General features: G+C 41.9%; 6 protein-coding genes across 11 annotated transcripts in view; 3 read left to right on the top strand and 3 right to left on the bottom strand.

Moving 5' to 3' along the window:
• Window positions 1-1793: 1793 nt before the first annotated feature.
• Window positions 1794-14971, bottom strand: git2b (G protein-coupled receptor kinase interacting ArfGAP 2b). Of its 3 annotated transcripts, XM_030767208.1 has the most exons (20): window positions 14839-14971; window positions 13716-13849; window positions 12277-12389; window positions 11889-11994; window positions 11702-11788; window positions 11304-11434; window positions 11089-11183; window positions 10655-10700; window positions 10205-10256; window positions 9715-9787; window positions 9405-9502; window positions 9138-9249; window positions 8868-9010; window positions 8084-8236; window positions 7175-7387; window positions 6819-6908; window positions 6002-6084; window positions 5571-5762; window positions 2566-2629; window positions 1794-2019 (listed from the first exon to the last, which is right to left on the bottom strand). In XM_030767208.1, the coding sequence occupies exons 1-20, from the start codon at window positions 14888-14890 to the stop codon at window positions 1813-1815; spliced, it is 2244 nt and encodes a 747-aa protein (XP_030623068.1). In that variant the 5' UTR covers window positions 14891-14971; the 3' UTR covers window positions 1794-1812. The 3 variants fall into 3 exon arrangements, with proteins under 3 accessions (XP_030623068.1, XP_030623069.1, XP_030623070.1); XM_030767209.1 differs by lacking the exon at window positions 6819-6908; XM_030767210.1 differs by lacking the exons at window positions 6819-6908; window positions 7175-7387 and having other exon boundaries at window positions 8129-8236.
• A 3490-nt stretch (window positions 14972-18461) lies between these two features.
• Window positions 18462-36088, top strand: sgsm1b (small G protein signaling modulator 1b). Its single transcript, XM_030768066.1, has 24 exons — window positions 18462-18506; window positions 21609-21684; window positions 22539-22701; window positions 23052-23204; window positions 23329-23396; window positions 24546-24688; window positions 24937-25068; window positions 26133-26257; window positions 26419-26486; window positions 26659-26822; window positions 27336-27465; window positions 28070-28196; window positions 28344-28408; window positions 28567-28712; window positions 29155-29283; window positions 29732-29902; window positions 30500-30571; window positions 30824-33793; window positions 34041-34165; window positions 34527-34609; window positions 34770-34879; window positions 35246-35342; window positions 35682-35849; window positions 36000-36088. Exons 2-24 carry the CDS (start codon window positions 21621-21623, stop codon window positions 36086-36088), a joined length of 5562 nt encoding a protein of 1853 aa, XP_030623926.1. The 5' UTR covers window positions 18462-18506; window positions 21609-21620.
• Window positions 36089-38200: 2112 nt separating this feature from the next.
• Window positions 38201-39350, top strand: triap1 (TP53 regulated inhibitor of apoptosis 1). Its single transcript, XM_030769544.1, has 2 exons — window positions 38201-38443; window positions 38729-39350. The coding sequence occupies exons 1-2, from the start codon at window positions 38297-38299 to the stop codon at window positions 38804-38806; spliced, it is 225 nt and encodes a 74-aa protein (XP_030625404.1). The 5' UTR covers window positions 38201-38296; the 3' UTR covers window positions 38807-39350.
• Window positions 39351-40682: 1332 nt separating this feature from the next.
• On the bottom strand, window positions 40683-43977 carry srsf9 (serine and arginine rich splicing factor 9). 2 transcript variants are annotated; one of them, XM_030769146.1, is made up of 5 exons: window positions 43932-43977; window positions 42229-42437; window positions 41930-42102; window positions 41219-41391; window positions 40683-40932 (listed from the first exon to the last, which is right to left on the bottom strand). In XM_030769146.1, the coding sequence occupies exons 2-5, from the start codon at window positions 42384-42386 to the stop codon at window positions 40708-40710; spliced, it is 729 nt and encodes a 242-aa protein (XP_030625006.1). In that variant the 5' UTR covers window positions 42387-42437; window positions 43932-43977; the 3' UTR covers window positions 40683-40707. The 2 variants fall into 2 exon arrangements, with proteins under 2 accessions (XP_030625006.1, XP_030625005.1); XM_030769145.1 differs by having other exon boundaries at window positions 42229-42602.
• Window positions 43978-47645: 3668 nt separating this feature from the next.
• gal3st1b (galactose-3-O-sulfotransferase 1b) lies at window positions 47646-49081 on the top strand. Its single transcript, XM_030768067.1, has 2 exons — window positions 47646-47773; window positions 47929-49081. The coding sequence occupies exons 1-2, from the start codon at window positions 47646-47648 to the stop codon at window positions 49079-49081; spliced, it is 1281 nt and encodes a 426-aa protein (XP_030623927.1).
• A 12355-nt stretch (window positions 49082-61436) lies between these two features.
• Window positions 61437-62700, bottom strand: part of epb41l4a (erythrocyte membrane protein band 4.1 like 4A) — a 38689-nt gene continuing 37425 nt past the window's right edge. For all 3 annotated transcript variants that reach the window (XM_030767042.1, XM_030767043.1, XM_030767041.1), the window contains exons 22-23: window positions 62177-62255; window positions 61437-61884 (exon numbers count right to left, since the gene is read on the bottom strand). In XM_030767042.1, coding sequence (XP_030622902.1) covers window positions 61774-61884; window positions 62177-62255 — 190 coding nt within the window. In that variant the 3' untranslated portion in view covers window positions 61437-61773. The remainder of the gene's footprint in view (window positions 61885-62176; window positions 62256-62700) is intronic.

The following is a 62700-nucleotide window of genomic DNA, read 5'->3' on the forward strand; positions in this document are numbered from 1 at the left end:
GCAGACTACATGTTGTAATAGTAAACTTTACAAGAAAACATTACGCAAACATATCGACGAGACTTAGTCATAATTGGTCATTTCGATTAACCGGAGCTCTATAAATGTAAAGTATAAATGTAAATGCGTTAAGTATTTAGATTGTACATCGTGAGGAAATGTCAGTCAGTTACTTAAAGTGTTACACCATTCATTAAACTGTAAGATTCTTTCAGATTCTGCTTAAGCGTATAAGAAACAAACAAAGGCGTAAAGAACCCATGTTTGGAAGGGGCATCAAGGGCACCGCTTGAAATGTTGGGCTCACCAAACTTTAATAGTACTATTAACAGTGTTCTGTTAGCGCCCCCCCCCCCCTCCCTAAAATTACGGCGCCCCTGAGGAGCACACACTCAAAGAATGACCCTGCACAGGCAAGGGGAGACAGAGCATCATTTACACAGCCTTTCAGTCTAAATGCGTGTGACACTACTGGTAACATTAATAGTCAATTTACACACGTATGTCACTTTCAATCGCATTTTTTTTTCGATCTAACCACTTTTCTTTAAGAAAAAGAAAGGGTGAGACGACTTGTTAAAAATTCTGGTTTATTGAACTGAATGGCAAGCTCCCCACCACAGCCAAACCAACCACATTTCTTAGATACATACATGTATGTCCCTGCATGAGGTTCAGATAGCCTATCAGCATTCATCCGCTTTTCTAATCTCTGCACCTTGAACATAGAGTTTACTTATTCACTGTGTGAAACAGGTTTTACAAGGATAGTAGAAGTTTACCGACGCCACCGTTTTAGTTGCATATGTAGTTGACGGCTTAGCAGCATTTAAAATACAATGGGCTTTATAATACGAATAGTACACGGTAAATAGCACCACACACACACACAAACAAACAAACAAACCAAAAAAAAAACAACAAAAAACGGAACCACAAGCATCACTGCTGGTGAATATTGGTTGAGACACAATGTAATCGACACATCCTTTGGATGGATCTCCATTTACAATAGAAACAGAGCACATTTATGAAACAAATGTTACAGACCACAAACAGTAAATGAAACAGACTGTTAGCACTTTTACACTAAAATAAGAATAAGAATAATAATAATAGTAATAATAATAACAACAATAATAATAAAAAGAGCTTGATTATAAAAATATTGAAGCACACATATCATGTTTTGTTTTGTTTTGTTTTTTTGGTGACCCTTGTACATGTTTTTCACATCTAACCTGACATCCAAAGCCTTACTTTTGGAGTCTCTGTTAACTGAGGGCAGAAGGTTTTTCGGTGTCTATACCTATATATGTATGTATGTATGAGGTATAATGTTTTAGATACTAAAGCACATACAGAAAGGGGTTTTTTTTTGTTTGTTTTTTGATCTCTTAGTGCTGTACATGTCAAAGGAACAGGTTGAGGATTATATGGTGTTTCATGCAGAAAGCTTTCAGGACACTTATCACTGGGTATATGGCTGATTTCTGTACTCTACCACAGAGAAACGAGTAACACAGAAAACACACCCTCAACGGATGTTTTTTTATCACCGACCAAAACTTTGGCCTATACAGGAGATTCTACTCTAAATTTCTGTCAAACACACCAACCATAAACCAGTTCCTTTAAATAAAAAAAAAAAAGAAAAAAAGAAAATACATTAAGAAGACCTTTTTAATAATACTGATATCAAAAACAAAACAAAACAAAAACAAAACACGAACTGGCATTATACACACTGTTAACTTGTGAAAAGTAAAGAGGGGGGGGGGGGGGGGGGGGGCGCAGATCTCAGGGACAGAGTCAGTTGCTTTCTTTGGTTGTCACGGTAACCAGCTGCTTTGCAGCCTTGGCGATGTCATAGGCACACTGAATGACCTGCTGGGTCACCAGCTGTGTGTCAGCGGGGGAGGAGTCATGGGGCGTGGCCTTCTGGCACTCGCCCTGTAGGCGGCTGGCACTGGAGGTCAGCAGGCGAAGGGAGCCGCGCACCATCTCAGAACAGGGCCTCTTTTCAGGGTGAACAGAGAGAGAGAGAGAGAGAGAGAGAGGGAGAGAGAGAGAGAGGGAGAGAGACAGAGAGAGAGAGAGGGGGAGAGAATTAGTCAGGGCTGACTGTTACAATGCAGCAGCTGTGACAAAGAGAACTGAATTACTTTGAGTGAGTCTGAAAAACCAGTACATGAGGACAGAGCTGTGTGTTCATTCCACCACACACTGTGTGACGTCTCACAAGCTAAGACTTTAACAGACTTGGCTGTTCTCCTGCGATACTGTGAAATGAATTTATAAGAAGCACCCCCTGGTCATGATAAGCGGCTTAGAAAACTAATGACTGAATGAATGAATGACTTTTGCACTACTGAGTCAGAGCAAACAGTGCTTCATTAATCATGTATCTATTTTTTTTTTCTTTATCATGTTAAATTGAACTCTGTCTGAAGGAATTTTGCAGTAGTACATATATATTAAACACACACAGACTCTCGCACAAACACACACACACACACACACACACACACACACACACACACACACCACAACAGTTTTCTTTACCTTAGGGAATAGAGTGGCCATTTCAGTTACTGCCACATGAATTCTTTCTGAACATGGAACAAAGCTGGAGAAGACAAAGAGACATGTTTATGAGTACAGGAGCACACTGCATGAACACTACTGTCATGTTGCTGGCTTTCATACGAGAGACTGAGAGTGAGTGCACACATCAAAACCAGATGACACATGAGACGACAGAGCATGCATCATGACAGGTTCAAACTAAACCCAGGCCGCACGTTAGTGATGTCATCTGACCTTCAACAAGGTCAAGAGACGATTATCTGTATCATCTGTATTGAAATACAGGTTCCGTATTTTTTTCCCCCTGCATATGTGCTAAACGTCAAAATGAACTTTCTGAACTCAAAATATTGCTACTATCTATCCTGTGTACTCCAGAAAATCTAACCGTCTGTCTGTGGGAGTCTCATATTCCAAAGGAGTCAAAGGGAGTCAATGCTCCTTGAGGAAAAAAATGATTTATATACTGCTCTATGGATAATTTTGGCAACAGTATTGGGACCAGGACAGAAATGCCTTTAAACAGTCCGTTACAAAAATTATATGGGGGGAAAAAACATTATAGTTTAGAAATAAATATTCAAACGTGACGGTTGTAGAACTGAAGCTTAAAAGTCTTAAGGGTACTTTAAGCATGCAGAGGAAAAGTCTTACACTACTTTTCGTAAAACCCTACGTGCTCTTGGTAATTGAGAGAATTCTATGGCCAAGATTCAACCAAGCTTAAAAGGAAAACGAAGCAGAAGCGACAGCTCTTCGTGTCTTCGTAGCTAAAACGCAAACTCTAACCTCCATTAAGCTTTCTAAAGTCCTGTCGGATTTAATGGTGAACGCAAACCAAACCACTGGAGCCTGTTTGGATACATGGTGTGTTTGTGAATCGTGGGTAAAAAGCCAGCACTGACAACATGAGGGTTTGAAATGTTAGAGAGGTCAAGGGCCTTATGTGCAAGACAAAGTCAAGCTGATCTCTGTGCTCTCGTAGCACCGTCAAACAGGGAGAAGATGACGAAATGTTTGAAAACCAGAACAAAACAAAAAACACTGTATTTTCATGTCAATCAAATAATAAAATGATCAACCATTCCCTACATACAGCTCCCTTCTTAGGCACTGACAGATTTGATCTTTGTGTTTGTAACCTTGGTAACATCTCACTCTGCAATTGAACTTTGACCCGTTGACCTCAAAAGATATGTGAACAAGAATAAATAAACTGTCATTTCTGCACTATCACTTTGTCCCAGATTACCCCAGAGACATGATGGTAACTCTATCAGCAGTTCAGTTTGTATCTCGGTTTTTGGGTCACCATTCTGTTTGTATCACAGTTTGGCTTGAAGGAAAATTGGACCAGTTCAGAACTAAAGCTTGTCTTTCTTTTCAATTTAAACCTATAGAAATTTAACACAAAATTTAATACAAATAGCAACGAAGCTCTTCAAAAAAATGAGATTAAAAAAAAAACAAAAAAAAAACGTATCTTGCATACCTTTTATTTTAAGGTTCTTCTTTAAGAAACCGAGCGTCATAAAACTAAACCTAAGCAACAGTTATTTTGAGGCTCTTCTCCATGACAACGAATAACATAAATATAAAACACCAGTACAAGGTCCTTCTTCAAGTCTGCAAAACGATGACTAAGTGCTCTGACCTCTTTCAGATCAATATGCAGCTACTTCAATATGAGAAAAACACATTCCCAATTTTCAAAACAAGGGCCACGGTTGGTGGATTGGATTATCTTTTTATCAAAGCTCAGACAGAGAGCTGATTATTCTCATTAAGATTCGATTGAATCCTGGCCTAGAGGATGTTACAGTCTGCAAACATGTCTAACGTGACTAAAGCAGTCTGCTCTTAATACCTTGGTGTGTTACAACTCTTCAGCAGTGCTTTAAGTTCACGGGCAGAGTGTGAAAATGGCAAAATGCAAAAAGCAGAGAAAAAGAACACACACACGTACGCACACACGCACGCGCGCGCGCGCACACACACACAAACAAACAAACACATAAACACACATAAGTCAATGAAGTTAGAAAAAGCTGGAGTTAGTCAAAAAGCTTTTGAGTCAAAAGCAGTGACCACTTTGATAAAGACCTCATCGATAACTTAAAGAACGAATATATCATGATATGTGACAAGAGTAAACAATAAATGATGAAATTAATATTTACAGAAACATATACGAAAATGTACCCCTTAAATAAAAATTTATAGTGTTACATCAGAGGTCACATTAAAACCTCTGGAAAAAAACAGCATTTGGTCAAATCCACGATTCCAAAGTTTTTATACGGGTTTCAAAACATTAATAACGCCGTTAAAATGCGTTGGTTAAATCAGCATGTTCAGCGTGGTTTGCTGCATTTAATAGAAACGTTTGTGAGAAAAAAAAGGGTGTGTGTGTGTGTGTGGGGGGGGGGGGGATTTTTCACATTGTTGAGATGTAAATGTTCCGTGAAGTGGTGCTCGCCAGCTGCGTTTGACACAATCTCACATCCAGCCAGTACAGACAAAAGAGACACTGTGCCTGGAGGACACGGACAGAGGCCAGAGTACCAGGAGGCAGACTCAGCCTGCAGACACGAGGCCCTCTCCCCTTTCTCGGTGCAGGGCACCAGGGCACCAAAACAACCCAGGCTGTCCCTGAACCTGGAGCTGTCTCGCAGAGGAGGGGCAGGGAGTCCGCAGTCAACACAGAGACAGAAATCAGAACCCAAGAGAGAGAGGGACGAGGAGAGAGACCAAAAGTGACGACACAAGAGGTGTGAAATCGAAACGTCGGCACTCGAGAGGAAAACGAGAGAGAACAGAAAGGATGGAGCACATCAAGTCTTGCAAATAAAAGAGTCCTTTTTTTTTTTTTTTTTCTTTTTTAAATCTCTCAAAACTGCAAACACTACCGTTCTCATTCAGGGCTAAAGACGACTTTGGGTTGAGGGTGAGTGTGACGAGGGGGCGTGACGTGGACTGACCTCTCGTGTTTGTTCTCCTGGGCGGCACGCAGGAGCTCCTGAATGTTCTTGGTGATCTGTTCTGTCTTGCTGATGACGTCCTCGGTGCAGGGTAACGTGGGGTCAGCCTCACACTCCTCCACGTCTCCGGACTCTGGGATCGGCCCCTCCCCTGCCCACCCGCTGGTCCGGGCCACGCCCACCGAACCGGGGCTGTTAGAAAATCAAAGGCCCCGAGCGATAGGGTCATTATCACGCACACATCTCTCTCGCAGCTGCAACTACTGAACACGCAACTCTTCAAACGACAGTAAAGTCAGTAAACGACAGGGTATTCCGTCACACGTCTACAAAGACTATGGAAAAGAAAACATCACCGACTGGCACAGTACAAAGCCAGGGGTGGGGGGGGGGGGGGAATGTTCCGGAGTTTCACGCTAATGAAGCCTTACCCTGACTCCTCCAGCTCTGCATGGTTGGGCGTGTTGTCGTAATCGCTCTCCGTGACGGCGCTATGGGTCTCCAGGTTGGAGCCCTGAAATAAGAGACGGGCTCCGGTGAGTCCTACTGCTTTACACGGGCGTCGGGTCGACGCCAAGCCTAACGGATTCCAATTACAGTGAAATCTAACAGCACTTTCTCCACAAAGAGACAAGCCGTGTTACCACAGCCTTAGACAGAGCGAAACGGGCCAGCCTGGAGCAGAGAGGCGTTGTCATTATCATGCTCTACACACACAATTATATATATATATATACATGTATATACACACATACAGACACGTCAGTGTGAGACTTAGCCAGAGAAGAAGAAGAAGAAGAAAGGAAAAAAAATAACTAAAAAAAAAGAGTGGATGTCTTAAGTACAGAGGTCAAAAGGAATGCCATGTGGCGAGGACCTGCATTATGCATCAAGCACAAAGAGTCAATCCTGTTAAAAGGTCGTGAGTTGAGGGTTCCGCTGGACATTCTCTGCCAAGGTTAGTAGTACAGCAAAGGGATGTCAATCAATCAATCAATCAATCAATCAGTCAGTCAGGCATAATACCCTACAACCCCCCCCCCCCCCCCCCCCCCCCACCCACCCCATGAAGTCGATTTAAAACGAGCGAAGGAGGCTCATGCAGAGACCGACAGGGTCTAGCGGTGTGTTGGACAGGGAACGTGGAAGAGGGGGTGGCGTGGGGGCGGGGTTTAAGCCAGGCTTTTTTTTCTTTTCTTTTTTTTCAATCTTTTTTTTTTTTTTATTATCATTGAGCAAGTACTTCACCCTTTGGGATCTCTCGTCCCAGGACCAGGACAGGGAGGAGGGGAAGGTGGGGAGAGAAGAGGAGGCAGTCACGGAAGGACCCTTCCCAATCTAGAAAGGGTTCAGATCAAGGGTTTTTTTTTGTTTTGTTTTTTTCTCTTGCAGGGAGATTCAGTCTTTAATATGAATGCAACACAAAGAGATGGAGGTGGATCGAAAATAAATAAATGAATAAATGAATTTAAAAAATGAATGTTACGTGAACTGTACCTTGTGGGATGTCATGGGTCAAACATTCGACCTTAACGTCATGACGAACACAAAGAGGCTGGAAAAAAAAAAAAACGGGTCCCGCCGATGGCGGCGTGTGAACTTACGTTGTTTGGCAGAGACTGGAGAGCGAACGTTCCGGCGTCGGGGAGGGAGGGGTCTCCCCTGGGGTGGTACTGTTTCAGCCCCGAGCCCGTCTCGTACATGGACATGGCGCGCCCCCCCCGCGCCGCGGGCCGGCGCTGAAGGCCCTGCTGGTGCGTCAAGCCGGGGTGTCCCGGCCACCTCAGAGAGCTGTTTTCAGTCTGCAGGGAGTTCAGCTACAGGAGAGAACAAAAAATCATTCGATTCGTTCAAAAATTCAGTGCATCACACATTCATGTGATAAAACCCCCCTTTGTATATGTTACTCCTATTGTCCGCCTAATTCTCAACCTTACGTTGGGAAACCGTTTACCTCTCCACCGCACTCTGAGAGACTCTCATTGAGTCTGAACAGACACAAATTTCCCATGTCAACGCATGAGGGTGAACCAAAACAAACGTCTCTGTTTACCTCTCCCTCGCCTTGGAGAATACGTTGACAATCCAACTTTTCGCTGATGTGTTTAGAGCAGCAACACAAGTCTGTGGCCATACCAAACAGTCAGGGACAATGAGCCTGCTGTCAGAGTGGGCTGGAGATGACAATTACGTCTGTCAGCCTCTCCTCAGTGGACAGAGATCCACTGCCTCAGCACTAGCCTATCCATGTGAAGCCAAGCCTTTCAGCGTGGGAACTAAAACCTGCCCCCAGCGCCGTGCTGAACAACGCAGACGCTCAGGTTACCCGTGAGATCCGACGGTGGGAGAGAAAGGGATCAAGTATGTGTTAGGTCATGTGTGTGTGTGTGTGTGTGTGTGGGCACATATAAATGCCTGCAACGTCTCAGCGCTCGGCGGAGTGTGTGTCCGTCTGAGCGGCGGGGGCGTGTCCGTCAGACTGGCGGGGGCGTGTCCAGGTCGCTCACGCTCACCTTGCTCTGCATGAGCCGCAGCTCCTCGCTCAGGTGGCAGTTGACTTTGAGGAGCTGCTGGATCTTCGCCTCCGACGCGTTCAGAGCGTTCTTGACTTCCATAAACTCCTGCACCGTGATTGGCCCGTCGGACAAGTCCGACGACTCGGAGCTCTGAGGCGAGAGGGGGGGGGGTGGGTCAGAAAAACGTACGAAGGAGCGGAGAAAGCAAAAAGAGCAGAGAGCTACGTATGTGTGTTTCTGGCAAAACAGAGAAGAATCCCATCTTAGACGGAAAGGCCGCCCTAGCTGGCCCAAGTGCCCCTCTTGAACTTAAAATGTAAATCTGAGATGTTATTGTTGCAGAACAATATTTATCAGGAAAATTGCCTTTTTTTAAAAAAAACCTATTTGACCGTTAAAAAAAAATCATTTATTTAGAAACCATCAGCCAATTAACAACCATTAATGGCACTGTAAATCTATCAAAGTTTCAAGTGTGCTTTCGCTCTTTACAGAAAATGGGTGTATGATGAATAATGAAAAAAAAAAAAATCCAAGTGTTTGTTTAAAAATGTCCCGAGGTCGTGTCAAACGCTGAGATAAGACTTATAATAAGCCCATATGTCAAAAGGGTCGAACGTCCCCTTTAGGTCGTTGAGTGAATTTGCATGTAAATACTGTTGACAGTGACTGCAGATGGCTGATTGGAAAAACATCCACCGTTACACCCTGGGGGGGGGGGGGGGGGGGGGGGGAAGCATGAACTTGATGACTTCACACATGAACTGTCACACTCTCTCACCTTGGTTCTCTCCTCTTTCCCAGACAGCGGCTCTCGCTCCGTGTCCTCGTCCGACGCGACGCTGTCGTAATCCGGCTGGTCCGCGTCTTGGTTCTCGCCTTCGTGGCGACTGCCGATGTCCTTCAGAATCAGCTCCACGTTATCTTAAAGACAAAAAAAAAAAAACAAAAACAAAAAAAAAAACAGTCAAAACTAGCCTCATTTACACGCACTGACATTTTCTTCAACGTGTTTAATTTTAATTATTTATTTATTTTTTCATGATTGTACCTTTGACATTCTCGGTGCAGCTGCCCTGCTGGCGGCGCTTGGCATCAGTCAGAATGTCGATAACCAGTGTGGCAAACTCGTGTGCGTTGAACCTCGCCAGCTTCTGCCTGCCCTGTGTAAACAAACGACCCGAGAATGAAGGCATTACGCAGGAGAAACCGTGCTACGGAGGTCTAATTAAAACAAACAAAAACAACAACAACAAGAAGAACAACGTGCGGATTCATTTGAGCGGATGACAGAGCGAGAGAGCGGCGAGGGCCTTGCCTGATTTCTGGTGGAGGAATATTCCGGATTGACGGGGAGAAAAGGCACCACGGTGGTCTCTGTCACCAGGGTACTGTGATTCTGAGTCGCAAGCCACACTAAAAAAGCCAAAGGTTACATGTCATATCAGTGTATTATAGTAACACTTTAATATACTAAACAAAATGATGCAATACTCTACATAATGTCAGTACTTCCATCACTACTACTACTACTGTTATGAATATCATCACGTCACCGGACTGATCCTCAAACATGAGCTGTAATACAATGCGGTTACTTAGCTCTGTTGTAATCAGCATTCACAAACCTGCGTCAGTTTCTCTTCTGTCCACCTCGTCGTAAACATCCATGGCCAGTTCTTCAAACTGACGATTACTGAGCTGCAAAAAGTCAAATTAAAAGTCACAATCTAATCAACTCCGATAACTCGTGTGAGACTCTCTACATAACAAAAGTTTCTCGTTTAGTGACAAAACAGTTAAGGGACAAGACAACTTACTCTTATTACAGTCATCAGACTGTTCTCTCAGACATTCTTATTGGCCATTAATGGGACTGAGGATCTATGGCTTCAAAGCAGGGCGGTGTTGTAAGCATGGGCGTGATCTTCAGATCACTGTGATGTCATAATGTAATTCAATTCAAACTACAGATAGTGATAATTATACACAGGCCAGTGCTAAGCCCATTTCCCCAGAGTGATGGGAAAGTGTAGAGGCCTGGAAGAGCTGATCTGTGTCTCTTACAAGATAACAAGACCACAAAGATAACAAGACCACAAAGATCTGACAACTTACAGACTGTAGTTTCTTCTTCGCTGCTTTGGCCAGTTCAGACAAATCCTGGCTGCTATCAATGGAGGAGAGAGGGGAAACTGTGATAACTCCGCAATGACCTCAAGAATCTTGAGTACATTCAAAATATAATGTTCAGTTCATACTTACATATTTCTTTATCCATTAAAATGCAAGCAAGGACAAACAAGAGTTCGTTTCAGAAATCACATTACGTGTTTGTTACAAGCGATGTGTAACAACAACATAGTAAACTGTCTGAAGTCTTTGAATATCCTACTAAGGAAACTAATGTCTGTCAATACTTGACTGGTAAGAATACAATCTGAAATGAGGTTATGCAGGAAAGGACTATATCAACATGTACTTTTCAAGCCTTTTATATTCAAAAAAAACATTTCTCATCCAAGCCTAGCATCACGCGTCCCGTGTGTCATTAAACGTCAGTCTTACCTGTCAGCTATCTGAGGGATTATAAAGTGTTGTCCATTTTTGTGATCTGAAATAAAAAGAGATCATTTGGATTCATTTACCCAGCTTAAAGGACTTATGTTCTCGTGAAATGAAAGCATGACACCCCTTATTCCAAAAGTACATTTAATTCCAAAGTAAAAGAAAAAAAAAACACCATCTAAAGACTAATGAATACATAATGCAGGGGTACCCACTCCACGGCCCTGGGGGGCTGAGCACCGCGTGTTTTCCACCCTCCCTTAATCTAAGACTCGGCCGTAATGACGATGCAGCCGAACAGTGGCATTAACTGTTTAATTCATTCGGTTTTGAGGGCCAGAGTTGAGCGACCCTGACGGAGAGCATCAGAGGAGGTATTTGTGTATTGGGCGTGTGGCAGAGAACTCCAGTGTACAGTAGATGTCTTTGTTTACCTGGTCTTCTCCCACACAGGTAGAACGCTAATCTGTCAGTAAGCTCATACTGGATCTCCACCAGCCTGTCAGCAAGTTCCTGGTGACCTGCTTGCCTGCACGGAGGAAAAGGTGTGGACAAGCGCATTAATTCTCACCCCTGAACAAATCCGACGGTTTTTTTCACCCCCCCCAGGTATGCTTTAAAGCAGAGTGAGTGCGAGCGTGTGCCTTACTTGGCGTAATCGATGGGGGTCTTCCCACTGCTGTCCGGAGCCCCTGGGTCTGCCCCATACACGGTCAGCAGCTCTGCCTGCAACGCTTGGCCTGCTTTGGCCGCCACATGTAACGGAGTGTTCCCTTTCTCCTGCAGGACAGTAACCACGGAAACTGCGTCAGAACCGCCACACAAAGCCCAGCTCCAGTTTCAAAACGAGAATCCACAAAGAGCAAACACACAGATCTTCCGCTGGGCTGAATACTGCGTGTCAGCTCGTCAGATGGGTCGAAAATTCTCGTTAACGGCATTTTTACGGATAACGTACGTGGTCTAAAAATTCCATGACGTACGACATTTTCGGCGATAATCGTCTTGTCGTAAGATAAAAAAGACCTGCGCAGGTGTTGGACTTACTGGATGAAAAAAATTCGCTTGGGCCCCCAGAGACAGCAGCCTAAGGCACGTCTCCAAATTACCGGTTCGAACGCTTGAGTGAAGTTGCTGAAAAAAGGGAGGTTTTAAAAAGGTGGATTAGGCGGGGACTTCCATGAAATATGGCTGTTCTTTCACAGAATGGCTCTAAATTAGCACAGATTCAAACCTTGCTGAGGTCTTTAGCAGTGATGCTGTCGTCCTCTCGGCACGGCAACCGGTGCACAAACGCCAGCATTTGATATTTAGCCTTTACAAACTCCGTTTTGTTAGGACTGAGGACGAACGGGAGAGGAGTTAAAAGACCAGAACATTCTTCATGGATTACACAACTCATACCAAAGGAACCCCCCCCCCCCCCCCCCATCCCGAAAGAATATCGTTCATTTCATTATTAGACATCCTCCCTGAACCCAGAGGAAAAAATGCAACGTAAATGTATATGATTCTAGCATTTCGGTGGAAAGGTCTGGATATATTAGATTACACTGCTATTTCCACACAGTAATTGATTAGTTCTTAATCATATTTTCCCTAAATTAGAGTTTCATACGTACTGTACTCTGTCCTGAGGATTGGCCTTTCGTTTTCCACTCATAATTGAGGAAGGGTCAAGAAGGCTATGCTCCCAAATTGAATTGGCCCCATTGCTATACAGTGTCTGAACCATCTGCGGAAGAAATAATATGTGTATGTATGTGTATACACACACACACACACACACACACACACACACACACATATATATATATGAATTCACATAAAACATAATCAGAGAAAAATGTACCATTTCCTGGCTAGCCTGCATTAAAGAACTAAGCAGAGCAAGTTGTGACCTAAATCTGACCAAAAAAAAAAAAGCAACCTGAAACTGACAAGCAGGGATTCATCAGAATTTGACTGAGACTACAAAGGAAAACCACTGATGCGAAACTGGAGAGCTGGAAAGAAGCACCACATCTGTTTTCCAATATAATGTTTCTGTTTTCTGGACACACTGCAAGAGTAGCAACTGTTGTGAGAAAGCAGAACCGTGGAAGAGCCCGGAAACTAGAGAGACGACCAGCGACTTCTCAGCAACTTAAAAATGAAAGCACTTAAAATAGATTATGACGGCACTCTAAACTGATCAATCTGCTTCCTCAAGCTTTACTTCCCCAAGATCTAACAGGATGAATTGTTCTAGACACAGCAGACACTGATTTGAACTAAGAAGAGAGTCAGTGACAGAGGTGACAGATGGAAGTGAAATCAGGTTGCACATCTTCTCACACAAGCTCCTCATTAACATGCAGTGACATTCCAAACTTGGATTTATTCCTTCACTATACATACAGCCATTAAAAACACTATGCATATGCAGACAGCCAAACATGAGGAAAGACGCCACACAGACTAGACGCTCAAGACCTCCCCTGACTGCATGCTATATCATTCTACATAAAATATCATCATTATTAATACAATTCATAGGGGAAAAAGGCAGAAAACAAAGATGTATAAAATATATAAAGTAAGGTTGTCGTTGGGCATTTGACAGGTAAAGAGAGGGGGGTTGAGGAAATAAAACAGCACAGGAATATAGGTGTTAACGTAACGTGATTTTTAAAAAGATTTCATTTAGGTTAAACGCTGTTAGTGAGGTGGATAATTTTAATAGCAGAGTTCAGTCTCTCCTCAGCAAGGGGCCTGTGTAGGTGACATTACACTGTGTTGCTAGGTGGAATATGGAAATATTAGAGGTCACATGAATCAAATTATGAATTACCACTGACAGATTTTATTTATTTGTATTATATCTCCACTTTAAAATTAAAACAACTCTTCTATAGTAGTTCACATTCAAACAGATATAATACCTAATCACTGAATTGCAAAGCAGGTGATTCATAACAACCATTGAAGGATTGTTTTCTTTTGTTTGTTTGTTTTTTTTTAAATAAGGACATTACACATGTATTAGCCTGAGTAATATTCAAAAACTCTGAAGTCTCACCTGTAGCTGGGTTGGTGGCCATGGAGTGTGTGTGAGGTGTCGGACCTGGGAGCTGTGCCGGCCCAAGCCGCGATGGATGCTACAACACTCATCACAAATAAGGACTCCCCTATTGATAGAGGCCCAACGAGGCTCTGAAGAACACACACACACACACACACACACAGAGCTCTGCTAGTGAATATATATTATGTTACAGCCTTTAAATATGTTTGTTCTAAAAGGCCCTAGACGTTTAGTGCCCACACGCCTACAGTGTAGACCATTTCGCACGTTTGCCTCCGAGGTGCGAGACATAGACGCTAGACGCACTACGGTCCTCATAGTTTGTGAACTCTCAATATTTTAGAAATGAAAAGGAATATGTAACTCGCAAGCATTAGGATATTTAGCAGACACTACATGAGCTGGCACATTTGAAATGACGGATTTCAGACCGGTCTGACATCAGGATTAAAATGTATCATATATGTCTACAGATTTGACACTTCAGACACGGTCTTCCTAAGCACAATAGTTATTAGCTGGGGAATGAGACCTCTTTTTCCAGCATCTTGACCGGAAGTCAAAGGTTACACTGACAATTTCGCACTAACCAAGCCTTGTAGCTAGCTCGGTTTCATATGAAGACACTCTTCACAGCTCATAGGACAGATATTCCCTCAATTATTGCTAAAACAATTTACTCCGTTACCTTCACGACGTTTAAACCTGGTTCCCAGGGGCTAAAGGGGTGTAAGTTAACTGGTTATCACTCAAACTTGTTGAGGGTTACCAATCATTTAACTAGCTATTATTAACACTGTAGAGAACATTAATGCATACCTTACGTTAGCTAACTGACCAACTGTCACTCTAATATTACGATTAGATGCCAGCAAACACCGTCCGTTAGCTAGCATCCAGCGATGGGCTGGAGTTAGGAAGCGACTCACTGGATAGCATAAAAGGAATAAAAATCGGTTTCTATTTCCTTATTCTCGGAATATTTGCGTCGGGAAACTTCTCCAAACCTGATACAAATCAGGGCTAGCTTTCATTAAAAAAATTAAGGGGGTCAACTTGTAGGTGGCTAACGGACGCGATAGTATTGACTAGCCGATTGTTGAACAGTTGGGCTTACCCGGGGCGCTGCAATCAGCGCAAACCTCCCTATTCCGAGGCCTCATTGACATCCTTTTAAGTAAAAATCCTTGGAACTGCCCAGTTTTGGTTTGACGACCATTAGCTATAAGTAGTATTAAAAATTAAAACCATGTAGCGAAGATATGCGAAAAAACGGAATCAGTCTAGTAGTTATCCGGCCAGCTAACTGTGGCAAGAATGTATGTCCTTTTCCTCTAGCTACACTTTTTTTTTACAACTTCCTCAACGGGGTGGTAACCATCAAGTGGACAAGGGGATAAGTCCAATAAACAGGCGCTATCGTACAGAAAGCTTGAATAGAGCCAACTGTCCCCTACAAACGTTAAGTATATTTAAACGGACTTTTTAAATTAGACATCGGTTGGAATACGTCGAGAAATAAGGTACGATTTTCGCATCACCGATGTGATCAGGGAGCTGAACACCCCCGTGCGGCCTCGAGAATCCCAGTATGATTCACGAACATCCATATCTTCCTGAATTTGCGCATGTACAGGGATCCGAAGCAAACGACTCCCCCATCATGCCTAAATCAAAAGACCCATCTGCAGTTATAATTTGTGGAAGCAGCCGGTACAAACAACCGCAGCAATAAGAAAGGAAGAAAGAGATAAAGAAACAAACACACGTACTATCTCTAATAATAACGGTATTAATAAGTATAGTTGTATCACCACCCACATCGCATTTTCAAAATGTTAAAGAAAGGTTAAATAAAACATAGATGGAACGACATACGACTAATTCATAGCCTATTCTTTGGTTGAAATTATGTTCAACTTTTTACATGTGTGGTCCAGGACACCGTTGGACAAAAGGTCAGCTTGAGTGAAGTTGCTTCTAAAATATTTCATTTTGAGTTGCCAGATATGGTCAAATGCACTACTTTGCTATGTTCACCCCTAAGACGGCAAACGGCGGTTAATTTTTTCTTCTCGGTGCTTGGCGGAATTCACAGTGCTCTCTTTATACTGAGAGACATGTCGTGGTTTGATATGCATTTCTTTGTTAGTCACGTTCATATGTTAGTTTTACATTGTTCAGCTGGAATCATTTTTGGAGTTTTCAGTGTTCTCCAAAAACAATGCAGTACTTTTGAGCAAGCTTTAGATTACCTTTCAAGAAATAAAATGCATCACAAGGCTTCACTATTCCCAAACTGAGTAGAATCGTATATAGCTTTATACAGAGAAGCACATATATATATGTGTGTGTATGTGTGTGTGTGTGTTTTATATATATATAAAATCATTATCATCATTATCAGTGTTTTTCTTACAATCTAATTTGGCATCAGCAGTCATTGCTGGTAGTGCAATAGGTGATGTCCCAGTCTACTCAACATGAATGCCATTGGAGTGAGTGGCCCTGGATAACAGCATCTGCTTAACAGACAAAAATAGTAGTAGCGTTATCAGTACACCACCTTGTGGTTCGATAAAGGGTTTTTATGGACGCCTGACCAGCCGACGTGTGTAGAAACAAATTAGATGCTCCCGAAAGATAGAGAGTTTTTATTGTTACTTACATGAGACACTTGTTACCACAATATCCCAACATATTCGGACCTAAACTTACAAGGGGCTCGAGATACAATGCCTCACTTCAGGTAATTCTGATTCGGGGAGGGTCGCTTGGACCTTTTCGCTTTGCTGCAGTGCAAACATGAATCATGAGCTCGCCAAATCATTTAGTCCGTTAATTTAGTTTTCTGTACATAAAATTAAATAACATAAAATTCTCAAAGTCCTCTTACTTTATTTCTATTCTAAAACCTTTTAAAACAGCAATGTTAAGTTAAGTGCCGTTAAGTTAATTGCAATTAAAATGTCTAAAGCGTTTATTTTCCATTGTGTCAGGAAGTGAATGAACATGTATTCAGATAGTCAGCTATGGGTTAACATTATTTCTATGAATAGTACGTTTGAGCAGTACCTTAATCGTTGAACTTAGACCATATTTACTCCATAGCTGCTTTCTAACTACTGCTGATTCCCAGCACCAGTTGTAATCTAATGCTGATTCCCAGCAACCAGTAAAAGAATCTAAAGACGAATCCCAGCAACCAGTCTCTGCTGCCTGTCACCCTATAACCTTTACTATATTTTTGTTCTGATATGTCGTTTTATATATGCATTTACATAAGTTATGTCATGCTCCTATGTAGACTTACAATAGATATGACATCAGCACACTTTTGCATTCTAAGGTATGGTGTTTTCGGTATGATTGTTCTGATCTTCTTTCATTTATTTAATCTCAGCCGTCACTGTTAACTTAAAGCGTTTTTTTAACGACACTTTGGCTGCAGTTCTGCAGTAGGCCAAGGCGTCACTGTGACCTCACTTTTATAAACCGAAATACCGAAGCTGTCATTCCACAAATGTTTTGCTCAGCTACCTCGTGACACAACGTGATCAGGGTGTGAACCATGCCAAATACTAGAATGCCTCGGAAACTACTGAGTGCTTTCATTCTCAGGATAGATTGTCACCTACTGCTGGGCTACTCAAGACCAAACAGAGAACATTAGTTTGAATGTAATCAAATGACGATACAAACAGAATTTAATGGATTTTATTTGCGCTTTCTTTTAAAAATAGGTTTCGAGATTACTCATTATTCAACTTGATGAACCCGAGATATTGCCAAACAATATCCAGTCAAATATTCAGTCACAAACACAATGGAAAGGAGTTTTATAATTTCTTAAATGGCCATAGGCTTGGGACGATGGATTACTAACGGCTAACTAGAAACCAGGCATGTGTGTGTTATGAAGATTGAAGAGGAGTTAACTCGGATCCTCAGTTCTTGATCTCATTTGACCTTTTCATTTTAGGACACGGTGTTAAGCAAGGTGCAGTAGGCCATGGGTGGTAAAAAAAATACTTACCAGAAATATTTACTCTGAACAGTAAATAATCCATAATCGTCAGATACGTTTTCATAGATGTATAGAGTGTCTATATACATGATCGAAATGGCAACGTCATGGAACAGATGGTAATATGTACATCAAATGATAATGATGCGCTGTGCGTCGGAAAGGGGGCGTGGTGAAAACGTGCTCTCAAATCGCTCTTGCATTGGATTGGCTTTTATGTAAACCAATGACACATCTGTGTAGACTTGACTGCGTGTGGTACGCATACCCTTGGTAAACAATTACATATTAGGGACTGCTATGAAAGTCAGCGACTTCGCGTATTAGTGCACTTTTAATTAAAGGTAGTTTTGCGGTTCCTGATGTGGAATACGTGCGTGGTTAGTACCAGTTCGCCACACCCTTGCCAATGCGCAGCATTGACTCACAGTGATCAGTTCTGTACTTGCGATGAGTTTGCCGTGTGAGCCATCCGGGAGCCTGCGTATATTCATCTGCGTAAAATCATCATTGATCTGAGGTTGACAGGAACAGCACCGTTATCTTTGGAAAAAAAGAAAGAACAGTTTGCACGATCGATTCTGAGCCGTGACAATCAGCCATGGGAGGTAAGAAACAGCGGCACAAATCCCATCTCTTATTTGATTTTAAAGTGTAACCAATATTTGGAAACTGTGAATTTGTTGTTGATTTTGTCTGTTTATTTTATTACAGAGGCGGAGACGAGGCAGCGATTGCTGCGCAACGTGAAGAAAGAGGTAGGTGATTTGATGCCTGGACAGCAGAGGAGCATCATTAATAACAAGTAATGTGCAAAATTGCGGTATCATTTCCGAAGGTGTGTGATATCCAAACGCACAAACAATACATATCGCGCATGACAACGACATAGACTCGTAGGCCATTATTGCAAGAGTAATAATCGCTGCTGAAGAGGTCATTTATCGCATAATGTGTTATGCTGAGGACGAAGGCAATGACATGTCTCAGTACCGTAAGGAAACCACAATCACGTTTTTGGCTTAACATTAGCCTAAGCAAGGTGCTCGACTACGTTTGAGCAGTACCTTAATGGCTTAACTTAGACCATGCTTACGCCATAGCCTATTAAGTAACTGGTTTCTAACAAATGCTGAATCCCAGCATCCAGTGAAATAATGACTTAGTTACAACTATACAAGGTCGCTTTGGTTCGTCATCCACTGTCACAACGTCACCACGTATCAACCATTTTCCTTCCCAAAAGGCCAATTGACATGTTTTTTGTCCCACTCGTAATGTTGAGGCACTGATCACGTTTTCAAATAAAACAGCAAAAAGTCATGAAAGCCTAAACAAACGTCTCAAAAGAAATTTAGAATATTATTCGATACAACAATATCATGTGAAAGAAAGCCTAGCGTGAAAGAAATGTACCATTTTTTCTGCTGAAACAGATGCATGAATTAATGTATATGCACATAAAACACGGAGTCCGTACTGAAATGATGCGGTTAACTTGCAGTATACAATTCCAGCAGCTTGGCCGTTTGACTGATTATGTGCCGGATGTTGTCAATGTGTCTTAGCTTTTTCTTCACCGTTGATCTATCAGTTAAATTGATAACCGGGGCACATGTCATTGTTTGAATTGTTGACTGTAAGATTTTTTCTTGGATGATGCAGAGAGCATGTGGATATGACCACTTTAGGTTGTCAACAAATTAGATCATGTGTTTTATAAAAAATTATATAACTGATTTCAGCATTTATGCAATGCTTTATGCAATGCTTTGTGGTTACATCTTGTGTGAAAACTGAGAAAATGTTGAAGAGTCACCATTTCTCGGTCTGATGGGCTGCAGGTGCTAATTCTGATGCTTTTCCTGTCTTTCAAATATGGCATTTATTGAGCGTAAAGCCACGAGTTCATACGGGAGTGGGGGATTTGGGGAGCGGATGGCTATATCGTCGGCCATATGGTCTATCAATATGATATGATTTAACTTTAGCTTCAATACAAATATAAAGAGATCACCTTGGCAGTGTGAGGCATGAATCATTTCACAGTAGGCCCAGCGGAGTAAATAACAACTGATTGGTATCTCCGAATGAGTCATAGTTTCGTGTACAGTGTATAGAGAAATGTACGGTTACTACTGGATTTAGCGGTACAAATGAGGGTTGCGGAAAAAAAGAACGAAACCAGCTGAACGTTACAGACGAAACACACTTATTATGCTATGTCTTTTTTGCTCTCCTGCACGTTTGGAAAATACCATCTTCTGTGGTTGCTCTAGTAGTCATAGGAATGTCGTTTTCCTCACAGATGTGTGACTTTTTTTTTTTTTTTTTTAGAGCACATCATTATCATGTATATTCACACTTTCTGAGCGCTCACGGGAGGGGGTTTGAGGTTAGTCAAGCCCGGCGGGTGGTAGGTTTCCATTTTCTAATCACATCATCAAGAACGAAGTCTTGACATCCTCACACTTTAAACCAAACAGCATTAGATCTCTAAACATTTGTGACAGCAACATAATTATTATTTTCTAAAAAAAGCTGAATTAATCACAGCCCATAGGCCTGTGTCATTCCCTATCTCACAATACCAGTTAATAAAACACTGACCATCTGTGTGTATGGTATACCTAAATTTCATTGTAATTTACAGGTGGAATGTAAGTAGTAGTCAGTGATTTACAGTCATTTACATGATGTGTTCTGTTCTTAATCACTGTATATCTTCTGTACACATGATGAATATTAAGCATCATTATGAATACGAGGCATCTTTGCCTATTTTTTTTTTTTACCGACATGAAGACCATCCATCATAGTCTGTCAGTGAGGTCATAGCAGTTATTTTAGGTTAATCAAAGGAGTGAAAGAGGACATGGGCATATAATCGTTTGCTTGGGCTATAACAACCCGAATGCTCTACAGCCACAGCTAATGAATCCTACATTTTTGTTTGTTTCTTTTCTATTGGTTGGCTAGAAAAGAGTCAGAGTATTTCGCTATATCTAACTCACTTACACACGGTTACATTTAGTTCCCTTAAAATGTAAAAAAAAAAAAAGCGGTTTCTTTTTATAATGAGCTGTTTGGGAACCTCATAGATCATAAAACATTTAAACACTTATTTTATTCATAGCACGCAGACTGCAGTTGCAATTCACTCATAATTATCTGTAGATATAAACTGTAATTGTTATAGCGCTTTCTAAAGGAGGTGAATTAATTTGCAGTTGTCTCTTTTCACAATTATAGACATATATAAAACTAAATATAGGATTTCACTATTCCACATGTATATTTTCCACAGGTGTCATTTATAATGCTACCATTACCTTTTTTATTTTAAATAGCTGTTTACTACAGTCAAGCAATGTTTTTTTTTTTTTTTTTTACATAACCCTTATGTTCCATGCAGATTTTTGCCGGCCTTTTTCATCATTGCGAGTCCTGAAAAGAAAAAAAACAACAACTCTTGCTTTGTTTGGACACAGGGGAGAATACAGAGGATGTTTTATTTAGTGCCGTGTGTCCAACTCATTCCTCACCTCCTGCCTCCCTCCCCTCACCGCTCTAAAGTCACGTATGAATCATTGGCATCAGGGTATTTAAAGACAGGCCCCCGCATATGTAAAGACAGGTGGAATAAAAGAAGAAAAGAAAACAGTACCCAGTTGGACTCTCATTCTTTTTTATCAATCGATTCTTTTTTTTTTTTTTCTTCCTCTGCTTTAATACTCTGCCTACGTTCTTTTCATCTATGTCTTCTTCCTCCGTGTTGAATTCTAGGAAGGCTTCGATGAGACTTAGAATCTCTGTTTTGGGGGTCAAAATCTTCCTCAATGTCTCTCTTACTCCTCCAGGTCAAACAGATCATGGAGGAGGCGGTAACCCGAAAGTTCGTGCATGAGGATAGCAGTCACATTATCTCCTTCTGTGGTAAGGAACCTTCTGTGGCCCCCTCTTGTCATGTGGTTTTTCTTTTTTTAGGGGCGGTTTGAAAAAAACGGAAGAGAAAAGTGATGTCATGTTGTTCTTTACAACGTGTGAGCTGCCTGTGTGCACTTGCACCTAGCGGTTTCCTTGACCTGTCACGGCCTGTTCTTTGATTTAGAATCCACTATGACATCATCAGTCTTTTAGCTTAAAGCATCAGAATTTCGATTATTCACAAAAGATTCCACAATCTCACGCCTATTTAGTGTAAATTTGTGTGTTAACCTGAAGCTATTCGTTTTGGTCTGTGTGCGCTGCGTTTACTTTAGATAGGTGCTAGGCTTAGAGGCCAAACGTTTATGGATTGGCAAACCAAACTCCGTGTTGAGATGGTGTGTAGGTTGGTGGTTGGTCACCTAATGAGCCTAATGATGACTACAGTGACATTCACTCCTGTGAAGTCTGCTAGCAGAGGAGCAGAAATCGCATCCGTTTTCACGGACGCTTTTTTGAATTCCAAGCCCTGTCAGCTCCACCCACCAATCTGTTTACGACAGAAGTCACAGGGAGAGGGCAAAAGATAAAAACGGAGAGCGAGAGGGAGAGAGTGCTGCAGAAATATCCTGTGCGGTACCAATACACGCCAAACATACGTTAAAAGTTGTTTGGTATCAGAATATCTGCTTTGACCTATGCAGTGGTTCCTTCATATTGAGGGGAAGTATTTCGGTAAACATTTTTCGGTTACGAGTCACATGTTTTTTAAGTTTGCATGTATGCGCATCATTTGTGTGCTTGCATTTGAGTGCGCACCCTTCTCAGTTTGGGCTCATGTACATACGTTCATGTCTTCACAGCTGTGGTGGAGGCTTGTGTGTTACATGGCCTGAGGCGAAGGGCAGCTGGTTTCCTGCGCAGTAACAAGTTGGCAGCTCTCTTCATGAAGGTGGGCAAGGTCTTCACTCCAGCAGAGGACCTGTGTAGGAAAGTTCAGGAACTAGAGCAGATCATCGAGAACAAGTAAGGCCATAGACGCCAGTCCAATCAAAGCGTTACTCCTGCTTTTGAATGCATAAATACAGCCAAACTCAGGCAAATGTATTCATCCTGGCGTGCATTAAACCCTTAAATACACGGTCAATGCATTATACACCAAAGGCGCTCATTTAAAACGAATAACATCTCCGACATTGCTACTCCCTTGAAATATAATGCTTGTTCCAAATTAGAATTGTTGTCAGCAGCTCGTAACAGATGGAGGTTCTACGCTATAATGATTTGACTTTTGAACTGCATTTATGATTTAAGTACTTTCCAGACTTATGTTAATGTAGATTTATTCTGATGGGTTTTTTTTCTAATGGCAGCAGACAGAACCAGGCCCAGTTGAGCCAGGACAGTACTCGAAAGCAGCCCAGACTCCCAAACTTATCCCCTCAGGCAATTAAGCACCTGTGGGTCCGCACCGCGCTGACAGAGAAAGTTCTGGACAAGATTGTGCTCTACTTAGTGGAGAACAGCAGGTTGGAAACCAGTAAACCTGTCTGTTATGCTTACACTCTCTAGCACAAACATGAACGGTCATGGATGACCGTATAAACTGTTGTATCATGCCACGCTGACTTGTTTTAATTTCTCTTCCTGCAGTAAATTCTATGAGAGGGAAGCTTTGTTAAGGGATCCTGTTGATGGACCAATTCTTGCATCTCTATTGGGTATAAAACCAACACACACACACACATCCACACTCATACACTCCCCAACTACTTCATACATTTTACACCCCCCCCCCCCATCCCACTGCACACACACACACACACACACACACACAAAATGTCACTCAGAAGTATGGAAAGCATAAAAGAGAACAATATGTTGTGAGAGTAATTCAGCCAGTGACAGCAAAATGATGTGTGTAGTTGTCAGTGAAGCAGTTTGTCATTAACACCGATAATTATGAAAATGAGTAAACGCATCAGCACCACGCCACCTCCTGAAACCATGCTCTATTCACAGTCACTCCTTTTTTTGGGGGCTCTTTTGTCCCCCTTTTCACCCAGTACTGTTATCTTTCTGCCCCCCGCCCCCCCCCCCCCCCATGCCACCCCCACATCCCCCATGCCAGCTGGGGAGTGCTGTAGACTTGTGGAGTTGTCAACTCCTTCTCTTAGCCAGACTGTGAAGTGGAGGACTTCTCTGGGGAATTGTAAACACTATGCTTCTCAGATCTGTCCAGCGCTAATCTGGTGATCTGATTGACAGGTGGTAGTTGATATTGGAATGACGGGGAGACAATTCCCCCGCTGGCCTCCCACCCGTGAATACCGCCAAAAGAGCCTTTGTGTGGGCGCCCCCGGCCAAGCCGAGAGCGCAGCTACCGGTAATCGATCGCACGTCTCTGTGTTGGTGGGCTAGCATCTTTTTTCCTTTACCCATCACCCCCCAACCACCAACCCCCCCCCCCCCCCCCCCCCCCGCCTCCCCCACCCCCCAACCCCCACACCCACACCTTAAATGGATGCTATTCTTAGAAAAACAGATTGGCTGTGAATCATGCTGGTTTCACTCTGCGGATCAAGTCGAATCCGTAGAATGACGTAGTCAAGGTATTCTTAATGGATTCTCATTAGTGTTTGTAACTAGGGGACACTTTGACCCAGACGAGACCAGACAAGACAAATAAACTAAGAGAGGGTATGTTCAGTACTAAACCACATGCTAAAAGAGATATCAAAGGGTATGATTTGAAGGACACCTCAACCCGACCGGCACTTTGATGATGACTGATGACTGATACATACATTTTTGAGGTGTGCGAACTGCTGTGGGTGACTGGTCTTGTTCCTACTCTCTGACTCATGCAGTGGGACCGTGTGCTCTGGAGTACACCAAAGCCAAAACGGCGAATCACTTCTGGACCGACCCGTCTGCCGACGAACTGGTTCAGAGACACCGCATTCACAGTGGCCACTGCCGGCAAGACTCTCCTACCAAGCGCCCTGCCCTTGTGAGTACTGCTATTGTAGGTACAAACATAATAATATCAAAATTATTGTATTTGTGGGTGAAATCTCGTGTTAAAAGTTTTATTGCTGGACGATATATAGCAGGGTAGAGTGCCAAAGATGCCAATTCACATTCATGTATTTGTTACTCTTTTTACGATATTTAACCCTATCCCAATGCCTGCCTTGACCACCACCCTCTGCCCCGCCCTCCCGCTCCCATTTGCGCACATATTTCAACTGTGGAAAGATCCAGAAAAGGCAGTCCAGCGGAAGTATGGACGACAGGCCCTCGCTTTGGGCTCGAGACTATGTGGAGTCGCTCCATCAAAATTCCCGAGCCACACTGCTGTTCGGCAAAAACAACGTCCTCGTGCAGCCGGTAAGACTGCTCCTGCCAGTCATCACACACTCGACCTGTGCATAGGACAACCGACAGTCATCACACACTCGACCCGTGCATAGGACAACCGACAGTCATCACACACTCAACCTGTGCATAGGACAACCGACAGTCATCACACACTCAACCTGTGCATAGGACAACCGACAGTCATCACACACTCAACCTGTGCATAGGATAACCGACAGTCATCACACACTCGACCCGTGCATAGGACAACCGACAGTCATCACACACTCGACCTGTGCATAGGACAACCGACAGTCATCTCACACTCGACCCGTGCATAGGACAACCGACAGCTGGTTCAGCTGACAGCTGACATCACACACTCAACCCGTGCATAGGACAACCGACAGTCATCACACACTCAACCTGTGCATAGGACAACCGACAGTCATCACACACTCAACCTGTGCATAGGACAACCGACAGTCATCACACACTCAACCTGTGCATAGGACAACCGACAGCTGACTCAGCCGACAGCTGACATCGCACACTCAACCTGTGCATAGGACAACCGACAGTCATCACACACTCGACCTGTGCATAGGACAACCGACAGTCATCACACACTCAACCTGTGCATAGGACAACCGACAGTCATCACACACTCGACCTGTGCATAGGACAACCGACAACTGACTCAGCCGACAGCTGACATCACACACTCGACCTGTGCATAGGACAACCGACAGCTGACTCTGTGTCTGCGAGGAACGCTTTGATTTAGAACAGGATATACAAAGCATCTTTAAGTTGGAGGACTCTGATGTTTTAATAAGCATTAAGTTCTTTGTAAGGACTGACTGGACCTCCTCCTGAGGTCATGACCCTTGTATCAAGTCTGTAAACTGAAGTCCCTTTTTAAGGAACCATTTTGAAGCATATACTGTGACACTGGTTCAGGATCATACTGTCCTCTCTGACTTGTCTGTCATTAGTCACCTTAATCAAGGAATTAATGTAACTTCTCACTTTGTGATGGATGTATTGTGCCTAAGTGCTCTAATTTGACTTGGATTTCACTCCTCTGACAGACAGATGACATGGAAGCTATCCCGGGATACCTTTCCCTCCATCAGACTGCAGATCTCATGACACTGAAGTGGACGCCAAACCAGCTAATGAACGGGACCGTGGGCGAATTTGAGTATGAGAAAAGGTAAAAGTGTTTTGTTTAAGCTGATCAAATAAACGAACTAACTAATAAACTGTAAACAACGATGATCTTCCCATCAAGATGTTCTTATTAATGACATTACTCATTACGCTCTTTTCAAGAAATGGTGGTATTCTGACTTTTTGCTTTTTTCTTTCCTGTAGCGTTTACTGGGATTATGCAATGACGATACGCCTTGAGGAAATAGTCTATTTGCACTGCCACCAACAAGGTTTGTGGACACCAACAGTTCATCACTTTCATCAGTGATTTTTTCTTGGTTTAAACTGCATTTATCAGTTTGTGTACTGTTCTTACTCAGCTTTAGATTCATATTTAGGATAATCTTCCAAGTGCGTGCATTACTGACTGTGTATCGCCTGTGTGTTCGTCTGTAACTGCAGTGGACAGTGGAGGCACGGTGGTGTTGGTGAGCCAAGATGGCATCCAAAGGCCGCCATTTCATTTCCCCAGAGGAGGCCACCTGTTACAGTTCCTCACATGCCTGGAAACTGGGCTCCTGCCCCACGGCCAGCTGGACCCACCCCTGTGGTCTCAGAGAGGGAAGGTGAGGAAAGAGGTTTAGCCTCGTGGTCGTGGCCTATTTTTTTATGTGAAATAAATAGACACAGTGCATACGCTGATCTGTGTTATATTCTCCTCTGACTATTCTTATTGTGTTTGTTTGTGTGTGTGTGTGTATGTGTGTGTTGTGTGTTTGTGTGTGTGTGTGTGTGTGTGTGTGTGTGTGTGTGTGTGTGTGTGTGTATGTGTGTATGTGTGTGTGTATGTGTGTGTGTGTGTATGTGTGTTTGTTTGTGTGTGTGTGTGTGTGTGTGTGTGTTTGTGTGCCTGTTTCAATAACACTAATATCAGGCACATTACACAGTTACAAACAAAAGGTGCGAGTTTCATTAATTTAGCAAATTTAAGTGAGTCCAGTAAAAAATATATATATTTTTTTTTATCTCAGAATATTACTGTAGGTTTATTAGACGTTAGGTCTGAAGTACCGAGTAACATTTTAAGTGATGTACTTTGGTTAGGATTTGAAAATTTGACTTTTGTCATATTTCTTCAGGGGAAAGTGTTCCCAAAACTGCGCAAGAGAAGTCCACACGGATCCTGCGAGTCTTTCTCTGACAAGGACGAGGATGAGGCCACCGACTACGTTTTTCGGATAATATACCCCGGTAGCCAGTCAGAGTTTGGTATGTAACTGGAGTCATTTGGTGCAACGTGCTGTGAAGACCCCTTAAACTGGTTCATTTGTCCTCGTTGTTACCTGGGTGTGTGATGTCTTGCTTTGATTCCGTCTGTTCGTAGTTTAATTGGGTTTTACCTCCCGCCCTTCCTCTTGTGTTTAGCCCCTGTCCCTGCCCTGTCCGCTACTGATCATCTCATACGGATGTGGATCCTTCTTCCTCACAAAGTCAAACCATCATTTGGGCATTACTTCAACCCTCCACAACTCCATTTGCTGAACTGCATTTTCATGGTCAGCTCAGCATTTCTGATCTCAGTTCAGTTTTTTGGTTTTTTTTTTGGGGGTTTCCTGTCACCTTTTCTCCAAAACCTCCTCCTCCACCTTCATTATGCAGCATGTTTTGTCCCTTGGTTCATTGGTTGGTGTCTGATACACTTTCTGTCTTTGGTGTAACCTCAATATGTACTGTTTGACTTCTATCCAGATCACTGACATCGATGTGGATATCAGTGGTTGTTATGACAAAGATGATAATAATGATGATGATGATGATAGAGATGATAATGATGAAGATGATGATGATAAGATTCTCCTCTTTTATGACGCAGTGGGTCCTGAGCTGATAGATCAGGGAATGAACATGTGGCAACCCTCTCCCAGAAAGTCCTCCTGCTCCTCCTGTTCGCAGAACGGCTCCTCCGACAGTGGTCTCCCCAACGGATGTAATCACGACAGGCTAGTATTACGATGATAAGTTACAGAGACATATCGTTGTTACCGGGACTAAATGTACCTACCGTGTGGATTTAAAGAAGAACCTTCAGAAGCTAGGTAATAGTAGTTTCACGTCTCTCTCTCTCTCTCTCTCTCTCTCTTCTGCAGGGCGCCTCTGAAGTTACTTTGCGAGACGATGAAATACCAGATCATTTCTCGTGCTTTCTATGGCTGTATGTAAAAAACAAAAAAAAAAACAAAAAACAAAACAAACAAAAAAAATCTAATTCAAAAACAGTAATGAAAGGTTTTGACCTGATGTTTTGACCTGAGGTTTTGACCTTGCAGAAGACCTTGTTTTGACCTTGAAAGCAAACTGTGTCTCACCTAGGGTTAGCGTACTGCCGCCATTTGTCGACTGTCCGCACACACCTGTCTGCCCTGGTTAACCCCACAATCGTGGAGCCCGACATTCCCTACGATGCCAGAGGAGGACTCTCCACGGAAGTGTGGAACACTTTTCTCCAAAACTCTGCTGTAAGAGCGGTTTGTTTTCCTGGCTGAGGAGCACTTTTATCAGCTCAGTTCAGTGTTAATCAGAGTCCCAGTGAAGAATGTTAGGAAAGAAGATTTATGTTTCATTAATCAGTGAGCAGGCTATGTGCATGAAGTCTTTGAATGAAGAGGGCCCTGTCCCATTCTTTTCAGTGTTTCCTTATGTTGTGTCCCTGCTCACTCAATTGACAGGATGTAGACGCTTTACGTGTCATGTTTCATTGCTATTGCTCCAACACACCGACACACATTGGTATTGTTCCAATATACCTGTTAGAACTTTAGTGACCTGCAAAAAAAGGGGCACTTAAATGTATTTGGACACAGACGAATCACTCTAATATTCAAATACGTATTTAACTCAGGTCTACCATGAAAAAAAAAACTATTTGTTTAATGAATCACTCCCCTTTTTCTCTGTCAGGCCTACGAGGAAGAAGAACTTCTGAGGCTTGTGTACTATGGCGGTGTTGAGCCAGGACTGCGTAAAGAGGTCTGGCCCTTCCTGCTTGGCCACTACCACTTCACCATGACCCCTCAGGAGAGAAAAGAGGTATGCTTTCAGCCCTGAATGGGCATGGGACCCTGCTATGTGTGTCTGCTAAGACAAGAGTAGGTCTTGGTTGCATAGCCAAAAAGTTCTTTAATCCCATAAAACGGATTATTTTCATTTGGGCTGGTAACAGTATATGTAAAAGTTTTGTTTCATTTTTTTTGTTTTTTTTACAAATACTGTAATTCACTCTTGCTGTCCTCAAATTGTCCACTTTGTGTGGTGCAGAAAACTCGTGTAATCCTAAACATTTTTTAAATGGTAGCACGCGTTTAGCTACTTGATACGGTAGCCTACACTTCTAAACATGAATATAGTTTTCCTTTCATCTAAATGAGTGCACTGCCTATATAAGTAACAGACCTTCCCTAGAATACTGGTTGAACCACCCAGCCTGTAGATAAGGGAGGTAAAGTCTGGGTGTCTGAGAATGGTTTGTTTTGTCTAGGTGGACGAGCAGGTTCGGGCGTGTTATGAGCAGACCATGAGCGAGTGGCTGGGCTGTGAGGCTATTGTTCGACAGCGAGAGAAGGAGCAGCACGCTGCCGCTCTTGCCAAATGTGCTTCTGGAGCCAGCGTGGACGCAAGCCTGCGGCAGGACTCCACCATCAGCACCGATGTAAACAGAACGCTTTATCCACATAACGTTTTCACCAGTGCCGTGTTTTTATTTCTGCTCTGTGTGCGTATGTGCGCGCACACGTGCGTGCATGCATGCGCACACACACACACACACATGCACATACACACACACACACACACACACGCACACGCGCACACTCATACACACACACGCGCACGCACGCACACACCCACACACACACACACACACACACACACACTCACACACACACAGACTCACACACACACGCACACACTCACACACACACGGACACAGGCGCGCGCGCGTGTGCACAAGCACATGAGCATGCACACACACACACACACACACAGACAAACACACACACATACACACATACACTGTAATTATGAGAAATACTTAAAGTTATTTATTTTAATAAAATTATGTTGATATGTCAGTGGCCAATAAAGACTGGAAGTTGGTAACTGCAGTCAGACGGACAGAAATGTGGACTAACTAAGCGATGGACAGACCAACTCTAACTATATTCTAAAAGTTGTTTCATGTCAACACAGTCTATGCATTATGATTACCTGGAATCCCCTTTAATCTTACACATTCTTCCCTGAACAGTCCAATCAGAGTAGCAGCTCTGACAAGCCAAGCCACACCTGCTCCCAGAGTGACTCTAGCAGTAGTGCTCAGGTAAGAACCAGTTCACAATACTGTCACTAAAAAACACTGACTGTATTCTCAGTATCAGTTCAAACTATATGAGAAAGTCAGGTGTTTCAAATCATTTAAAACTCTTGGCTAAACATGTGGTGCAGTGCATATGTATTTGCTGTTTGAGTGTCCATCAGTGTATTATTACTTTATGTTGCGGCAGGAAAGCAGAATGATGGAATTAAATTATAACAGAATGACCTGGTGTCCACATGTTGTGTCTTACTGCAGGTGTTTGGGTCTGTGGAAGAGGTAGACCAAATTGAAACCGAACCTAAACCCAAAGAGGGAAAGCCCCAGCCCAAAATTGCCAATGGGGCACTCCCGAATTGCACCAGTTCTCCAGACTCCGGGCACCCGTCTTCTCGTAACTTCTCTGTCACCTCCGGGCTTTCGGACTGCTCCCCTAGCACAGAGGACACGTCAACGCAAGACTCAGGCTCCAAAGCCATCGATTTACCTTCAGCTGTAGTCATCCCAGAGAGCTCTGCTGAAGCCTCCATTGGTCTCAGCCTCGAAGACCAGTCCAGGGCAGAGTTAAAAGAGGAAAACCCCACAATCCCAGACATAGCTGAGGAAAAATCCAACAGCTCAGAAAGAATAGAGGACAGTACGTTAAAAGCAGAAGGCAAACCCAACACCCCAGACAGATTAGAGAACAGGGCGTTAAAACCTGAAGACGAAAAACCCAACACCCCAGAATGCGTAGAGGACAGTGTGTTAAAAACTGAAGAAGAAAAACCCGGCACCCTAGACAGAGTAGAGGACAGTGTGTTAAAAACGGAAGACAAAAAACCTGACACCCCAGACAGAGTAGAGGACAGTCTGTTAAAAACTGAAGAAGAAAAACCCAACACCCCAGACAGAGTAGAGGACAGTGCATTAAAAACTGAAGACAAAAAACCCGACACCCCAGACAGAGTAGAGGACAGTCTGTTAAAAACACAAAACGAAAAACCCAACACCCCAGACAGAGTAGAGGACAGTCTGTTAAAAACTGAAGACAAAAAACCCGGCACCCCAGACAGAGTAGAGGACAGTCTGTTAAAAACTGAAGAAGAAAAACCCAACACCCCAGACAGAGTAGAGGACAGTGTGTTAAAAACTGAAGAAGAAGAAAAACCCGACACCCCAGACAGAGTAGAGGACAGTGTGTTAAAAACTGATGAAGAAAAACCCAACACCCCAGACAGAGTAGAGGACAGTCTGTTAAAAACTGAAGAAGAAAAACCCAACACCCCAGAGAGAGTAGAGGACAGTGTGTTAAAAACTGAAGAAGAAAAACCCAACACCCCAGACAGAGTAGAGGACAGTCTGTTAAAAACACAAAACGAAAAACCCAACACCCCAGACAGAGTAGAGGACAGTCTGTTAAAAACTGAAGACAAAAAACCCGGCACCCCAGACAGAGTAGAGGACAGTCTGTTAAAAACTGAAGAAGAAAAACCCAACACCCCAGACAGAGTAGAGGACAGTGTGTTAAAAACTGAAGAAGAAGAAAAACCCGACACCCCAGACAGAGTAGAGGACAGTGTGTTAAAAACTGATGAAGAAAAACCCAACACCCCAGACAGAGTAGAGGACAGTCTGTTAAAAACTGAAGAAGAAAAACCCAACACCCCAGACAGAGTAGAGGACAGTGTGTTAAAAACTGAAGAAGAAGAAAAACCCGACACCCCAGACAGAGTAGAGGACAGTGTGTTAAAAACTGATGAAGAAAAACCCAACACCCCTGACAGAGTAGAGGACAGTCTGTTAAAAACTGAAGAAGAAAAACCCAACACCCCAGAGAGAGTAGAGGACAGTGTGTTAAAAACTGAAGAAGAAGAAAAACCCGACACCCCAGACAGAGTAGAGGACAGTGTGTTAAAAACTGATGAAGAAAAACCCAACACCCCAGACAGAGTAGAGGACAGTCTGTTAAAAACTGAAGAAGAAAAACCCAACACCCCAGAGAGAGTAGAGGACAGTCTGTTAAAAACTGAAGAAGACGAAAAACCCGACACCCCAGACAGAGTAGAGGACAGTCTGTTAAAAACTGAAGAAGACAAAGCTCAGGAAGGTGATGAAGTAGAAGTGGCTGATGCCAAAGAAACTCCCTGTGTTGAGTCTGTGGCACCTCAAGAAGAGAATGTCGACATACACAAAGTATCTGATGAGACGAATGTCACCGATGCAGAAGAAAACACAATGTCAGAAACGCAACCGTCTTTAGGTTCCGAAGCCGAGGACACGAAATCTTCAGAAATTGTTGACAAAGAGTGTGAACAAGAAACACATCCAGCAAAGCATTCTGTCAAGGAGAACGAAAACTCTTTTGATGATAGTGACATCAAAGAACCACAAAAAATAAATGATGACATTCAGACAACCGTAGACCGAAGTGATGGAGAGACTGAGGAGAAAAATGAAAAATCAGACACTGAGATGGTCCTGAAATCTGAAACACAAGAAAACGATGCTTCAGAAAAGGAAAACTGTTGTAATCTTAAAGCAGTAGCCCATGATTCATCCATCAGTGAGAGCATGTCTCCTGAGGCGTCAGACATCAGTAAACCTTCTGACATTGAAGAGGTTACTGTCTCTGATTCAAAAGAAACAAAATGTTCTCTAACGGAAGATTCTGAAACAGAAAAGAAAGATATTGAACCTTTGTCTGAGGTAGAATCATCAAACATCAAAGATCCAGAGCCTTTGGTAGAAAATGACCCTAAAGTCCAAGACAGCAAAGACGCACAAGTTATGATGGCACGAGATTCTGATAGAGGGGAGAACAAATTGATAGTGAAACAAATCACGGCCCCAGAGTCTGAAACGTGCATCTCAATTGGCTCGTTAACGAAGCAGTCCCCCGACATGCCGGATTCTGATGACTCGCCGTCGGCCTTGGAGATGGAAGAGATTCCATCTGCCTTGGTGTGCATGTCCTCAGAGGATAACTGGTCCAACTCCCCCATCACCCTGGGGGGTCCACCGCTGACCCTGTCGATGTTGAGGGGGGGAAATGGGGCGGAGATGCCTGCTCTGGAGCTGTGCACGGAGGCGGGAGCAAACACAAGCCCAGAGGGAACGGAATCAGCGTTGTCTGAGGACGAGCCCGAGATGGACAGCCTGTTCCCCAAACCCGACTCCCTGGCCGTCGGAGGAGAACTCAAAAACGACGTCGCTTCGCCTGTGTCCTCCATCGGCACCACGTATTCCGTACGTGCACTAGCCCCAGCGTTTTAGTGCGAATTAAATGTTTGTGATGTGTTTCTTGGGTTCTTATATCAAGAGTATCAAGAATAAATACATTCTGATGAACTACAAGAGTCTAGTGAAAAACAAACAAAAAAAAGTCTTGTATCACTGATATAAGAGACAGTCAGTGACCGCAGTATTTATTAAAACGTGGTAAATATAATAACATTAAACTATTTATTGTACTTGTTTATTCCTTACATTGCAGCAAGAGCTGGTAGACTTGTACACACTCAACTTGCACCGCATTGACAAAGACGTTCAGCGTTGTGACCGAAACTACTGGTATTTCACGACCACCAACCTAGAAAAACTACGCAACATCATGTGCAGGTGAAGTGACGTCGTATGGACTTTACTTTTATCATTTACAGTATGTATTGCAAGGCTTTACATCTTTCCCACTGAGTACTGAAGCACAGCTCAATTGTATGAGAGTATTTTCCTGCTAAAATATTCAACCATAAATCAGTTCCATGCCAACCTTTGCTGCTGAATATTCGACCGTGTATCGAGTCTTTGCTAATCTTATGCGCAGCTGTGTTCACCTTACCCTTGAGGAAAGGCTAAAGCCTGTTGTCTTGACGGAGAGCGTTTGATTATGAACCAGAGAGTATTCTTATGTTGCTGTTGTGCGAAAGATCTTGGGCGTCGTCCTTACTCTTCCATAACTGCTTTTTTTTTTGCTTGGCAGCTACGTCTGGCAGCATCTGGATATCGGCTATGTCCAGGGAATGTGTGACATATTGGCACCCTTGCTTGTCATTCTGGACGATGGTATGTTTATTCTGAGGTCACTGAACCGGTTGCAAATTAGTGGACAAACACTGTTTTGTACTCATTTACATGCTTCATAGGAATCTGGTCCTGTATGTGATTCTGAGTGGAAATAATGTCATAAGTGTTTTGTTTTGTTTTGTTTTGTTTTTTTTCTCAGAGGCCATGGCTTTCAGCTGCTTTACTGAACTCATGAAGAGAATGAACCAGAACTTTCCTCATGGTGGAGCCATGGATACCCACTTTTCCAATATGCGGTCACTAATTCAGGTACTGCTTCACAAACACAATTAAAACATGCACTAGAGAAAATACTACAAAATTCCTCAGAAAAACAAAACAAAACAAAACAAACAAACAAACAAACAACAAGCAAACGTTATTCATAGTCATGCAATCTAACATGATGCTTACTTACATTGACATTGAGGCTTTTGGCAGAAGCTTTCGTCCAAAGCAACTTACAAAAGAACATAGAGAATAGACTTAAACAGCTTAGACCAGCTCATCTCAGGATGTAATAATGCATAGCATAAGCTGACATTTGTGCAAAACTGTTTGAATCATACACAGGTATTCTTGTTATGATTACAGTTAAGTCTCATAATGGGCATTGGCTACTGTTTGTCTGTGCAGATCCTCGACTCTGAGCTCTTTGAGCTGATGCAGCAGAACGGTGACTACACTCATTTTTACTTTTGTTATCGTTGGTTCCTGTTGGACTTTAAGCGAGGTATGTCATTGCGTAGTCATGTCATGTTGTGCTCAGATTCTAAGCCGTTCATTTAATTTTACAATAGGAAGAATTAGCATCACAGTATAGTGGCAGTTGAGTGACAGTTTACAGGGTGAGTGCATAGCCCATTTTGTTACTTAAATTCTTTAATTCAAGGGTAAAACATTTTATATCAAAATAAATTCCAGATTGATTGTTTAACCACACAGTGTGTGTATGGTACTATCCTCTAATTGGCTTTGACCGCTGTAGTTATGCAGCTTGCATAGGAGCTCTTCTAAATCTCTCAGGCCGACCCGGGCTCTCATCGCTTCATCTGTACCTTACTTTCCCTAGAGATGGTTTATGAGGACGTGTTCTCTGTGTGGGAGACCATCTGGGCTGCTCGTTACGCTTCCTCCAGTCACCTTGTCCTCTTCATTGCCCTGGCCCTGGTAGAGATCTACAGAGACATCATTCTGGAGAACAACATGGACTTCACCGACATCATCAAGTTCTTCAATGGTGAGATAACAGGAACGGAAAAGGAAAGAATTAAGACTCGCTTAAAATTCACTTGTTTCAGGTGATAGGGGTTTTGTTCTAAAATGTGCAGTGAACATTGATATGACCGATGCTCTCTGAATGCAATCAAATGAATGTGTCTTATTTCAGAAATGGCGGAGCGTCATGACGTCCAGCAGGTTCTGGAAATGGCGCGAGATCTAGTTCACAAAGTCCAGACCCTCATTGAGAACAAATGATTCATCCGCCTGAGTCTCCCATTGGCTGATGCTACCAACTGCCTCCCTGGTCCAGACTGAATGCAGGAACATAGAACTGCTCATCACCATCAGTTATTTCAAAGCTTGTATTTTAGGCTACCCATCGTTCTCCTATTTGATGTGACAAGATGGCGGGCCGATATCCCAGGCCCGGAATGACAGCGGCAGAGTTGCAGCTTTTCACACATGAATAATCCCTCATTATAACAGAGCACGGGTATAATGTCACTTGTAACTGAGTAACTGATTTGTGGTGATTTTAAGTGAAAAATGGTGCGTTCAGTCAAAACAGTGTTAATCACTCTAAGAACTTGAAGTTGAGGAGAGGAGCATAAATTATTTCATTTTTCCATGGAGCGCACCTTTCCGTAATCTCTCATAGGGGGTGTAAGAAGCACAATCACATTACTGAGATTTTATCTATGTAAGTAAAAGAGGCATCCGTCATTTGAAAACGCTCCTTTCCCACGTCGGCTCTCCCTTACGCTCATGAAATTTGATGGTCCTCACTTTTCTTTGACATTTTAGGAGCATTACATATCAGCACACTTCCTTAGTGTTCAGGTATAAGGTAAAACTTTCATGCGACAGAACAAGAGGGTACATTGTGTAATTACAAGCAAAGATGTTTCCCTGTGTACTCGAATTATTCAAATTTGCCTGTTGAGCTGCTACATACGTATGTACCTCACTCAGTGATCTTACCTTAATTTTAATATAATCTATCTCTATGCTCTGAGATGTTTTAAAATATATTTTTGCCTTAAGTTCTTCAGTTCAGGGATGTGTTTGGTGGAGTTTTTTGCAGATTCGTGAGTGCTTACACCACAAAAGCCATTCAGAGTGTTTGTAAATTGCATTGTTGGTTTTTTTGGGGGTTTTTCTGAGTACTAATTTGTCCCTGATTTTATTCAGAACACAGTTGGGAAAGCCCATAAGTGCTCTCACACACATGAGAATCTTTTGTGTATGTATGTGGCTCTGAACCACCAGCAACCAGTTTGTAGAACGGTTGTCTCCTTACCCATAGACCTTATTGGAGTTGTTGGAGTGTGATTGTAGAAAACTGCTAAAACTCTGTGTAAACCAGACCAATTGTTTTCAGGTGCCAGTGTTACCAACACTAACTATTTCCCTATGGCATTCTCATTCATTCTGGAAAATATTTGTATGTATTGTTGTTGGTGAATTGTATTGTATCATTAGATTATATACAAATATATATAAGTAATATATTTATGATAATATACCCTATGCTTAAAAAAAAAAAATTTGTCAAGTTAACAGATGAAAATGACTATATGTATTTGGCTAACAGCCTCAGTGAAATAAGATGCACATGTGATTTGTTTCTAGTTATCAACAGAAACAAAGCATGTTAAGAAATAATTCTAAACGTATATATTTTTATTGTACTTGGTGACTATATTGTCCATATCGTCATAACCATGTGATGTGTATAAAATAATATGTATAATAAGATGTAATAAATGTATATGTGTTCAATGAGTGACGCCTTTCACAGAGAGCTTTCGGTGTTAGCTTTCACACACTTCCTTGAACTGAATTGTCACCAGTATTCTAGTATTCTATCTGACTGACACGTAAACAAAACGAACGAACAAGCAAACGAACTAACGCACGTGCAAACCCCGTTAGTGAAGGAATACAATAATTTAATAATTCTAATAAGGAATAATTAAGACCAACATATAATTAGAATAAAATGTGTAACAAATAAATATTTTAAAATAGAAAACGCATTTTTATTTTATCGTGGACTGAAAGATAGATCTGACTTGTGAAAATGTAAGTCATGGCAGTCTTAAATGGATTTATTGTCATCATGTAAAGAGTCGAACAGAAAGGTAAGCCAAGAAAAAAGTGTTCATACTTTTTCCGCTATTAACATGAAATAGGACAATATGTCAAGGTTGGAGAGTATGCCCGTGATAGACTGGTTTAAATGATATTTAGATTTTTGTTTCCGTTTTTTTAAACGTTGTTTTAAACGCATTAGTTCGAGTTTTGACAGATACTTACGTCATAAAAACGCGCCTAGGCCTTGCTGTATCACGTGGTGCAATGAAAGTCAATTGAAGGCGGCCGAATGTGAGACAGTTTGAACAATTACATCAGGCAATCTGTTTAGCAGCAAATTTTTGTGAAGTTTTATATTTATGAAAAATGAACAGTGTGGGAGAGGGCTGCACAGATCTTAAACGTGAATATGATCAATGTTTTAACCGTTGGTTTGCCGAGAAATTCTTGAAGGGAGATCGAAGCGAGGATCCATGCACCGAAATGTTCAAGAAATATCAGTCGTGTGTTCAGGTAAAGCGCTCTGTAACTAGAATGTGGAGGCTTTTTGGGAACGAGCGACGAATGTGTTAGGTTAGTTAAGTGCTGGTCATTTGCAGTGCTATACACTGCTGGTTTCTACCACACGATGTGTTTTCCAGCATCAGATCGGAGAAGTTCATCTTGAGCCCTGTGAGCCTTTGTTAATGAATTGGCGCAGTTGACAAGCAAATTTTGAACTTTGTTCCAGTTATTTTGTATGTGCCATGTCTTATGTTTGCACTGTTATCATGCTAACTGTAGCATTTTTATTTGCAGAAGGCCATCAAAGAAAAGGATATTCCCATTGACGGTGTGGAATTCATGGGGCCAAACAAAGAGAAACCAGGCAGCTAAAGCCATTGTGGATGGTTATGGGGAGCCATTCTCCCATCGCACCATGTAGCCTAAACGCATCACGGACACATCGGGTTGCCAGCGTTTTTATCCCTGGTCAAGAAATGATGGCCGAAGGTGCCATGATCTAAAGCCTCTTAACGCGAACGCAAGACCGAACTTTTTCAACGAGGAACCGAACCTCGGGATCATATTTGGTACGGAAGTCGAATGGAAACGTGAGCAGTAATATTGAAAGCTTGGCTCGCTCTGGAAATCACAATTTAAAAACCGAGGTGCTGTGGCGTTTTCGGCAAATGGCTGCAATGTTTTCCTATTGTTTATTTTCGTGTAGGTGATGTGCATCTGTTTCTCTGGATGTTACCAGACACAAATGCCTCGGACTCACGCGATACTTTAACAGGTGCCAAGAATGTCCAGGTCATAAATATTAATATCCTGTATAAGTGACCATTTTTGTTGAAGGGATTGCAAAATATGAATCTGAGTAACTTGACTGTTACTGATGTGCATGATTGAGTTATTAAAAGTAACCCAGAAGACAAATATGAATCGGTCTTTTGTATTGTTTCTGAAATAAATGAAATAAAAAGAATGTTCACAAACACACAATAAGATTCTCCACGTGAAAGAAAGGAAAAAAATATGACACCGACGTTTGCGTAACGCATCAGAAAGAAATGTAAGGAATGCAAATGGTTAATTCCTCACTCAGGATATAAGACAAAACCAGAGGATGTTCCACAAGGCAGTACCTGCCAAGAGAAGCCAGTAGCAAGTGAGCCAATAGAGCAGCTGAGGAACACTGATATTGGAGGGTCTTGGCTATTGGCTCTAGTTATGTGGCCAAAAGAAATCCTACTTTGTGGAATATCCACTTGCAACTAACCTTAGCCCCTTGTCTGGTAAATCGATCCATAAATCAGTCTGTTTTTTTTTTTTTTTTTAAATTCGAGACGGTCACATTCTATCACACGGTCATAACTGTGGGACACTGTGTCTAACAGGTAACGTAACAAAATGCTTGTGGCTTGTTTCATTGATATAGCTCAAAGATCAGACAATCATGGGGAAACCAGATAACAGATTTTTGTATAACAACATATCAGTGAGATTTCTAGGGGAGCATGGTCAGTTTTGACCACCGAATTAACTGCTGGAAAATTACAGACTAAATCAACACATTACACTACGATACAATACACTGGAAGAATAAACAAGCATGGTTCAATGCTTTAATGAAAAAGGTCTTTTCCATACAGCCATACAGTCTTTTCCATACAAAATAAAAACAAACTAACAAAAAAAAAAAAATGGCAAGACAGGAAGGCAGAACGACAAGCTAGTTAAAAGATATGCCTTTCATTTAAAACAACAAAAGTGAAATCATGCCAGTTTTGGAAAGATTCACAACACTCATCCTGCACTGACATCAACATCATTCACTATTCTCAATTCAAAGATGGGCCAAAAAAACCATCACCACCAACAACAAAACAAAAACAAAGCAAAACAAAACATGTCTTTAATAGATGTCCAACATTTCAAAATGTCAAAGTTACTGGGGCAGTATGAGTCATAAAGGCCAGCAATTCTTAAAACCTTTGTAAGAGTGAATCTGCCTTCGTACTCACAGGTATGTGACTCTTACAGATGCCAGTGAACACTAATGGCACATGATTTACAATAAACATGACAGTTTTCCCACAAATCAGAGAACAGATGTTAAAATCTACTGTGATTAAGGCCTTTTTTGGGGGGGGGGGGTGTCGAAAAAGATGGAATGTAAATTACAAAACTGAGAGGAACGAAACAGAACAAAACAAAAACCAGGCGGGTTGAGAAGGGTGGGGGGAGGGGGGGAGACGTCGTCGGTAACCCTTCATTCTTCTTTCGGGGGCTTATCGATAGTGGCGGGGAGGGGGGCTGTGGTGTTGTGTGGGGAGTCGCCGTGGGGGTGGACTGTGCCGTGACAGCGAGTGGCGCGGGGGAGAGCGGTAACGAGGCGGCGGGGACCCTCTGCTCTGGTACGGGGGCGAATAGCGTCCGCGGGACCTCGAACGGGAACGCGAGCGGCCCCAGCTCGCGCTCCTCACCTCGAGAACTCTGATATACGCCGTCTCTCCCTGTGGGACAAACAGAGGAGCGGGTTACGGGGTTTGTCGGCTCAAAAACGCAATGCCGCTCTTGTGCCGCGTGCTTCTCTATCGTCCAAAGACGGCAGAAAATAAATTAAAACTTCAGAAATGTTTTTCCTATAAAACATCTTTTTTTTTTTTTTTTTCTGGGACAGGTAAAATCTAACAACATCACAGGAATTCCAAGCATCTTCCTCACTGCTGAGTGCTGGATGATCAAACTCTGCTTGCCTTGTTTTTGCACGATATGAATACGTTTCTCAGATCAGCTGACCTGATGGGAGCGAAACTCCGTCCCGTCCAGTCGACGCAGAGCGTACTCCATGTCCTCCCTCCTGAGAAACTCCACCACCCCTTCTCCGTCTCTCTGCACGTCGGCGAAACACACATCCCCGGCCTCCCTCATGTGATCCTTCAGATCCTGCCAGCTGCCAGTAGGAGGTAGACCTGAGACAGGGAAAAAACAAGAAAAACAGGACTGAGGACTCACTCAGAACGTGGGTGGGAACAATGACTCTGTAAAAGCAGGTGGACTTCTATCAATTTATTCTACCAAATGTCATGTGAAAGCTGACAAAACAAAGTGTCTGTTACACCAGAATAAACACATTTCTAATTATGAAGTGTCTATTGCATGTATTTACTTGGCCAAGGACACACTGCAAGTTATGATAAGTTCAAAACGACTTGATTATATTCCGGGAAAATGTGAGCTTGAGACCGTGTGATATTTAAACCACATGGAAGGTTTTTACGCGAACCGATATTTCTCAGTTTGCCAGACAGCTCGAGCCAAAATGTCACAGCTGTCGAAGAGGAATGTTCCTAAGCCAATTGTTCCTTTGCCAGTTGGACGGTTTTGAGTTTTGGCATCAGTTATCTCCGCTTGACTGAGGATGGTGGAATTCTCCTCTTATGCTTTCATCAACACTCTGCCAGTATGTGCTGAGGTCGTTTAGAGAGAATGCTGCACCAACACACTTACCAGTCACTATAACTCGAAACTCAGATCTACGAGTTGGGGGGCCAAACCTCCCCCTAGGTCCACCTCCAACAGGACCGCTGAATTTGGATCCAGAAGATCGGGGATATTCCACACGAAGCTTACAGTCTCCAAATCCATATCCATTCCTTCCGTAGACAGCATCCTCCGCATCCCTATGAGAAAAGAGTAAAGGACTCCTAATTCTCTTTCTACCGAGACACCCCCTGAAACAGTTCCCTTCCACTGAGTTCCCTGAGAGCTGTCATGGGCCGTTGGACCACACCACCTGAGGAACTCACCGTGGATCCTCAAATCGGACGAAGGCAAAAGGGATGGTTCCTCTGTTGTTCTTCAGCTCAATATCCCGAATTTTTCCATATTTATAGAAGAGATCCTCGATATCCCTCTCCTGGACATCCATCGGAAGGTTCCCCACGTAGATCCTTCCGTCCGCCATGGCTTCAATGGGACTCGCCCCCTGCTGCGACAAGCCAGTTGAACCTGCAGGCTTTCGAGGAAATATTGGGTTTTCCAGGAAAAGGTGCTGAGACAATCCAAATTCTAGTCCGTCCTTCTACAAATCCTCTAATTTAAAAATCTAAACTCTGGGCTGAGTAGAGGAGGTGGTACATGTTGTTGTTCAAGCAACCTCTCCAGGACCAGAGTCTGCAAACTTAGAAACACACGATGATTAATTAAAAAAAAAAAAAAAAAAAGGACTTCTATCGCTATCACTGCCGAGGATGAACTTATGCCATGAACAACTTTTGTCTTTATCCGTGCATGAAAACTGTCGAACCCTGTCAGTATGAGGAAACTAGAATGATTTGCATCAACCGCTGAATTTGAATTAGTAAGCCATTAGCCTACTAGGATCAAAACCTTGTTGGACAGTTGGTAAAAAGTGACTTAAAGCGATGCGTAGGACTAACAGTTCTTCAGATTTGTCATTAATTAAAATATTACAGCAACTGAGCCACTGGGTCTTTGTGATATATCTGCTAACCTCGTGACTCTAAATTAAGGACCCATTCAGTATCTTGGCTAATAAAGAGACTAGCATGCAAATTGTCACACAAGGCTTATAAGGATGACACATTAGGTGTGGGACTTACATAGGCTTTTCTGGTTCGAAATAGGAGATGTTTGTGCTTCATAAAATTCCACCTCACTAGCGATCACCCTTTTTCAGACTGGCTTCAAGCGCCATCTGTTATGAGACTGCTCAGTTTCATTTCACACTCGCGTGCAGTCGTGACTTCCTCAATATTGCTAGTCAGACCTTCGCCCCCTTCTATAACTTAGACAAGCCATGGTACCTTGCGACTCTTAAATCGTGAGTTGTTAGCTAGGTGGCGAGCTCATCAAGAACATTACGTGTGCAATAAAAAAAACCCACCAACAACAACAAAAAAACACGACAGGACACTGTAACGACTAGGTTACTGTTCAACCGATGTAGATTATTACTCTGTGAAGGCACACCTCGTTAACCGCCAAGTCTTATTCGTTATAAGCTACCCGCAGGCAATACACGACTGTGGTGAATGCTTTTGATATCTTGCTAAGTTTATTAGCTAGCATTATGTAGTACAGCTAGCTATCAGTTGGGTGCATTAGTCGTGACATGTCGTGTCTAACATGAGCTAAGGATGGCATAAGGAACGGTTTCGAAAGCACTGCCTCGCATAACCTTAAAAAGTAACTTCTTAAACGTACCCAATTAGTCTATAACACACAGGATGCTAGGTCCACACCAGACAAGCGTGACAATGGCGACAACTGGCTAGCTCACTGGCTATTGGATCTAGTTAGTCTCTTTGTTAAATTATCGTTAGCTAATTTGCTATCCTAGCTAGCTGTCAAGCTGCATATTCAGCTCTAACGCTCGTCTAAGTCAAAGCCTGTGAAATAAATGTTCATAAGGTCTGACAAAATACTGCATTGTAGTAGTACACATATAGATAGATTTAAGGGCTAGAGCACCGAGATTTTGACATACCTCTTTAAAAATCAGCAGATAAACAATGCAAGAAGACTACCTCCGGAGCAGGAAGTATTTTCAGACCGCTCCCTCGGCGTTCAAAACCCGCCCACTTCAAGGTCAAGCACGGCTAAATATAATAGGCTGAGACGGGGATAGGACAGCTCCGGTGCTTTTGAATGTCCACAAAATGATTAATATCCGCAGTGACTGCATAGTTAATCGTATTGCATTTGAACGAACTTCGTGTTCTGGACAATTTGCGACTTTGTTAACTGATTTTACTGATATCTATAATATCCAATAATAAAAAAATCTTTAGTAATGTTCACAGACATTTTTTAACCTTCGTTGGTTGTACTGCTCAGTCAAACAGGTTTTGTTTTTATCTCGTCTTTCATGCATGCTTCGAGCCCCACACAGCAATGGACAGAGATACAAAGATAAGCGTTTACATATCTACGCGACAGTGCACAAAAAACTGATGTGACTTATGGATGAGCAGTTATAATGGACACAATTGCCTTTGTGAGCGATGTGTTCTGCATTACCCTGAATATTACAAATGAGGAGCGCTTCATGTTTACGTAAGCAAGATTATCCAAATAAAGCCCTGCCTAGGCCGAATTGAAATCGTAGTAGAGGTGTGTAGTTAACACTATTCAGTTGCCAAGTAAATGTGTGGGTAGCAGTGGGTGTGACCAGTTGACTTCTGCCTTGTCGTTGTGGGTGTGCGCAGAAAACCCTCCATTTTAGTCTAAATTAATGCACCAGGATTTACAGGGGCAGACTTCGCAATGGGTCAGAGACTGAAGACTGAAGAGGAGGGAACAGATGGGACCAGATTTTCTCTCTCTCTCTCTTCCTCGGCGTACAGACTGTACCCCTTTTCTGTATGGCTATTTGTCAACAGCTGTCAGACCTGTCACACCACACCTTGATAGTACATTTTTTAGAAAGCTACAGTTTCCTAACAACTGGCTCCATATCTCTGTCCCCATCTCATAACATGATATGACAAGAAAAATAAATGAATTATCTAATGTTTGACATGGTCAACTCATAATATAATATGTGTACACATGAGCAATCTTTTATTGTGTGTATCATTACCCATGGGAAGTAAAGTATGGTTGATTATATTCATTTATCATTCGCCATCCAGTCAGTTTGTTATGTTGTGAAACGAGTGACCAGCCAGAAATTCCTTTAAAATTTACAAAATATATCTAACAATTTTTCAAATTGTTGAGTGACTCTTGAAGTATTCTCTTGATCATTGCTAAATCTGCAGTGCTGAGTGGACTGTATCATACTGCCACACTGTGATTCAAACTTATAAAATGCAGAATCAATGTCATATTGTAGTACTTTATTTATATCATAATGATGATTGACAAAGCCCTGTAACCATTCTGGAACCCTGTCCCTCTGAGTCACAGAGAATCACAAACAGAGAAATGCTAAGAAACTTCATAATGAAAAATGAAACCAAAAATAGACTGTATTGTTTTCTTCATTCATGTCAGGTTAAATAACCTGTGTCAGAGTATTTAATGGGCCTGTCGAGGAATTTGGATTTTGAGGAAGTTCTAAGCCATACACCTAATGTAATTTTTATATATATATATATATATATATATATATATATATATATATATATACACACACACACACACACACACACACACACACACACATATATATACACACACACACACACACACATATATATATATATATATATATATCTTTTATTTGTTGCTTTTTCTACTAACTGAGAGTTTTCTTCACTTGTCATAAAATTGTCGGTGCACCCCTGCAGTGCTGATTGGTGTTCAGTTAGGCTGGCTCAACCCATTAGAGCACATGTATAGTCACAAACTCATTCCCAAATGTCAGCTGCTGAGACTGAGGCTTCTGTTCCAGTAGAGCAGGTTTGAGTGTGTACGGAGTGGAGATAGTGAACTTTGCAGAGCGACAGAAATTTCTGAACGGAGACATTATTGATAAAAGCGATTGCCCTTTTTGTCCCGGACCAAAACCCATATGTTGCGTCTACCTGCTTTTTAAATAATCATTTTTTAGCGTCTCCTACTCTATGAGCCGTCAGTCGAGTCAGGTAAGCGGCATATGAGGTTCTGTTCTTTGTCATTTTTTAGAGATGCATAGCAGAAACAGATCATCAGCGAATTACAGAATGTGGCTTTGTGTGTCGCAGAAGTAAAAAGATCTGATAAAATGAGGACATGGTTGTTGCTAAACTTGTAGCTAATAGTTTTTCACTTGCTCAGTTGCTGTTGTGTTAAATTTAGTTTAAGGGATTTTTTTCCCCCTTCTCTTTCCCCCTTCTTCCCCTTTGGTCCAAGCCGACCGGTGCTGTGGGAACCCTATTGTTTTGTTTGTAGGTGCACATATTATCCATGTACAGAGTGGTTACTGTGTAGAGTTGGTTATCAGGAGGTTTCATAAAGGCAACACTATCACAGTTCCATTTTTCTCCTTTGTTCTGTATGTGAGACTACTGTATTGTGAATGTTTGGTGTGTAAACATACGTGAAGTGCTGGTAGTTTCATCAAACCTCACAGTTGACTTGATTCCAGGAGAAAAAAGGTGACTCATCACCAAAGGTGAATATTCCCATGGTTTGTTTTATTTGTACTTTTAACAAGGGTTGCGTTCTGCCACACAACCTCAGCAGTTTTTACATAGCAAAGATGTTTGAACGTATCAGTTTATGTTCAGTTATGAAGGCAGAAAGATGGTACATGTGATTGGATAGGTACTGCTTCTTCATAGTGTTTTAAGGATCATGTTTGTCCTTCCTTTGACTTCTGTGAACATTATTGAGATGAACAATGTCACTGGGCAAAAACAACTGTATCTGTTCAGTCATCTCACACTCAAACCACCTGACTTGTCTTCTGCTCTGCAGTAAAAAGACTGATACTTCAGGCAGAATATGTTGGCAATCAGAATTATGACATGTGATCCCAGACAGACTTGATTCTTTGTCCTCAGTCAGCGGGTCAAGGAGCATGTACAGAGCAGCAAAACTGTTGGTATAGAATAAATTTCATGTGTAAGCTGGTCAGTCTCTAAAATGTATCGATGTATTTCAGTTTGTCACCAATGGTACTATTTAAATATTATATATTTGGATTGGCAGTTGGATGATTATTCTGTTACACATTTATTTCATGCCAAACAATGATATCTGCATTCTGAGACAGTAACCACTAAGTATAAGGTGACCAGGGTGATAATATATAATATAATATTTTCTTTAATAATGTATCTAAAATAAAAAAAAAAACAGTGTCTTGGTAGAGGACTGCACCTCAGTCCTGTCTCTGCATAATCAGAATCAGAATCAGGGTTTGGTTTACTGCCAAGTGGGTTGCCCCACAAGGAGTTTTTTCGGGTGTGATGATGCTTCATACATACAACATTAAAGTGCAGAGTGTAATAAAGCAACAAGTACTGTAAACACAAACAATGATGAAAACAAAAAGAGAAAGTAATACTAAGTGTTAATGATGCAATGCCCAGTCACTGTTTCCTTTGTAATGATTTTTTTTGGGGGGGGGGGAGGGGGTTGCTTTCACACACACACACAAACACGAAGTGTAAACCTATATCTGCATCGACGTGTCTTCAAATCAGCTCCATTGATGAATATCTACCATTTTTTTTTTCTGTCTTGACAGGACTTCACGGATATTTGGAGCATGCCGTGTCCTAAAAACACACATGTCAAATCAGTAGCACAGAAGATAGTCTTGGGGGCTCTACTGACTTGCGTTATGATGGTCTTGTATTGTTTGTCTCCACCAGCATCCCACGTCAGCATGCATACGTAAGTCTGTGTGTCCTTAGGTTTATTAGCTATGGCAAAGAGTATTCTTTCATGGAGCAAGGGGGTTTAACCATAACCCATGATGGGTTTAACCATAATTTTGTTTAAGAAATGAATATCACACCTCTCTCTCTCTCTGATCCATGTCTCCTCAGTCCTCCGCCGGATGCTGCCTGTGCAGATGACGCGTCTAGGAGCTCTCGGCGAACTTTCTCCGTCTCTGAAGGAACGAAGGAAAAGACACAAAACTGTGAGCCGAAAATCAACGTCATGTTTATGAAGACGCACAAAACTGCAAGTAGCACGTTACTAAACATTCTTTTCCGGTTTGGGCAGAAGCACAACTTAAAGTTTGCCCTCCCTGCCAGCCGTAACGATTTTTTCTATCCATCTCCATTCTTCCGCTCACAAGTGAAGGATTACAAACCGAGCATGTGCTTCAACATTGTTTGCAACCACATGCGTTTCAATGGTCCTGAGGTTGAAAAGCTGCTTCCAGCAGATACAGTTTTCTTCACCATTCTTAGAGATCCAGCTGAGCTGTTTGAGTCATCTTTCCATTACTATAGGAGTTTGGTTCCCCTTACATGGAAAATTCGTGGGCAAGACAAACTGACTGAGTTTCTAAATGATCCTAACCGTTACTTCACTCCAGACAGTTTTAATTCCTTCTACCTCAAAAACCTGCAGCTTTTTGATTTTGGTTACGAGAACAACCTTGAGCCGCAGGACCCCCAAGTGGAGAAAGCGATTCAACACATCGCTGAACGTTTTCATTTGGTGTTACTGGCGGAGTACTTCGAGGAATCGCTTATGTTGCTCAAGGACGCCCTCTGCTGGAATATGGATGATTTGCTGTTTTTCAAACTCAACGCACGGAGGGGTTCCTCTGTGTCAAAGCTTACACCAGAGTTGAGGGCAAAGGCCCGTGAGTGGAATGGCGCAGATTGGAAACTATATCGCCACTTTAATGCCACATTCTGGGCAAAAGTAGAAGCGTATGGCAAGACACGTATGGAGAAAGATGTGACAGAACTGCGAAGAAGGAATGCAGAGATGGCCGCCAAATGTATCGAAGGTGGAACAGCAGTGGAAGCGAGAGAAATCAGGGAGCAAGGCATGAAACCGTGGCAACCTGTTGGAGAGAGCTCCATTTTAGGATACAACCTAAGAACAAACATCAGTCCCCAGCATCAAGAACTCTGTAGGAAAATGCTAACTCCCGAGATCCAGTATCTCACAGAACTGGGGGTGAATTTGTGGATCACCAAACTATGGGGCTGGTTTAAGGATAAGATGTTGTCGTGACAGTTTATGCCACTATTTAAAGGACAACTTCGTTGGAAACCATTAGAAAATGCTACACACCCCACACGATTTACACATGCTTGTTGAATGTCAAAAACTAGTATGACTGGCACACCCATTGCTATTTATTATGTACTGTTTTTTATTGTTTCATTTTTTTTACTTGTTTTTACACACCTAATCAACCTAAAATATTACCTCTGTAACTTTTCATTTATAAAACCTCAAATACTACTCTATCTCCACAGCATGTCTAAATTCAATTTCACTAATATGTGTTATGACCATTGCTTGTTGCACTGACTCTGTAGCCAAAACCAGGCCTGAAATGCAGAGAAAATGAAGATATGCTTAACCTCCAAGCATGGTTTCCCTGGTTTTGTAACTGGTCCATTGCCCTTGAGAGATGAACTCTGGTGGTGCAGTGAGTTCACTGATTTACATATCTGAGTCAGTGTACCGCTACCCTCAAATGCAGCATATTCGCGTGTGTTTGCATTTGTAAATGTTTTGTATCTAATTTTATATACATGCACAAATATTTATAAATATGTATTTTCAGTTGGCAAAATATGAGATCACATTAAAATTCTCGGATACTATGTTGACTGATGCAATACCTACCAAAACCAGAAGATGGCAGTTTTGAGTTACGCATGCCGGTGTCAGCCGTGGATAAGTGTCTTCGGTCGATTATTTAAGGACCCCATTTACACTTTGTTCCAGCACTGGCACACCCTAGTCACTCATTGCCTGATCATCGGACCCTTGAATATATGATGGGACTTCCACTGGACTAAAACTTAGGTATTCACTTGCTTTTAATGGTTTGTATGCCTAACATGCTGTGATGCACAGTGCATCGTATCAAGCAAAGTGTTCATACACACACCATGTTAAACTAGATATCTCTTCACACTCCTGTGAAACGGCCAGATATACAATTTCTTGGATTCACTACACTCAAGAAAAAGGAAAAAAGGAGGAAAAAATGAAAACAACAACAAAAACATGTGAGTGTGGCTGTTTTTCTATCTATACTAACTGCGATTTGTCCTGATGTTGCAGCGTAATTTGCGATCAGTTACCTCAAATGACAGTTCCAAAAGGTGTCGGTCGCACTTTAAACAAATGACGCAGAATATGGCAGCCAATAGAAATGAAGTGCACAGAGGCTCTCTCGATCTCATTGGAGAATGCGTGCAGAGAACGACCCAATCGCATTATTTTCCTGTAGGAACCTCGTCCTCGGGTAAGGGAGCCTTCTTTCTATGGGAAGCTTGCCGATCCAGTTTCCATTCTGATTGGTGTTGCAGTCTTTGCTTTCAGACAGAGGGGGACCTTGAGAGTCCGCGTAGTGTCGACTAAGCAGTCTGGCTGTGCTGCAGCTGAAATGGGGGGCTTGGCCCCTAGCCAGAAACTCTCAGAATTAGCTCATTGTTGAATATATAGCCACCTCTTTGGAAGGATCAATAGTTGTCCTTACTTGCAGCCTTGTATGGGGAACTGACCCCTCAAGGCTGCGGTCTTTCAAAGCGCTGCAGACGGGGGTTCCAACCTTTAAGGTTGCTTTATGCATGACTTTACAGTGAGACAGCAGCTTCGAATTAAACGGAACAACAGAAACGGGTTTGACTGTAAGTAGAAAGCAACGCTGATAGAGTTAAATTGATCACTCAAAGTAGTTTGCATCGAAGGATATCCAGTTGTGTTGCCCGCCGAATTAGTTATAAAGACGGCAACCTAAACAATGACTACAGCTAGCTGTAATTTATGTCTTAAGACTTTGGTTTGTTCGTGAGCTAAGTTAACTCACATATTAAGTTGTAGTAATGTTCATGGTTTACTGCGATTGAGAATTTACCTTGAAGTTCACAACAAAAGCCGAGATCTGTAACCAGCGGTAACTTCGTTAACTGCAGCAACGCTTGCCACAATGCTTAGCTAATGTAATTCGAGTCATGCGAGTCAGTAGGTCAGACAGCGAGCTAACTAAGCTAAGGTTCGCAACGAGCCACTTTAAGGTTTTCATGAAAGCTAAAGGGCTAAGTTAGTTGTGAGCCATTGTTCTTCCATTAGACTGAACGCTAATTGAAAAGTCATGACACACAAATGGATGACCGCTCATGAGTACACGGTGTGGTTTTCCGTGCTAGTTTCTGTCTTTTGCAATAATTTGAGACTTGCGTTATGACAGAACATAGCTTTATCATAATAGTTATCTCACCAAATGAAATTCCAGCTAACCTAGCTCGGAAACCTAATACGGCGGAGCGCTAACTTGTTAGCTGGCTTATGCAGTACGAAGACAAGACTCCGAACGACCCAGCTAACTTGAACTTAATGAATATTTTCAGTTCACATTCAGAACCACGGCAGTGCCTTTGTAAAGGTGTGCGAGAGGACTGTTCTTTAGAACTGCTGTGGTCACTTGGTTGACCACATTTGTAAGTAGGATAGTAAGCTAACGTTATACGTCCCTATAGGCTGTCTAGCTAATTGAACTCTATAGCCTAATTTCAGAATCGACGTACTAAACATGTTCAGTAAAGTTCTGTGTGAACCGCTATAAATTCCTTTCAGGTAAAGGTTTTCGTTAAATAAACTAGCGTGGAATAAATCGATTAAGCTCTCTGTCTGATGCCAAGCACTCTGTGTTAGACGGAACAGTATGTCCTCTGAACTGTTTCAACGTAAAATTTGGTCTTGGTCTTTCAAACTCGTCTATCAGCACATGAACAGAGCTAATGTGACACAGTTCGAATATTAACGAATCACATTTAGTACGTTGAATTGCATGTTCTGTAAAACTGTATTGCTGGTGCTGGGTGACTACATTCTTCAGTCCTAAATTTAGACATAAAGATAGATGAAGTCATGCATATGGACTCACGACACAGACATGCTGGTTTACTCTCTCGAATTTTGGCTACTTACTTAATGTCGGCTATTTACAAAATGTTGAACGGACACGTCAAGGACAGAAAATGAAAGCATGCATCGGTACAGTTCAAACGACATGACGAAACAACGTGTTCTTTTTGTCTAGCAGCGTTTCCTCTGTCTTTTTTTCGGATCTGCAGAACAAGGGCTGCAGTTGCAGACAATCATGGTAAGATTTGTTCTGGTATATAACACAGACATACGTGAAAGACATTTGATCAGTTTTGAGGGGTAAAAAACATTGCTAGTATGCAAAGCTTGGATATGAACCCCCTCCCCTTTTAATTTCTTATCTACAGTTTATTCGGAATGGGTACCTCAGACATCTCTGTGGAGATAATCATATCTGTGTTTGTCTTTCCCATTTAGGAAATTATAGTTAAGGGAAAAAAAAGAGAAAAGAACCTCTCTTCTTTTTGATTTACAGAGACAGCTATCAAATCTTATCATTCTGTTGTATCAAGTGTATACACAGAGCCTCAGTTTATTTGTACAAAATGCATAGTGGTAGTTTTATATATATATTCTTTCACTTATTTAATTATTATTATTATCATTATTTTGTCTTAAACATTGATCTGGATAATCGAAGGCTTTAGCGTGTAATGCAGCAGTACCAGTTTGTGTTGGTTTTGGTGTCAGGTTGGTGCCATTGTGTTTTACTCAGCCTCCAGACTCTGTTGGAACTGGAGCACTGTCAGTAGGGGCGTGTTTTCAGGATCTGTCTGTGCTGCAGCAGGCAGAGTGGGTTCATTGGGTTCATTCGCTCTCAGAATGGCGGGCTGAGGCGGGGGGGAGATGTGACCTCGTTTGACTGGACTTGGAGCTGCTCCAGGCTGCAGTCAGGAAAGTGGAATGGAAGGGCTTTGAACAGGTGGCTAGCCCTACAGCTAAGACCATGTGCATTCACTTCAGAAAGGAGCATAGATTCGTCATTTTATGCTGATTTGCCGTTTGTGACATTTAAAAAAAAGGAATTGTATTTGTGTGGAATGAGTCGGATCTGGCTATGTGTTAAACTCTGTTGATGATCCAAAGGTTTGATTTTATTTTGTTTCCTTTTGTTTGCTGTTTAAAAAAAAAAACAGGTCATTCAGACAGTTGTATGTGGTGTTGACACAAAAAAAATGAAAAAAAAAATGCATGCATAATTTCAGAGGAAGGAGTTATCTGACGATTGGATTGATTTATGGTGTCATTTAATGCATTAAGATCGTGTCAGAACAGTGATACCTTTTTTTTTTTTTGCTAGTAATAGAAACAAAAATTCATGGAACATTGACATCTCAGATGCTCATGACTGAAATGAATGAATGATTGAATGAATGAATGAGTGAGTGAGTGAATGAAAAGACAAATAAAGGAAAGGTTAAGGATTACAAATGAGCAAGTGAAGAATCGTGATGAATTCAGATATGATAAAACAACACATTGTGCGTTGTGATATGGATGATTTGTGGTTGGTTTAATTTACAGGGCGTTACCATAAATTTTGCAGGTAGTTTGTTTTGAATAGCTGTGCTTATCTGTCATTTTCTCCCCAAACTGTTTATTGTTAATTGGTTGCCTTATCCTTAATTTACCCTAATTGTTATGATTCAGTATTGGATCGTCTGACTTGATTATTATGTATGATCATTTCTTTTCTTGGTAATCAGTGATTTGATTTTATTGTACTCCAAGGGGAATTTTGGTTTTGTGAGGCAGAGAAAAGTAGCACAAATTCAGGGTGCTAAGCATGCAGTGACCTTCTGAAGCATGCACATTACGTGTTAAAAATGTCAAAATACCATGTCCACTCCAGTGAAGGGTTAATTGCCCTGATAAGGCAGTGAATGAGTCTGAGTGAAACACTGATCACTTAAGCACAACTGTCTCTTATTCTCTTCAGGTACCAGCTTCAAAGTGACATCATCAAGAGCGATGGAGGATTCCCCAAGGTAAGCACTCAAGTGAGATAGCACAGTGTACCTGACTGGCAGATTTACAAGATTGGGAAAAAAAAAAAGGTTGAAATAATGAACTAAACCTCGTTAGAATTCTCAGATTTGGTAGTGAGTACAAGACACTGTGGGTTTAAATTTTTTTTTAAAAAATTAGGTTTTTCGTTATGTTTGAACTATTTTAGCGCCAACAGTTCGCTCCTGTGACCTAGTTTCAAAGCTCATACAGTCAGTCAAAAAAAACGGAGCTTTGTGATTTGTTGACCGGTGACATGTGATTTTCAGTTTGGCATGTTTAAGGTCGTTTTAATGTGTGTTTGGGTGTCATTCTCTGTCCTTGAAGAACATCATGAGTTACTTCACCCTCGTCAGCGTGTGAGAGTCACCTCTGGGTTTTTTTGTGTTCCAGAGACAACAGCCGGAGCCCTTTGATTGGTGATACAGTGGAGGAGAGGAGCCACGAAAAACCAACATTCCTCTCACCTGATGTAGGATAGAAATCGTCTCACCTTTAACATCGATTGAGGGGGAAGGGGGGGGGGGATGTTCTCTTGTATATTTTTTATTTTCTAAATCATGTATATTCTTGTTTTTTTTTGTTGTTGTTGTTTTTTTTTTTGTTGTTGTTTTTTTTTAATTGTTCTGGTGTGTAAGATGAATTGTCACTGTGGGGTTATTCTCCATCTATGTGATAATGAATAATAATAATAATAATGATAATAATAATGATAATAATCATAATAATAGTATGTTAGGTGTATTTCAGGACTCTAAGCCTCGACGATATATATATATATGTATTTTCATATTCTGGGCAGGAGAGGGAGAAATGCCAATGACATGAAACACCTCAAAACAGACAGGACAGACTGGAGCAGTGGAAAGGACCCATGTTTTTGTGTTACAGACAGACAAACAAACAAACAAACACACACAACTCTTGCAACAGCCTGTCTTCCACTTTCACCTCCACTCTTTTGCACAGCTCTCTCCTATCTCAAGGTAAATGTACATACTGGTGTGTGTTTCCTACATGTACCCGCCAAAGACACGTCAGCTTCCGCTCTGCCGCTGCCTTCTCAGGTGTCTTTTTTTTAAAACGAAGAAAACAAACAAACAAACAAAACAAAACAAAGCCGAATTTACAGCCACAAATGGACATGCGTACGCTCATACGCCAAACAGTTTGGCGCCATCACTACAAACTGCCTGTTCAGACACTTGATGTAGTGTATATGCACACTGTGTGTGTGTATACTCTATGGTGGTGTTGTCCTCCTTACACTTCAACCTGTTCAAATCCCCCCCCCCCCCCCCCCCCCACCTCCAATCCACAGTTCGACTGCCCCACTGTCCTCCACAGGGAAAAACTCTCGGAACACAAAAAACTCCACATTTACAAACTCTACAGGATTTCCAGAGGCTCAGAGTCCCCCCCCCCCCCCCCCCCGCTAGCCATTCAGTTACTAAAACAATTTGCTTTTGTAGTCCACGGTCTTATGTATTGTTTTGTTTTTCTATGATTTTTACTTGTAGAGATTGCATAGTGATTTTTATTTTGTGTTTTATTATGTTTTTATTCTTCTACTTTTTTTTGTTTTTGTTTTTGCAAGTATAACAAAAGTGTAATCATGTATGTTGTGATGTAGAAGTAACTGTAGAAATGCATTGTTTCCATGTGGTAAGTGATTGAAATGCTGCCACGGACTTGAGACACTGATGAATGGTGCTATTTTGGACTTTAATCTGCTCCTTGGTAAGGTAGCTCAGATGGGGTGTATTCTGTATTTTCCACATTCTAAGAAGGTGTTGGTTCTTTTTTCGTCTTGGTTGTTGTAACTTGGTCTGGATTTGACTTGTTTTCCTGTCGTTCTCTGTGCGGCTTTCTCATTGGACTTAGGAACGGGAAGAAGAAAAGGAGTATGAGAATTCGTTTTTTTTTTTGTCAGAGGAAAGGAGAACCTCTAAGATACCGAAAATACTTTGACAGTGGGAGCAATCACAAAACTGCAATTTTGAAACCCTTTTTGGCCCTAATAGTGTTGAGACATAGAGAGGTAAAAGTGTAGTTATACAGTTCCCGGCACTGGTCACTTTTGGCGCTCAAACCATTTTTGCATTCTTCCCTTTATATTAGTGTTAACAATGTCTTCATCAGAGAGAGAGGGAGAGAATTTGGCAACATGATTCAATTTCCTTAAATAAACTTCTAACAGGGAGAGTCAGAAAACGCTCGAGGGGAGTTTTCACTTTTGCACAAATCAGTAATAATAAAAAAACAAACATACAAACAAACAAACAAACAAACAAAAAAAAGACGGCAGACGTCGAGACGGAGTCCTTTGCTATGAGAGTACGTTAGTGAGTTGGATGAAGTCTGTTGTCTGAAGCTGAATCTGTCTGGGTTCAGGGTGCCTATCTGCTGCATATCTTTCACCAGCTGGAAATGACTCATGCTCCAGAGGCAATGCCTCACTACAAACAAGCACCTGTCATTCATTTAACATTACCTGGGTTTAAAAAAAACAAACAAACAAAAAAAAATTGCTTTTCCATAGCAAAAAAAATGTAGCATTAATATAAAAAAAAGTATAGTGATGTGCTCATTAACATTTCTTATTTTATTTTATTTTTTTTTAGCTTGAATTGATTTAAAAACTGTTTAAAAAGTATCTACGAGCTTTGTATTTATCTTTCTGGCAAATTGTCTTCAAACAAACAAACACACATTTTTTTTTTTTTTTAGTTTTTACTCAGTATTTGCAGTTTTGTCTTTGCTTCCAATCAATTCTTACTTTTAACAAACCCACTTCAATGACCAACTTGAAAGCCCACCTTAGTTTCTTTGTCTTCCATTTTCCGCATTAGTGGGGGCCTTCCCGGCTTGTCCTATCCCCATTACTGATAGCTTTAACTGATGCATGCTTTTCTGCCCTATCTTTTATCTCGTTACTGATTCTCTTTGCATTTTCCACACTTAGACTAGGTATTCCAAGCTGTCTTGTAAATAGCCTGTGATTAGCTTTAGGCTCAAAATTCTTCTGTAGTATTATGATAAATTCTGTAATCTGTAATTGTGTATGATTGGTCAAAAAAAAAAGCCAAAAAAAAAAAGCTTTGTGATCTTTATGGTTCATTATGAGTGTTTCATGTAACTTCAGCTGCCATTAGAAGTAGTTTAATAAAAACGCAAGCACTTATGATAATGACTGCCTCTTTATTGTGTAGTGTCATGCTGTGTTCATTCAGACTGGACGTGTATTTGTTGTTTAAGTCTCAAATAAGCTTTTGAGATGATGTACAAGCATCCAAATAAAACCCATGTGATCCCCTCCCCTTCTCTCCTCTCCTCTCCTCTCCCCTCCCCTGCCCAGACAAGAATGAGTACTCGTATCGGAATAAATTAGTCTAGGATAAGATAAATTAGTCTAGGATAAGACATACCAGGCAGATAAGCAGGCCCTTGATGGTTAAAAAACCCCAGTAACACAATTTCCCATCTACAGTCTAATAGCCTGAAGTGGAATTAGGCTGGGCAGTTTACCAGTGTTAACAACACTAGGGGGGGGGGGGGGTTTGATTTGATATAGCCTTAGCGAGTTCAGGCTCTCTTAAAATGTACCTTTTTTTCCCCCAGACATTAAAATGTACGTTGCTCGGTTAATTTAGACTTTATATATTTATTTATTTTTAAAATCCAGACATTCCTACAATCCTTCAAGTCGTTACCAAAACAAGGAGGTTGACTGTTGGACAACTTCACAGTGACATGTTCCTGTGTAGTGAGGGGGTCTGGGACTGACGGACTCTTTCAGTAATAATCACATGGAGCTTGAACTGAAGGCATCTCAAATTTGGCATAACAATGTGGAGGCACAGCTCACAGAGCTCAAACTGCTGAGAAGTGCATGTGACTGCTCCAGAACCCCCCCCCCCCCCCCCCCCCCCCCAAAAAAAAACAACAACAAAAAAAAACAAAAAAAAAAACAAAGAAACTTCTGGACATCTCAGATGCTCTGTTTTATGCTGAGACCCTTATTCTCTTCTTTTTTTTGTGGGGGCGGGGTGTATTGAAATGTTCATTATATATACAACAGTGATGATGACCCGTGTATCACCTTTGACCTAGGCTTTGAGCAGGTTACTTCAAACACCGAGACTGTTGATGTACGGAGATATTCGAACTTCATTCCGTTAGCTGAGAAACGCATTAGCTTTAAAAAGTCTCGGTATGTACCCATTCACCGGACACCAAGCACAAGCCTCGTGCATTCAGCGATCGCCTAACATTAATCCTTTTAACGAAACCGAAGTGGCTTTGGTCAGGTGTCCGTTTCTTTTCCTAAAAGGCCAAAAAATAAGAACTTGGCTTAAAAGGACAGGATTAAAGGAACACCTCAGTAGAAGTTGCAGGAACAGCCAGGAAAACTAATCTCAACGTGGCAAGGTCTTTTTTTTTATTTTTTCTGATTATTTGCAAGATCAAGTTGACAAAATGTCAAAAGATTCTAGACTTGCTTCACTGCTGCTCTTTCAAACCATTAAGCTACTCAAATCTCCAGCATAATGTTAAGAGGTGTGACTTGAACCCCTTGCTCCCCTCCCCTCCCCGCCCCTCTCCTCCCCCCCGCCTCCCACACACTTGAAAAACACCATGTCAATATGCAGAACTCCATCAATATCCACAAATACTTATCAATTTATCAGTGACCAGTAATGAGCAGGCAGAGCAGAAGCACAGGATACATGAGCAGTGGGCGATCCATCTAATAATTTGATGAGTCTCAGGAAGCTATTGTTTCCTGTTTATACGGAGCTTAATGCTGAGGGTGATGTCTTTAAGGGAGCACAGAATGTTTGGTTTGTAGGGCACCAGACGCAGATAACGTTGTTTGCAATCCCAAATAGGTTCATTGAATGAAACGTCCTTTTTTTGCTATTTTCAGCTAAGCTTCGCCGCTGTTATGATAGAATAACCCATAACTACTCCTAGATTTACTGGTTACGACAAGTTCGTCAGAAAGAAAGTACAGGCTCGAACATGTAATACATCAGTCATTATATTGTTGGTATGAGTAGTTATTTTAAGCGTGTGATTAAAAAATAGCTCTACAGAGACGAAGAGAAAAATAACATTAAATAGCTGTATGTTCAACTTGCACAGAACAACACTAACGTGTCAGTAGAGCGCACGCAACAGTACAAGTTGAGCGCGTGGAGACTTTGCCCCCCAAAACACAGTGCAGTTTGAGTTCTGGCACCGTTGCTCCTTTTTTTTCCACATCTCTCTCCTCTTTGAGAGAGGTGAACGAGTGCATTTGGCACAGTCATTTGGAACCCTGCCACAACATATTAAATCTGATGTAGCCACGACTTTGTTACAGATTTAGATAGCATAGCCAGAGACAACTCAGTGGAAATGAGTTTGCAAGGAGTAACGGAATGCGTCTATGAGATGGCATAGAGAGAGAGAAGGAGAGAGAGAGAAACATCTTTACTTCAATCTATAAGAAAAACATAAACATGTAGGCAATGCCAGCTCCAACTTGTGTATGCTGTGGACTAAATTCCGGGTTACTGGAGATTAAATGAGGACAAGGCCCGTATCAATGTCAACATGTGTCTGTAGGCCAGATAAAAAAAAAAAAAAAAGAAAAACCAAAAATGCTTTTGTAGCACAATGATCGAGACAAAATATCCTTAAAAGCCAGTGCCAAAGGTAATCTCTGAAATCCTGTTCTGTGAATGTTTAGTTGAGTGTATGATATGCCGCCATTTGTACACATGATTATGGTCATACGCCCAGCTGCTGTGTTTGTGTACAGACGTCTGTTTTGACATCTTGCATCATTACTATGTGCATTGGCAAACAGTGTACCAAAGCCCACTTCGCTGATAAGCTATGTAATTCAAGGGTTTGATTCTGCTGTTCTTTACGTAACGTGGTTGAAACAGCGTGCGCATGACAGCATGAATAATATATCTGCAATGGGATAAACCCAATGCACCCCGCCACCGGTACATAACGTATTCGACTGGACTTTGGATGCTGTGTGTGCTTCACGTTACGACAGAAATGATCGTTTAGGATCGAAACATTGACCGGTATCTGTGGAAATAGAAGGAAAAACTGCTAATGGCGTGCAAGTTCTATTCTCATTTCCCTGTTTTTTGGATGAGGCCATGTCTCGTTCGCAGAGATCACTGCATGCCCATGTTGTGTCTTTAATCCCAGATGTTATGACGGGTACGTTATGAGAACTGCAAACGTTGCGGAGTGTGCGCAAAAGCTTATCACGGCATTATCTCATGTTAGTGATTCTGAGTCTGGAACACGGAGTCTTTTAAGATCGTGAAGAAAAAAAAAAGCATTCCAGTCAAACCTCATCAAAACAGTAATTGTGCCCCCTCTGACCCTGCACGTTTGCAGTTAATTCCACACATCCACGTGAGCTTTGACTAATGCCAGTCTTTCATTCAGAGACAGAAAGAGAGAAACCCGACAAAATGTTTGACGGAATAGTAAAAAGATTCTGTCAGAGCATTTAGACCCGTTTTGAAATAGGCCAAATTTAATAATAAGAGAATGATAGCATATTGTCCCTAATATAAAACACACTTCATGTGACTTAAGCATTTGGGCAGGAGGCAATCACTTTTCAGAGATATTGCAGGGACAAGGATAATGAAATAAGAATTACGAGGAGAATACTGAAAGTAGTGGAGTTACACACCCGACATCCAGCGTCTTAAAAGGCAATAAAAATCAAACTCTTCGTGATATATTTAGAAGAGCGGGACATTTGGGAGAGTCGACCATGTTGGCGCCATCTGCTGGTAGCCCGTTATCAGTTCTCAAAGCAGGGGATCACCGTCAGACCCAACTCTGGTACAAATCAAGCGATATTTGACTGACTTTGAAACTGAATGTTTTTATTGACATGGATTGAGACTCTAGTAGCTCAGCTACAGTGTGCCATGTTTCCAGTGACTTTTTTCAAACAGTAACGATAGATAATATATTTCATTGTGCAAAAACAAATATAGAAATACAGCAGCAACAGTTCCTTACTGCAAAGAGACAGGGAGAGAGAGTGAAAGAAAGAAAGAAAGAGAGAGAGAGAGAGAGAGAGAGAGAGAGAGAGAGAGAGAGACAGCTATCTAAAACTTTACAACACAATATAGTAATCCACAGTTTAATCCACATGTACAGTATGTGTTCAACAATTCTAATACTGTAAAAAAAAAAAAAAAGAGAACAAGTTTAAATTCACTGAGAGGTGTCTGGCAATGTAACACTGTGTAAGAGTTTTAGACTGTGCAGTATCCACCGAACAAGTTATTCATCATCCTTCATTTGATTGTCAGAGTAGAAAGAATCTGAATAATAATAATAATAATAATAATAATAATAATAATAATAAGAACTACACAACCTAATTGTATTAAGTAAGTCATTGATTGGGGGAGAATGTACTAAGAGGAGTTTCACTGTGTCATGGCTTGGTTTCAGTCCAGGGATGTGAGACTCTTGAGGTGTTGGGAGCAAAGTCTTTTATTACTCCTTTCCACAGCTCAGAGATGATCCTTGTTTCCATGATCAGGCTCAACTCAAATGATTTCTCGAGGGAAAGACAAGATCTGTGTGTGTAACAAAAATGCTGAGGTTCACTTTTAGGACAGCGATCCAGGTTACATCAGTCACATCGTCTCCAACACGTTACTGTGCATTCCATTCTCAGTCAGTAATCCTTCTTCCAAAACCGACGCAGCAATTCACCACCGCGTCGACCGCAGAGAGAGCGGTCATGTTTCGGTCTTTGACCGAGGGTTATGGACGGTCTTTACCACTCTGGCACCGGTTTTACCCTCCTGGTCTGGGCCCTCAGACAGGTTGTCTTTGGACCCATTCTTTTTCTAAAAAGAAAAAAAAAAAAAAAAGACACCCCATTTCAAATCTAATCTAAAAAAAACAACACAAAACAAAATAAAACAAGAAGACGTCAAAGAGAGATAAATAGTCTGCCATGGTTCGCTGACTGTTTTGATGCAGTTGATGTACTGTGGTGATCAGGATATGAAGAGCTCGTATGTGAGGGTTCGTTGGAGTAATGAATCTCAGGTGTCTTGTGAGAAGGTGCAGAGGTCGACGAGTGAGGGGGAAGGGGGAAGGGGAAGAGGGTCGTTTCAGGGCACCCGAGTGACTGACCTGTGAATGGGCGGAGCTAGAACCGGGGGCGTCCGCAGTGCGTGTGACAGGGAGAGGTGGCACAAGGTCTGTGCGGGAGCTAAACGGAGGAACGAGTTTGTGATGGTGGTGGTGGGGGGGTACAAACACAAAGACAAACACAGATGTGAGATTAATTCAGAGTTTACCCATAACTGTGATGCAATGAATGAGACCAACAACGTGTGTCACACACATATCTGTGTCCATTTGGCTTGGCTGCGATGTTTCCCCCAAGCCTTTCTCTTGGAGACCCCACAGCAGATGTGTTAGTGCAGAGAAATGCCTCCCTGTTCTAACACATCTGATTCAACTCATCAAGTAATTATCCAGCTCTTGATTACCTCAGCATGTCTGAACAGGGACAGACACGAAAACCTGAGGTGCTATGAAGCTTCCAGAATTGGAGCAGGATTGGAAATCATTTACAATGCCTTCATCAAGCCGTTAGAAAACACTTTCATGTGCTAAGTGGGATAAAAGAGAGACAGAGAGAGAGAGAGAGA

Source organism: Chanos chanos, chromosome 3, assembly GCF_902362185.1.
Source record: "Chanos chanos chromosome 3, fChaCha1.1, whole genome shotgun sequence".
Classification (NCBI taxonomy): Eukaryota; Metazoa; Chordata; class Actinopteri; order Gonorynchiformes; family Chanidae; genus Chanos; species Chanos chanos.

Excerpts from the sequence above, each read along its gene's own strand:
- git2b (XM_030767208.1), bottom strand. The coding sequence starts at position 14,890 with ATGTCAATGAGGCCTCGGAATAGGGAGGTTTGCGCTGATTGCAGCGCC. Across the intron at positions 11,789-11,888 it reads CTGCTAAAGACCTCAGCAAG|CAACTTCACTCAAGCGTTCG; the intron begins GTTTGAATCTGT and ends CCCTTTTTTCAG. Across the intron at positions 11,184-11,303 it reads ACCCCCATCGATTACGCCAA|GCAAGCAGGTCACCAGGAAC; the intron begins GTAAGGCACACG and ends TCCTCCGTGCAG.
- sgsm1b (XM_030768066.1), top strand. The coding sequence starts at position 21,621 with ATGGAGGAGGCGGTAACCCGAAAGTTCGTGCATGAGGATAGCAGTCAC. Across the intron at positions 26,823-27,335 it reads TGTGGTCTCAGAGAGGGAAG|GGGAAAGTGTTCCCAAAACT; the intron begins GTGAGGAAAGAG and ends ATATTTCTTCAG. Across the intron at positions 34,880-35,245 it reads ATATGCGGTCACTAATTCAG|ATCCTCGACTCTGAGCTCTT; the intron begins GTACTGCTTCAC and ends TTGTCTGTGCAG.
- triap1 (XM_030769544.1), top strand. The coding sequence starts at position 38,297 with ATGAACAGTGTGGGAGAGGGCTGCACAGATCTTAAACGTGAATATGAT. Across the intron at positions 38,444-38,728 it reads AATATCAGTCGTGTGTTCAG|AAGGCCATCAAAGAAAAGGA; the intron begins GTAAAGCGCTCT and ends TTTTATTTGCAG.
- srsf9 (XM_030769146.1), bottom strand. The coding sequence starts at position 42,386 with ATGGCGGACGGAAGGATCTACGTGGGGAACCTTCCGATGGATGTCCAG. Across the intron at positions 42,103-42,228 it reads GTCCGATTTGAGGATCCACG|GGATGCGGAGGATGCTGTCT; the intron begins GTGAGTTCCTCA and ends CTTTTCTCATAG. Across the intron at positions 40,933-41,218 it reads CGGAGTTTCGCTCCCATCAG|GGAGAGACGGCGTATATCAG; the intron begins GTCAGCTGATCT and ends TTTGTCCCACAG.
- gal3st1b (XM_030768067.1), top strand. The coding sequence starts at position 47,646 with ATGCCGTGTCCTAAAAACACACATGTCAAATCAGTAGCACAGAAGATA. Across the intron at positions 47,774-47,928 it reads TCCCACGTCAGCATGCATAC|TCCTCCGCCGGATGCTGCCT; the intron begins GTAAGTCTGTGT and ends ATGTCTCCTCAG.